A 60,948-nucleotide genomic window follows, 5' to 3' on the forward strand; every position below is an offset into this window, starting at 1 on the left:
AAGATAAAGCAAAGCAGTGCGGGAAAAACAACAACACAAAGTTACACATAGACAGTCAATAACACAGTAGAAAAATCTGTATACAGCGTGTGCAAATTTAGAAGAGTAGGGAGGTAAGGCAATAAATAGGCCATAGAGGAGAAATTATTACAATTTAGCATTAACACTGGAGTGATAGATGTGCAGATGATGATGTGCAAGTAGAGATACTGGGGTGCAAAAGAGCAAGAGGATAAATAATATGGGGATGAGGTAGTTGGGTGTTCTATTTACAGATTGGCTGTGTACAGCTACAGTGATCTGGCATTCATGCCAGAGTTCTATCTTGGTTTCATTAGATCAGATAATATTGTTTTTCATGGTCTGAGAGTCTTTAAGTGCCTTTTGACAAACTCCAAGCGGGCTGTCGTGTCTTTTACTGAGGAATGGCTTCTGTATGGCCACTACCATAAAGGCCTATTGGTGGAGTGCTGCAGTGATGGCTGCCCTTCTGGAATGTTCTCCCATCTCCACAGAGGAACTCTGGAACTCTGTCAGAGTGACCATCAGGTTCTTGGTCATCTCCCTGACCAAGGCCCTTCTCACCCGATTGCTCAGTTTGGCCGGGCGGCCAGCTCTAGGAAGAATGATGGAGGCCACTGTGTTCTTGTGGACCTTCAATGCTGCAGAAATGTTTTGGTACCCTTCCCCAGATCAGAGTCTCGTCACAATCCTGTCTCGGCGCTCTACGGACAATTCCTTCGACCTCCATGGCTTGGTTTTTGCTCTGACATGCACTGTCAACTGTGGGACCTTATGTAGACAGGTGTGTGCCTTTTCCAAATCTTGTCCAATCAATTGAATTTACCACAGGTGGAATCCAATCAAGTTGTAGAAACATCTCAAGGATGATCAATGGAAACAGGATGCACCTGAGCTCAATTTCAAGTCTCATAGCAAATGGTCTGAATACAATTTTTTTATACATTTGCATAAATTTCTAAAAACCTATTTTCAGTTTCTCATTATGGGGTATTCTGTGTAGATTGCTGTGGATTTTAAATTATTTAATAAAGGCTGTAATGTAACAAATTTGGAAAAGTCAAGGGGTCTGAATCCTTTCCGAAGACACTGTATATACTCAGTCCAGCTCTTTAAGTTGTAATAGTGGAATGCACAAGGTGCAATTTCAAAATTGGGTAGTGCATCATCAGTTCCTCTTGTCATGTTAGTCATTACATACCTTAGAGAGCTATTTATAACTTGTCAGAAATGTCCAGATCAATGAGCCCATGTCAACGTTTTTTAAATTGATATCTTACAAAAATATAAACATCATGCAACAATTTTACTGAGTTACAGTTCATATAAGGAAATCAGTCAATTGAAATAAATTCATTAGGCACTAATCTATGGATTTCACATGACTGGGCAGGGGAGCAGCCATGGGTTGGCCTGGGAGGGCATAGGCCCACCCACTGGGAGCCAGACCCAGCCAAACATAATTATTACAGACAAAAATACTCCTCAGTTTCAACAGCTGTCTGGGTGGCTGGTCTCAGACAATCCCGCAGGTGAAGAAGCCGGATGTCGAGGTCTTGGGCTGGCATGGTTACACTTGCGGTTGAGAAGCTAGTTGGATGTACTGCCAAACTATTGAAAAGTATGTTGGAGGTGGCTTATGGTAGAGAAATGAACATTCAATTATCTGGCAACAGCTCTGGTGGACATTCCTGCAGTCAGCATGCCAATTACACGCTCCCTCAAAATCTGAGACATCTGTGGCATTGTGTGACAAAACTGCACATTTTAGAGGCCTTTTATTGTCCCCAGCTCAAGGTTCACCTGTGTAATGATCATGCTGTTTAATCAGCTTCTTGATATGCAACACCTGTCAGGTGGATGGATTATCTTGGCAAAAGAGAAATGCTCACTAACAGGGATGTAAACAAATTTGTATACAACATTTGAGAGAAGTAAGCTTTTTGTGTGAATGGAACATTTCTGGGATCTTTTATTTCAGCTCAAGAAACATGAGATCAACTCTACATGTATTTACATTTTTGTTCAGTATAGGTTATTTAGCTCATAGATCTTGACAAGTTTGTCAGTCAAATAACACATGAATAGACATTAGACATGGCCAAATGTATAGAATTGCAAGAAAATTAGCTTTAAAACAGCAACATTTCCTTTGCACCCCATGACAAAATGTGTAGAATTGCAGGAAATAAGCTTTTAACGCAGCAACATTCTCTCCACCAACAAGAGCGGCGTGAACAGTTAGTGTCATGAACAGTGCTAGTGCCAATAGAAATAGACGTGTTAGATCCTGGGTTAAACTCGGAACATTGTTATACTCAGAAGGATAGTATCCAACAGTGATGGACTGGTTTTTACATCAGAAGTTAATGGTCTGTAGGAGCCAGATGGCTTTGGAATGTGTAGGGGAGACAGTGGAGATCTTAGAAACTAACAATGTCACTGAGGGAGAGAGGGCAGTGTATAACATCTACATTATGTCAGGATAGGTTATTGTTAGCCATCAGGGATCCTCTGGGTGGAGAAGAGACACTGTCTGATATCATTCACCATGACAGCCTTGAGTTGAGGAGACTCTGCCTAGGAGAAAGGGTTAAATATCAGTGCTTGTGTGAAATGTTGTTTGTCTGAATGCAGCTCTATCGACCCTTTGGGAAGAATTAAACTTGGTAAAGCTTTCCTAGTGTCCGTGGAGTCATTAACTCAAAGAATTAGAACCTAACATGTGGTACGAGTTCCCCAATGCTGGAAGGGGGGGGGGGGGGGGGGCCCTGAGTGAAAAGATTTGGGATCCCTTGGTCTCGATTTTTATTTGACATTGAGAACAATGTTTTGGTGATCAATTGTTTATTAATAAGGACATTGAAAATATAAACTGTTGGAAACCTAACCATGTTTTGAATAAGAATGTCTGCCTTACATATCAGGATTTCCCAAACTCTGTACCCACGTTTTGTTTTTTTTCCATCGTGTAAAGGACGTCACGCTGCTTGCTAAGCGAGTACCACATCCTCCTGATTCGGCCCATACCGGTCTAGAACTCGGGACCTCTCAAACACACCCGCCTTCCTCAAGCGTCTTATCCGATTGCACCACCTCAACAGTTAACTAATGAGGCGATGCAAGCGGGACACTTAAGGCTGAGAGGGAAAAGTTTGGGAAACCCTGCCTTAGATTAGACTGTCTAGGAATTGTCTGTCATAATGATCATGCCAACCTACCAAACATTTGAAAAGCACTTGAACACAATCATGGCAGACTTACAACTTCCCACGAGCACATGAATGCCCCATATTCAAGTCTGACCAATTCTTCAACCAATAAGATTTTAGCTAGCTTGATTGCTAGCTAACTTTACTAATAATAAAATTAGCTTGTTTGCTTAACATTGACTATATGATAAAACTAGCGACATTATCCGCATTAATAAGTTTGTAATTGTCATGTTTTGGAGGAAATGTATAAGGTCAGTGGTGAACTGTAACAACCCCCTCCACAAGAAAAATTACGACTTTGACGGTTGTTCAAGTGAAACTTCCTATGCCAGACCAGATTTTTACGTACAAATAAAACGGAATAAACACATTTTAAAGCAACGACTTCAAACCCGCAGAACATTTTTTTTAAAGCATGGTGTGTGACATGAACACAGTACACCTACATTTAAACTTGGTTTTAGGCTTCTAACTTTCCTAATAAATAGAATGGAAAAACAAATGACAACCAGAATTAGTTTTAATTAAATTAATCAACTCAATTGAAATTCAAAATTTTTCTTTAACATTTTACTACATTCTCTCAAACAAAAAGCAAATTCACAGCAAACAGAGAGAACTATTCCCTCATCACCATCAGACACCCTATTCCCTATATAGTGCTATATTTCTAGTCCAAAGTAGTGCACTATATAGGGAATAGGATGTCATTTAAGACTCGTACTCTGCCCTCTATCTGTCTTTGTGTATTGTCTTCAGGTGTTTCTTCAGATGGCCAGTCTGTTTGAAGTGCTTGCCACACTCAGTGCAGGTGTAAGGTTTCTCCCCAGTGTGGACAAATTTGTGCCTCTTCAGATTATTGTAATCCAGAAAGCCCTTCCCGCAGTACGAGCACCAGTGTCTCTTCTCCCCGTTGTGCCACCTCAGGTGAACATTCAGCTCCACACGCCTCTTGAAGCGCTTCACACAGAGGGAGCAGGCAAACGGTTTCTCTCCAGTGTGAACGCGGAGATGTGTCTCCATGTCACGCCGGATGACGAAGCGTTTGTCACAGATCGGGCAGATGAACGGGCGCACGCCGCTGTGGACCATCTGCTCGTGCTTGGTCAGGCCGAAGCGGTAGACAAAGGTCTTGTCGCACTTCAGACACTGGTGGCCACGCTGTTCACCGTGGACGCGGGCGTGGCGGTTGAGGCCCTTGAGGTTGGGGAAGTCCTTGCCGCAGGTGGAGCAGGCGAACGGGCGCTTCCCCGTGTGGAGGGAGGCGTGACTCTCTAAAGCAGCGGCGCTGCTCAGGACACGACCGCAGTCTGCACACTGGTTCTTGGTAAAACGTTTCCGTGGAGACTTGGGAGACTGTTGGAGCTGGAACGGTCCTGGCGGCGACCACATCGCTTGTGACTTGCGATACCGCTGCGCCTGCTGGAATGTCAGCGTGCATGGGGGGGACTTTTTGAATCCGGAGTGAGGGCTGACGGTGACAATGAAGGGGATAGGTTGAGGGGTGGAGGGAGAACGTTTCAAATTCAATACCGCCGCGGCCGCCGAACGAGGTCTGCCGCGACGAGGAGAGGCAGAAATTACCTTGAACTGGTGAGGCTGTGGGTGAGGAGGGGTGGCAGGAGAAGGGTTCACATTCGCCCCCGTAGCCTGGTGTGGGCTGGGGGCACCGTGAGGGCTGGTGCAACGCGGGCTGGTGCGGCGTGGGCTGAGGCTTGAGGTAGACGCAGCATGAGGGCTGGGGCTGTACGACCGGCGGCGCTGTGGGGTGGAAGGCAGAAACGGTGTCTGTGTGACCAGACCTATAAGCTCTGACCTCTGACCTCGCTGTGAGGTCTTAGTGACCTTTGACCTACTCCTCTTAGCCTGGGCTAGGGCCAAACCTCTCTGAGCCTGCACCCAGGTCATGCTTCTCTTCTTGGATTTGGACACACCTCCAACAATAGGTGATTGTCTGGTCAGAGAGGTCACATCAGTGTTAGCTCCTCCCTCTTCCTCACTGATGATGTGGTTACTACTTCCTTGTCCACTAGACTTGTCGTCAGCCATCTCACCGTTAGCGGTGTCATCTACTACATCCTGGTCAACGTGTGATTCCCTGTACATTTCTCCTCTGTTCTGCATCACCTTTGAGTAGTCATGGTCTATAGGGGCGGTTCTCTCTCCTCTGGGTTTCTTAGCAACCACTGGAGATGGAGTACTGTCCTGGGGGCGGGGCCTTAAGCGGAGGCGGAGACCAGAGAGGAGTGATTCGCGTCGACTCGACTTTCTACCACCTCCTACCTGGACAACAATCTCCTCCTTTTTCTCACCGACGGGGGTCGTCTCCGTAGCAACAGACCTGGTCATCACAGCTTCCGTAGATGTGGCAGGGAGGGGGGAAAGCCTCTCCCCCTCATCTTCCTCCTCCTCTTTTTCCTCCACCCTCGGTGGGGAGCGTACTAGGGGTGCTACTGACAACTGAGCTAAAAACTGTGTGTTAAACATCTGACAGGGGCCAGAGGGTGTGGTTACAGCAGGGGCTGACAGCTGTACAGGGGCTTCATCAGACGTCCTCTCTGGGACAACAGGGGACTTCAGTGATGGCAGAGTGGGGGAGGGTTGCACATGCTCAGTGACCAAGGACACCTGCTTCTCAGGGGGGCCGGCAAGTTCTTCCGACAAAGTCAGCAACTGAGCGGACTGGACCGGTGTTGGCGGAGTTGCCGTGGCAACACCCGTCTTCTCCAAAACTGTAGGCGGTTGCAGTTGTGTTGGTGGTGCGGCCGGTGGTCCATCAGGTACAGCTGTAGGCCTAGGTGGTTGTATTGAGGGCACTGATATTAGACGAGCTACAGGTAGAACGTCTGTGTGAGACTGTGATGGTGATGATCGAGGAGGACGAGGGGGTACGGGGCTGGGCTGTGTATCCTGAAGAGGGGTTCTGGGTAACCCGGAGAGGACAGGTGGCGGGCGCTCTGACAATGCTGCTGTCGATTTCACCGCTACGGTCGACTGGACCGCTGTGGTCGTTTGGACAGTTTCTTTTGACAGACTAGTTACCGTGGACTGGGCCATTACAGCAGACAGGACAGTTGATGTAGACTGGATAGTGGCTGCTGATTGAGGAGATGCTGTCTGGTGTAATGTTGATGGAGGCTCTGCTGCTGGTATTACCAGTGACTGCTGTTCTGCTCCAGGGTCCTGGCCTGCACTGCCACTGGTAACCTCTCTGGTCCTGGGCTGGGATGGGCTGAGAGCCTGGGGGACCTCCTGGGTGTCTGGATCTCCCTGGAGGGGGGGCTCTGCTGAGGTAGACTGGGTGGTGGGAGGCCTTTCCTGGGTGTAACGGTTGACCATGGCCCTGACGGCTCCAGGTGGGCCCAGGGCTACAGAGGGAGGGAGATTGACAGGATGGAGAAAGGTAGAGGGGAAAGTTGAAAGGGAGAGACAGAAAGAACAAAAGACAGAATAACAGTGGAGAGATTATTATAGATATTATTAGAGCCTGGTTCTCATCCCAATACTCTTTAATACATTGTAATAAGATGTGTGATTCAGAAGCAGGTCTCCCTAGTTCCTACCTCTGCCTGGTAACTCTCTGAGAGGTTGTCTGCGGACCAGAGTCGGGGGATCTCCCCCCTCCTGCTTCAGCAGTATGTACCCAGGGGAGTAGTCATCAGAATAGTCTGCCTCCTGGGGGGGGTGAATGGGGAAAGACAACCACAATCAGATCAACAAAAACTCTGACGAAGGCTGTGAGGTCAATATGTACGCTTAAATACACAAGTGATTCTAGGGAGAGCAGTGTTCAGGTTTTTCTTTTCACTGGGGTCGACAACAAAAGGTTGAGTATAGAGGTAGATTAATTGGCAAGACAGCACCCACAGATCTGGGACTAAGGCTATAAGCCTCGTCTTACCCAGTCCACCTCCTGTTTGATCAGTACGAAGGCCATCTGTGGGTTGTCCTCCTTGTCATAGGCCCCACGGTGCAGCTCCGTCCACTGGTCCTCCTCGCGCAGGTGCTGTTCCGCAGACCGAGGCAAAGCTTGCACTGTCAGAACTGGAAATACCAGATTAGGAGAGACAGTGGTTAGGAGATAAGGAAATCTAGAAATGGAGAGGTGAAGATTACATACCAGGTGATGACACGACAACATCCTGTGTTGCAAAGTGACTAGCATTATTAAGGTTATCAGTCATTTATGAACGCATAATATAGGCTACACCTCTCAAACATGTTCTGTTTAATATTGTAGTCTATACAAATTAAACATAGGTACATGAAGCAGTTTTGTTAAATATTCTCAACTTTGAGCCTTCATATGCTCAGCTAAATAGCTAGCTATCAGGATGTGTTATCACTTTAACGTAGCTTAGCTAGCTTGTCCAAAGGTGTATTCATTCCACCGATTCTGTTGCAAAACGTTTATTGAAAGGGAGCAAACGAAACGGGAAGGACCTACCTGAATTTGTACAATATTTACTCATTTAAACTCAAAACAAACTGTTTGGAGGGAACAAATAACCCGTTTTCTACTCACCACATTGGACACCAATGTCACGTTTGCCGATATGTGAGGTTGTTCTTTGACTCGGTCCAGGCTCTGCGGTTTGTCTTTCACTTTCACCCGTCGATTTCTTCGCATTTTCAGGTGTTCGAATCCTCGATTTGAGGTCCTCGTTCTCTTCGTTTATTCTGCATATTTCGGATCGCAGCTCCTCAATAGTTGTTTCGAAAAGTTGCGTTGTCTCCATGACTGCCGTCTTCAGCACCTTCTCCATAACAGAGGCGAACTGGGTTTGAAAACCTTCTTTCGCCATGTTAGCGGCGGCCATCTTCAACCCACACACACGCATATAAAAAGCTTCTTCTATGGTATATTGGCGATCGCACAATTTAATCTGCATCCCGCCACCTACTGTGCGGGATGGAAACAGGATTCCCCAAATGCGTAACAAACTACCAAACATAACAAATGATAATAAAGATGTAAAATCCTTAAGTCCCAAAAACGTTTCTGCAGCAGCCACAATAATGTCCAGTTTCTTAGACTTCTTTGAGACTTGAGCAGCACAGTTAAGAACTGTGGCAATGAACGCCACAAAATCAAAAAAAATTCCACACACAGCATCTTTTGACTGGCAGCACACATTTACTACAGGCTGTGGTGCTTCCACTATCATATCTCCACTAGCATCAACTGTTCTCAATTATTTTAATTGCCTCCTCATAGGAGATTGATAACTTTTGCCACCTCAACCTCACCCTGCATGCAGGGCACTCGGGATCATGATCCCCACCACAATTGCAACACCATCCTTCTACACACCGTTGAAACATGGTGGTCAAATCCTTTACAATTCTTACACTGCAGTGGTTTGGGGATGAAAGCTTTTACAGCACATCTTACATAACCAAGCTTCACATGCATAGGTAGGTGTTCTTTATCAAAAAACACCAGTACCGACAGACTTTCTTCTTTTTCTCCATTCACCCAGCGGGTCAGACGCCGGGCACCAACCACACCAGGAATTCTCTTCAGGTATTCAACCTGAACATGTGTCTTCACCCGAAGTTTAAAGCACAACATGTATGTTTGCCCGGATTAATTTGAGGCCCACTGCAATCTTCCTCTGTTCTTCATAAATACAGTTAATCATTATAAGACCACTCTTGGTCACTCATAGGCCTACTTCACAATTTGTTACACCTCAAACAGGTCTCCCACATATACATCCTTACTTAACAAACGCATCCCAACAAGAAGCGATTCAATATCATTCATACACGTGTCCTCCACTCCAAGTTTAGACCATTTCCTTTTTGTTCCAGTTTGACACTAGTGTTATCCATTCAGAACATTCATCTTCACCAACTTTGATCGACGTGCTGCTTGATTCGAACTCAGCATCCACTTCCGCCATCTTACTTTTTAATTTGTTTTTATTGCAACAATAATAACAATATTACACATCAATACAGGGACATTCGTGTGAATACAATTTTAAAAATGAAATTATAAAACACCAGTCGACCCCCCCCCCCCCCCCCCCCCCCAAAAAATATATAATTTGGAATTTGTGGCTGTGATAACTAGTGAAAACCGAAGCCATGTTCTGATCAATCCTGTCCATTATATTCGAAACAATAATATAGTTACCACAGACACAAAGTCAGAAGGCCAAACTACTCAAACCCGACCAAACAGATGCACAGCCTTTGGCAGGAAAAGAAACCTCAGTTGGGAGTGTAAAAGTCTCCCATTCAATGGTGTAAAAGTCTCCCATTCAATGGTGTTCCGTTTCAAGATGTGGGCACAAAGACGTCTGAATGGCACCAGGGGAAAGACGGACAAACAAAAGCCAAAGAGAAAAATGCTGCTGAAATGGCAGTAAGTTGAAAGACAGATCATTGTAATTTATACCATACACTTTTACATGAATTTCATGTTCATACTGTACTAACTGTCAAAATAAAGAAAGTAACACACTCCATGCGTAATCTCCCAGCAATTTAATGGGTATTTACCAACGTTTCGGCATCACTGTGATGCCTCACCCTGAGGAAGGCAGAGTGATGCCGAAACGTTGGTAAATACCCATTAAATTGCTGGGAGATTACACATGGAGTGTGTGACTTTCTTTATTTTGATAGCTTATAGTTTATTTGCCGTTAGTCAGCACCTCCACACAAACTATTATTCTGGGTGAGTGCCAGCTCATATTATATATATTTTTTAAATACTGTACTAACTAACAACGGAATGTTACTCAATGAAATTGAAGAAAGTGGGACTTTAAACGGACGGCCTAACTATGTGGTCACTAAGGATCCAACGGCGCTTATTGTCAGAGCACGTCATGATGAGTACCATTGTAGGTGTACTGTGTTTATCAAACTGTATTCCTATCAGTAACATGTATGTAAAGTGTATGAATAATGTATATTAAACAAAATATCTGTAAAAAAAAAATAAACAAATACTCATATAAAATAGTTCATTTTGTCCTCCAAAGAGGGAGGTGGATGGGACAATACAATAAGGTTAGGATGGTGTGTAACCCCCTTAAACTGTTAAGAGCTTTGGGTGTCTAGAAAAATGCTATGTAAGCCAAATAAATTATTATTATTAATAAATGTTTTGCCATCTTCTGTAGCTTGAAGACCATGCCTTTCTCAAAAGATGTAAACTGGTACAAAATACCAAAACAGGTAGACTGCAAGGCTGTGTAACGTTAATAAATAAATGACTATAGTAAGTGCCTATGTCACAAATAAAGAAACATGGTTTAAGTGTTAATTTTAAATCAGACATTAAATCTGCCAATTTCAAACATTTACCTTCATCTGAGCATTTCTGTGAAACCGCGTACGTTTTACTTGTGGATTACGTGTGGGAGTTCATTTGTTTGCCTACATTCCATTTGAAAAACAATGCCGATATTGGAGTAAACCTATTTTGGGTTAAGACACGACTCCAACACCATCACTAAGTTTGCCGACGACACAACAGTGGTAGGCCTGATCACTGACAACAGCCTATAGGGAAGAGGCCCGAGACCTGGCAGTGTGGTGCCAGGGCAACAAGCTCTCCCTCAACATGATCAAGACAAAAGAGATGATTGTGGACTACAGAGTAAGGAGGACCGAGCACGCCCCCATTCTCATCGACGGGGCACGACAACGCCTATTCCCCCTCAGGAGACTGAAAAGATTTGGCATGGGTCCTCAGATCCTCAAAAAGTTCTACAGCTGCAGCATCGAGGCCATCCTGACTGGTTGCATCACCGCCTGATATGGCAACTGCTCGGCCTCCGACAGCAAGGCATTACAGAGGGTAGTGCATACGGCCCAGTACATCACTCGGGCCAAGCTTTTTGTCATTCAGGACCTCTATACCAAGCCGTGTCAGAGGAAGGTGCCTGACGCCCCCCCCGAGGGGTCCCCGTGTTGAGGGTCAGTGTGGTAGATGTTGCCTACCTGGGCACCTGAGGGTGTCTAGTCAGGAAATCCAGGATGCAGTTGCAGAGGGAGGTGTTCAGTCCCAGGGTCCTTAGTTTAGTGATGACCTTGGAGGGCACTATGGTGTTGAACACTGAACTGTAGTCAATGAACAGCATTCTAACATAGGTGTTCCTCTTGTCCAGGTGGGAGAGGGTAGTGTGAAGTGCAATAGAGATTGTGTCATCTGTGGATCTATTGGGGCGATATGCAAATTGGAGTAGGTCCAGGGTGTCTGGGATGATGGTGTTGATGTGAGCCATGACCAGCCTTTCAAAGCATTTCATGGCTACAGATGTGAGTGCTACGGGGCGATGGTCATTTATACAGGTTACCTTGGCGTTCTGAAAAAGCATTGTATTTGGTCAAACATTTTTTTCCAACAGTTTGCTAAGAGCTGGCAGAAACCTTATAGGTCTGCTGTTAGAACCACTGAAGGCCGCTTTAATCAAATCAAATCATCAAATCAAATTTCTTTATATAGCCCTTCGTACATCAGCTGATATCTCAAAGTGCTGTACAGAAACCCAGCCTAAAACCCTGAACAGCAAGCAATGCAGGTGTAGAAGCACGGTGGCTAGGAAAAACTCCCTAGAAAGGCCAAAACCTAGGAAGAAACCTAGAGAGGAACCAGGCTATGAGGGGTGGCCAGTCCTCTTCTGGCTGTGCCGGGTGGAGATTATAACAGAACATGGCCAAGATGTTCAAATGTTCATAAATGACCAGCATGGTCCAATAATAATAATCACAGTAGTTGTTGAGGGTGCAGCAAGTCAGCACCTCAGGAGTAAATGTCAGTTGGCTTTTCATAGCCGATCATTAAGAGTATCTCTACCGCTCCTGCGGTCTCTAGAGAGTTGAAAACAGCAGGTCTGGGACAGGTAGCACGTCCGGTGAACAGGTCAGGGTTCCATAGCCGCAGGCAGAACAGTTGAAACTGGAGCAGCAGCACGGCCAGGTGGACTGGGGACAGCAAGGACTCATCATGCCAGGTTGTCCTGAGGCATGGTCCTAGGGCTCAGGTCCCCCGAGAGAGAGAAAGAAAGAGAGAAAGAGAGAATTAGAGAGAGCATACTTAAATTCACACAGGACACCCGAATAAGACAGGAGAAGTACTCCAGATATAACAAACTGACCCTAGCCCCCCAGACACAAACTACTGCAGCATAAATATTGGAGGCTGAGATAGGAGGGGTCAGGAGACACTGTGGCCCCATCCGATGATACCCACGGACAGGGCCAAACAGGAAGGATATAACCCCACCCACTTTGCCAAAGCACAGCCCCCACACCACTAGAGGGATAACTCCAACCACCAACTTACCATCCTGAGACAAGGCCGAGTATAGCCCACAAAGATCTCCGCCACGGCACAACCCAAGGGGGGGCGCCAACCCAGACAGGAAGATCACGTCAGTGACTCAACCCACTCAAGTGACGCACCTCTCCTAGGGACGAAAGAGAAAAAAAGAGAAAGAGCACCAGTAAGCCAGTGACTCAGCCCCTGTAATAGGGTTAGAGGCAGAGAATCCCAGTGGAGAGAGGGTAACCGGCCAGGCAGAGACAGCAAGGGTGGTTCGTTGCTCCAGAGCCTTTCCGTTCACCTTCACACTCCTGGGCCAGACTACACTCAATCATATGACCCACTGAAGAGATAAGTCTTCAGTAAAGACTTAAAGGTTGAGACCGAGTCTGCGTCTCTCACATGGGTAGGCAGACCATTCCATAAAAATTGAGATCTATAGGAGAAAGCCCTGCCTCCAGCTGTTTGCTTAGAAATTCTAGGGACAATAAGGAGGCCTGCGTCTTGTGACCATAGCGTACGTGTAGGTATGTACGGCAGGACCAACTCGGAAAGATAGGTAGGAGCAAGCCCATGTAACGCTTTGTAGGTTAACAGTAAAACCTTGAAATCAGCCCTTGCCTTAACAGGAAGCCAGTGTAGGGAGGCTAGCACTGGAGTAATATGATCAAATTCTTTGGTTCTAGTCAGGATTCTAGCAGCCGTATTTAGCACTAACTGAAGTTTATTTAGTGCTTTATCCGGGTAGCCGGAAAGTAGAGCATTGCAGTAGTCTAACCTAGAAGTAACAAAAGCATGGATTAATTGTTCTGCATCATTTTTTGACAGAAAGTTTCTGATTTTTGCAATGTTACGTAGATGTAAAAAAGCTGTCCTTGAAACAGTCTTGATATGTTTGTCAAAAGAGAGATCAGGGTCCAGAGTAACGCCGAGGTCCTTCACAGTTTTATTTGAGACGACTTTACAACCATCAAGATTAATTGTCAGATTCAACAGAAGATCTCTTTGTTTCTTGGGACCTAGAACAAGCATCTCTGTTTTGTCCGAGTTTAAAAGTAGAACGTTTTCAGCCATCCACTTCCTTATGTCTGAAACACAGGCTTCTAGCGAGGGCAATTTTTGGGCTTCACCATGTTTCATTGAAATGTACAGCTGTGTGTCATCCGCATAGCAGTGAAAGTTAACATTATGTTTTCGAATGACATCCCCAAGAGGTAAAATATATAGTGAAAACAATAGTGGTCCTAAAACGGAACCTTGAGGAACACCGAAATGTACAGTTGATTTGTCAGAGGACAAACCATTCACAGAGACAAACTGATATCTTTCCGACAGATAAGATCTAAACCAGGCCAGAACTTTTCCGTGTAGACCAATTTGGGTTTCCAATCTCTCCAAAAGAATGTGGTGATCGATGGTATCAAAGGCAGCACTAAGGTCTAGTAGCACGAGGACAGATGCAGAGCCTCGGTCTGACGCCATTAAAAGGTCATTTACCACCTTCACAAGTGCAGTCTAGGTGCTATGATGGGGTCTAAAACCAGACTGAAGCATTTCGTATACATTATTTGTCTTCAGGAAGGCAGTGAGTTGCACATGAAGCAGCTCTTACATGAAGCAGCTTTACCACTCTTGGGTAGCAGAATTACTTTGGCTTCCCTCCAGGCCGGAGGAAAAATACTTTCCTCAAGGCTCAGATTAAAAATATGACAGATATGAGTGGCTTATAGAGTCAGCTACCATCCTCAGTAGCTTTCCATCTAAATTGTCAATGCCAGGAGGTTTGTCATCATTGATCGATAACAATAATTTTTCCACCTCTCCCACACTAACTTTACAAAATTCTAACTAGCACTGCTTTCTTTCATTATTCGTTTTTTTAATGCATGAATACAATTGCTCACTGTTTGTTGTAGGCATTTCCTGCCTAAGTTTGCCCACTTTGCCAATGAAATAATCATTAAAATAATTGGCAACATCAAATGGTTTTGTGATGAATAAGCCATCTGATTCGATGAAAGATGGAGTTGAATTTGTCTTTCTGCCCATAATTTAATTTACAGTACTCCAAAGTTTTTTTTCCATAATTATTTTTATCATTGATCTTGGCTTCATAATAAAGTTTATTTTTCTTTAGTAACATAATTTCTCAATATGCAGTAAGCAAGCCTGTCAGATGTGCAGCCAGACTTATTAGCCACTCCTTTTGCCCCATCTCTCTCAACCATACAGTTTTTAAATTCCTCATCAATCCATGGAGCCTTAACAGTTCTAACAGTCTTAACAGTTGCATGTTTATCAATAATTGGAAGAAGCAATTTCATAAATTCATCAAGTGCAGCATCTGGATGCTCCTCATTAATCACATCAGACCAACAAATATTTTTAACATCCACATAAGAGTCACAGCAAAATATTTTGTATTATCTGTTATACACTATTTTAGGCCCAGCTGGTGGAACTTTGGCTTTCCTGGATATAGCCACTCTACAGTGGATTGCAGCAATTACAGCTGCAAGTCTCTTGGGGTATGTCTCTATAAGCTTGGCACATCTAGCCACTGGGATATTTGCCCATTCTTCAAGGCAAAACTGCTTCGGCTCCTTCAAGTTGGGTGGGTTCCACTCGTGCACAGCAATCTTTAAGTCATACTACAGATTCTCAATTGGATTGAGGTCTGGGATTTGACTAGGCCATTCCAAGACATTTAAATGTTTCCCCTTAAACGACTCGAGTGTTGCTTTAGCAATATGCATAGGGTAATTGTCCTGCTCGAAGGTGAACCTCTGTCCCAGTCTCAAATATCTGGAAGACAAACAGGTTTCCCTCGAGATATTCCTTGTATTTAGCGCCATCCATCATTCCTTCAAATTTGACCAGTTTCCCAGTCCCTGCCGATAAAAAACATCACCACAGCATGATGCTGCCACCACCATGCTTCCCTGTGGGGATGATGTTCTCGGGGTGATGAGAGGTGTTGGGTTTGTGCCAGACATAGCGTTTTCCTTGATGGTCAAATAGCTACATTTTAGTCTCATCTGACCAGGGTACCTTCTTTCATATGTTTGGGGAGTCTCCCACATGCCTTTTGGCGATCACCAAACGTGTTTGCTTATTTTTTTCTTTAAGCAATGGCTTTCTTCTGGCCACTCTTCCGTAAAGCCCAGCTCTGTGGAGTGTACAACTTAAAGTGGTCCAATGGACAGATACTCCAATCTCCGCTGTGGAGCTTTGCAGTTCCTTCAGGGTTATCTTTGGTCTTTTTGTTGAGGTTTCAGTAGGTTTCAGACTTTGCCTCCTCCTGTGTCCCTCAGTCTTCTTCTCTTGGCCATGCAGCACTGAATAATATGGCGCCTCTTCGCCAACAAAGCCAAGCTTCTCCTCTTGGCCTTTTTCCCCCAATTTTCCCACAGGGTGAAGCCAACCCTCTCCGCCCACTTGGCGCGGAACGCCTTGACAAACTCATCAAGAATTTCCACACCTTTGACACCGTTCCAGGTCAGCCAAACGATACTGAGATGTTCGTAGCTGACATAGCGGATGCATTGGATGGCTACCCAAACGCTACGGGTTCTGACAGGGTTTACCTGTTGAAGTTAACGTCGAATAGACACGTGGCGAGGTTAATTTGTCTACAGCAACACGTGCTAAATGACTACGCTAAACTTGCCACAGCTTTGAAATTAGAATTCAGTGCTTCTGCGACTCGCAAACACGTAGCTCACTGGCTAACACTATAAATCAAGCTCGGAAAGAACACCCACAAGCTTACGATCATAGGCTTTGTTCAGCTTACTTTGGCCTACTCACTGAAACAGGAATGGAACTGTTACCATTCAAACAAATGTTTCTGTTGAACATCTATCCCACCTTCATTGCCTACTTGAGCCCTACAGCCCACGTTGGCTTGCCTATCTTACAACTCAGAGAGCTTGAAGCACAGCTTTTGAGGCATCAAAAGCTCGCCACGCTGAGAGCCCTGACAACTCGGTTTTGAAGTTTGACCAGGAGCACTCACTCCAGTTAGGGGGTGCATTATCAGGTATTGGAGCGTTGAGAGATGACGCACAACAACGGTTTCTACCACGAATCCAATAACCACCGCTGTCGAAATAACTGTAAAGTACGTCGCCATTGAAACGACTACCGCTACAATCGACCTGTTCGCTACGTTCCTGCACCCAACCAAAACAAAGTGTCAGAGCACAAGAGTAACAAAGGGTTAAAGGACGATCAAAAAGTAGACCAATGTTCTTTAGAAGCGCCACTATGTGAAGAACTAAAGCGAGAATTATTTTCGAAAAGGGTAAAAGATAAGTCACAAGGACTAGACGGGGAATTGCCGGACACCAGGTCCGCAGGAATTGACACCCTTAGCAAGTTAAAAATCAAATTTCTCCCACTCGAGACCCTATCCAGGGCCAGCTCGATCAAGAAACAAGCCCACAGGCTGTGTCTATAGACTCTGATACAAAGGTTGCGAAGAAAAAGGTCAAAAGCGTCGCTAAAACAAAGCCCACTCAAAATCAGAAGTCAATCTGTTTTCACCTTGAACAGAAATGGCACATCACGTCGTTGCGAATGACCACTCCACTTTGTGGGGAATGTGTCCACTAAACGTGACTCTAAACGACCATACCAGGAAATAGTCCTGGAGGACTGCTTAACCTGTCATGTGCTAATTGATTCGGGCACGACAATATCGCTCACCTCTCAAACATTGTTCAATGATCTCAAAATGGCTTTGAAGCAAACTAATGTGCAACGCTGTACGAGGCCGCCAGAGCAGAAAACAAATCTAGTTGTAAACTTCCCCATGAGAACAGAGAGGAGTGGACAGGCCCCTAGATAGGATAACCTTAGAACACATCTAAGATATTAGGAATCTCCAGAACAGTCTTCTGATGGTTAACACACATGCCACTAATAAATAGAACCATCCATTCCTTCAGGAGGAAAGTTATTAGAAGTCATGAACCATGATCACACCGCGTACGACTGATTGAGTGCTTAGTGAGTACTTCCGTCGTGATGTTAGCTCCTCCATAGATAACATAGCTATGAAAGGGACTCCTTCATATCTATCACCACTACAATGGTGTAAGACACATTGACGTGTAGTAAAACTACTACAGGTCCACCTAAACAGGTCTTGAGGTCGACATCAATTCTTACCGACCTCCATGCATTGACCTGGAAATGATCTGATGACTTCAGACTCATTCTGAACAGGTTGTAGCCTACCCGGATACTTGGTTTCTTTCACTTGGTATGTACGCTCGTGTAAGCACAAACAATGGAACATTTAATGAGGATTTATGCTCGGATCACTTAAGGGTCTGAACAAAATACCAGCCTTAGTAAAGTTGAAAATGTACTCTTAGGCCGTTTGACTCTACAGCTACAGTACTCACCTGTTTCTCCACAGAGGTCCATAGGTCATCCAAGGTAGACTGCCCGAAGCTGGTGCCTTCCAGCTGTAGACGTATCATGTAGTTATCAACTTAAGATAGTGCCCTAAGCAACACACCGCAAATTAGGAACACCCTAGATATGACAATAGACAATACCATGATAGGGTCATTTCCCCAAGACCTTAGACGTATATAGAATACAGTTCAATTAGATGATTTTGGTGTGATAACTATATTTTGTATATCTTTTGGTTTTGCTTTAATTTCTTTTAGTTTTATTTCCATTGACACTTAGGAAGTGATAGAGTCATAAACAAGTTCCCCATACAACCATCGCTTAGTGCCACAACACCGCTCATTTGGGAAGAAATGTAATTATGTATTTCATGAGTGTGTGTGCGTTGTTAACATCTGCCTAAGTTACTGCCTAGATCCACCAGCCTGGACGACGGGTCCGGAACGGCGATCCCAATCCGGACAGCCGCTGCCCATCCTTGTAGTGGCCTGCTCCATTTGCAGAAATCCTACCCGGGTCGACCACCAGAGGGGGACTGCAACGGCGATCACCAACTGGACATCCACCGCCCATCCTTGTGGTGGACTGCTCCGCTCTCAGCGAGCCTACCAAGTTCAACCACCAGAAGGGGACTGCAACGATGATCCAGAACCAGGACATCACGTGGTCATTATTTTTATGTTGGTTTGCAACTTGCAGGATAATCACAAGATTGAACCCACCAGAGGGGGACTGTCACGACGTGGCCCTTTTGGGTGTATATCGTGGCTCCCCCTCTCACTCTCTCTCCCACATCAGGTTTTACAACGGTCATAAATTCCTGGTAGAAACTCTCAGTATGAAGGGAGATCCTACGGAGAACAAATACAATATCCTTGCCAAAACTCCTAATCCCCAAAATGGGAGAATTAAACAATATTTATATTTTTGAGAATGTGGGAATGGTCCATGGACACTTAAGGGACAGTCATGTCGAGTGTGTTTCATTTGGTGATCTCATGAAGGACAGGAAACACACATTACTGTGTCTTTGGTTGCGTACACTTCTCAATTATGGGGTTTACATCTAACTGTTGTGAAATGTATATGATTACATATTAATCTATTTGTGAAAAGATGAAATGTGATGTTAGCCTTCTAAATGAGAGTATGGGTTTTCATATAAAGTTTAACTAGTCAGTGGCCAAGCCCCCGTGAGCACAGCCATGACATAGCGTCATGGAACGCCCCCTTTTCTACAGAGTATAAAACCACTTCCAACAAAATGTACATTAGATCAGAAAACATGAAGCGGTAGTTACATGTTGAAATGGTTAACTTCTCTAGGGTAGGGGGCAGCATTGGGAATTTTGGATGAAAAGCGTGCCCAAATCAAACTGCCTGCTACTCAGCCATAAAGGTAGAATATGCATATAATTAGTAGATTTGGATAGAAAATACTCTGAAGTTTCTAAAACTAAAACTTGAATGATGTCTGTGAGTATAACAGAACTCATATGGCAGGCAAAAACCTGAGAAAAAATCCAACCAGGAAGTGGGAAATCTGAGGTTTGTAGTTTTTCAACTCTTTGCCTATCAAATACACAGTGTCTATGGGGTCATGTTGCACTTCCTAAGGTTTCCACTAGATGTCAACAGTCTTTAGAACCTTGTTTGATGCTTCTACTGTGAAATGGGGGCAAATGAGAGGGGATTGAATCAGAGGTCTGCCAGAGAGCCATGAGCTGACCATGCGCGTTCACGTGATAGTTAGCTTGTGTTCCATTGCATTTCTGAAGACAAAAGGAATTCTCCGGTTGGAACATTATTGAAGATTTATGTTAAAAACATCCTAAAGATTGGATTCTATACATCGTTTGACATGTTTCTACGGACCGTAACGGAACTTTTTGACTTTGTCTGCACCTAGTGATCGCACCTTTATGAATTTTGATTACTGGGCTAAACGCGCGAACAAAAAGGAGGTATTTGGACATAAATGATGGACATTATCAAACAAAACAAACATTTATTGTGGAACTTGGATTGCTGGGAGTGCATTCTGATGAAGATCAAAGGTAAGTGAATATTTAAATGCTATTTCTGACTTCTGTTGACTACACAACATGGCGGATATCTGTTTGGGTTGTTTGGGCTCGGAGCGCTGTACTCAGATTATTGTACGGTGTGCTTTTTCCGTAAAGTTTTTTTGAAATCTGACACAGCGGTTGCATTAAGGAGAAGTGGATCTAAAATTCCATGCATTACAGTTGTATCTTTTAGCAATGTTTATTATGAGTATTTTTGTAAATTCATGTGGCTCTCTGCAAAATCACCGGATGTTTTGGAACTACTGAACATAACGCGCCAATGTAAAATTAGATTTTTGAATATAAATATGCACTTTATCGAACAAAACATACATTTATTGTGTAACATGAAGTTCTATGAGTGTCATCTGATGAAGATCATCAAAGGTTAGTGATTCATTTTCTCTCTATTTCTGCTTTTTGTGACTCCTCTCTTTGGCTGGAAAAATGGCTGTGTTTTTCTGTGACTTGGCTCTGACCTAACATAATTGTTTGGTGTGCTTTCGACGTAAAGCCTTTTTGAAATCGGACACTGTGGCTGGATTTTCAACAAGTGTATCTTTAAAATGGTGTAAAATACTTGTATGTTTGAGGAATTTTAATTATGGGATTTCTGTTGTTTTGAATTTGGCTCCCTGCAGTTTCACTGGCTGTTGACGAGGTGGGACGCTACCGTCCCACATACCCTAGTGAGGTTAAGAACTACAGCTCTCCCAAAGGACAAGGCCAGAGAACGTGGAGATCATTCCCACATTGAAATGGCAATGAAATCTACAAACTAAAGAACAAAACATACACTCGGAAATATGTAAATTGCTATTTCTTTTAGAATGAGCGGGTGTTCGTGTTCAAAGTATTAGCAATTTCTATGAGTGTAGTTATCCTCTATGAGTTTCCCGCTCTTGAGCGGTCCCCACCCCTTTCCTTTGTCTACCAAGCCGTCATATCAGTTTTGTCCGCTAGGGACTTTTTCTTTGTATCATCTAGTAACCAATGTATGAACTATTTGTGTGTGTTTATGTAATTCTGTGATTGATTAACCTTTAACGAGTCACCAACCCGGATCCGGGATCACCCCCCACTCCCCCCCCACTGAGTAGCATAGCTAGCATAGCGTCACAAGTAAATTGTAGCATCTAAATATCATTAAATCACAAGTCCAAGACACCAGATGAAAGATACAGATCTTGTGAATAAAGCCACCATTTCAGATTTTTAAAATGTTTTACAGGGAAGACACAATATGTAAATCTATTAGCTAACCACGTTAGCATAAGACACAATTTTTTTACTCCAACAGTTTTTTCCTGCGTCAGTAGCTATCACTAATTCGACTAAATAAAAATATATATAGCCACTAACCAAGAAACAACTTCATAAGATGACAGTCTGATAACATATTTATGGTATAGCATAGTTTTTTTTGGAAAAATGTGCATTTTTCAGGTATAAATCACAGTTCTACATTGCAGCTGCAATCTGAAATAGTGCTGACGCAGCCAGAACAATTACAGAGACCAACGTCATATAACTAATTACTTATCTTAAAACATTTCAGAAAAATACACAGCGTACAGATATTGAAAGCCCAACATCTGGTGAATCCAAACAATATTTCAGATTTATTAAATGTTTTATAGCGAAAACAAAATGTAGCGCTAAATTAGCATAGCCACGCCAGCCAGAACCAGCTGGGCGCCCGCGACCAGTTCACATGCACGACAGATATATGAAATAACATCGTAAATTGGGTCTTACTATTGCTGATCTTTCATCAGAATGTTGATCAATGTGTCCTTAGTCCTGATGAGTCGTTCAATCCATTCATAATGGCAACTTTCCCTCTTCATTTAGCATATGTACTGGTCGACTGGCCAAAGTAAAAAAAAGTCACAGAACGGAACACGGCAAAACTCCCGAAAAAATTCAAATAATCTGATTAAACTATATTGAAAAAACATACATTAAGATGATATGGTCACATGTATCAAACAAACTTCGAGACGGAGATAGTTTTCATCCGTAACGGCAGCAAAACAGTAGACAATCGCACCTCCAAATAGCGCGAGTCAGAGAACCGGAAGTTGTCGGTCACGCCAAAGAAATAGGTCTTATTTCACGTCAGTACAAGGTAAACAAAACATTTCTCCTCTGACGTCCTCTTGACACCCAGAGGAAGACGAATGAAGTGTGTTTCGGGTCATAGGTGGCGTGACCATATATAGGCAGAGCGTTGAAGCGAGCATACACATCTTGCATTCTTCTTCTTGGTCAGGGAAAGTGCTGTCAAATGACTTATGTTTAACTCAGAGACAAAATTGAAACGGTTTTAGAAACTATAGATTGTTTTCTATCCAATGGTATTAATTATATGCATATGTAAGAGCAATAATTGAATAAGAGGCAGTTTAATCTGTAGAGGAAATTATGCTAATGCGAAAACAGCACCCCCTATAGCGGCAAGAAGTTTTAAGTTAGTTAGTAAATAAATAATTGAGCCAAATGTATATATCGCTTATACATGATTCTATGCTAGTGTTCGTACAGATATCCAAGGGTTTGCGACGTTCAGTAATGAGACTGATGAGGTCAAAATTCATTAATAAGCAACTGTTTTGATAAGATATGAAAATATCTGAAGAGTTATATTCTGGAAATTGAAACTCTAAACATGTTCCCGTGGTACCCCGACTTCCTAGTTAATTAAAGTTACATGTTTAGTTTAATCGCAAAATGAAATTACACAGAATTGATAATATACAGTCTTCACATTTAATGATAGTCAACGACACGACATACTCATTCAAGGGTTTTTCTTTATTTTTACTATTTTCTACACTGTAGAATAATGATGAAAACATCAAAACTATGAAATAACACATATGGAATCATGTAGCAACCAAAAAAGTGTTAACATACCTTTTGATTTGTTTATCTTTGAGATTCAACGTAGCCACCCTTTACAACGATGACAGCTATGCACACTATTAGCATTCTCTCAACCAGCTTCATGGGGTAGTCACCTGGAATGCATTTCAATTAACAGGTGTGCCTAATTAAAAGTTAATTTGAGGAATTTCTTTCCTTCTTAATGCATTTGAACCAATCAGCTGTGTTGTGACAAGGTGGGGGGTATACAGAAGATAGCCCTATTTGGTAAAAGACCAAGTCCATATTATGGCAAGAACAGCTCAAATAAGCAAAGCTAAACGACCGTCCATCATTACTTTAAGACATGAAGGTCAGTCAATTCGGCACATTTCAAGAACTTTGAAAGTTTCTTCAAGTGCAGTCGCAAAAACCATCAAGCCCTATGATGAAACTGGCTCTCATGAGGACCGCCACAGGAAAGAAAAACTCAGAGTTACATCTGCTTCAAAGGATAGGTTCATTAGAGTTACCTGCCTCAGAAATTGCAGCCCAAATAAAATGCTTCACAGAGTTCAAGCAACAGACACATCTCAACATCAACTGTTCAGAGGAGACTGTGTGAATGAGGTCTTCATGGTCGAATTGCTGCAAAGAAACCATCACTAAAGGACAACAATAAGAATAAGAGACTTGCTTGGGCCAAGAAACATGAGCAATGGACATTAGAACGGTGGAAATCTGTCCGTTTTCGTGAGACGCAGAGTAGGTGAACGGATGATCTCCGCATGAGTGGTTCCCACGTAAAGCATGGAGGAGGAGGTGTGATGGTGCTTTGCTGGTAACACTGTATGTGATTTATTTTGAATTCAAGGCACACTTAACCAGCATGGCTACCACAGCATTCTGCAGCGATACACCATCCCATCTGGTTTGCGCTTAGTGGGACTATCATTTGTTTTTCAACAGGATAATGATCCAACACACCTCCAGGCTGTGTAAGGGCTTTTTGACCAAGAAGGAGAGTGATGGAGTACTGCATCAGATGACCTGGCCTCCACAATCACCTGACGTCAACGCAATTGAGACGGTTTGGGATGAGTTGGACTGCAGAGTGAAGGAAAACCAGCCAACAATTGCTCAGCATATGTGGGATCTCCTTCAAGACTGCTGGAAAAGCATTCCAGGTGAAGCTGGTTTGTTAGTAAATGATTCCATATGTGTTATTTCATAGTTTTGATGTCTTCACTATAATTCTACAATGTAGAAAATAGTAAAAATAAAACCCTTGAATGAGTAGGTGTGTCCAAACGTTTGACTGGTACTGTATATATTTTTTTAACAAATTCATTTCAGGAGATCCGGCCTGTGTTTGCGCTGGTGCGACTTCAGATGGTCCAGTTGTTTGAAGCGGAGTCCACATACAGCGCAGCAGTACGGTCTCTCCCCAGTGTGGATACGCTGGTGCACCTTCAAATTGTCTGCCCGTGTGAAGCGCTTGTCACACATGGTGCAGCGGTGAGGTTTCTCCTGTGTGTGAATGCGCTGATGCAGTTTGAGGTTCCAGAGCCGATTGAACTTGTTCCCACAGATGGAGCAGCAGTAGGGCTTGTCTGTCGTCTGGCTGCACTTGTGCCTCTTCAGGTCAGAGAAGGAAGTGAAGCCCTTGCTGCATTGGCTACAGAGGTGGAGTCCCTCGGCCTGGTGGGCCCGCTGGTGGACCTTGAGGTTGCAGGCCTGGGTGAAGATCTTACCGCACTGGGTGCGCGAGTATGGAGGTCCAGACCCTGACCCTGTGCTCAACCCTCTACCCATTTCGTGTTTCTGCTTGTGGGCCTTGAGGGAAACGGAGTCTGGGAAGGTCTTAGTGCATTGATTGCAGGCGTGACACCTCCCCCCTCCTCCTCCTTTTACCTGCTCTTGTGAATGATTGCTGAGGTTTAAAGAGTGTCCAAAGTTGCCAGCAGCACCATACAGGCTCTCTGTGTTGTTGTGGGCTGAGCTTCCAGAGTGGATGGAGGTTAGCCCCCTGTGGCCGGCTCTGCTACCCAACTCCGGCACACCGTGTTCGGGGTACAAGACACTGGAGTCCTGCAGGTACCCCTCCTCGTTTATCAACAGGCAGTTCCGTTCTCCCACCTCTGGGTGGGGGGGTGGCGTTGGCGATCCCACCTGCTCCCTCTGGCTCTGATGGGGGTCAGGCATCTGGGAGCGATGGTGGTCTCCCCCCTCAGACCCCCCCAAGTTCACTTGGTAGTGACCCGCAGCTCCGTAGCTCAGTGCCCCCAGACGAGACGGAGAACCAGGAAACCTATCCAGCCCTTCTATGTCTACAAGATGGCCGCCACCACCACTACCTTCGCAACCAGACTTCTCAAAGCCGCCCACCAGTTCCTTCATGCTGTAACGAGGGCGGTAGAGAGGGTCGGTGGGGTCCCCTGCGTCTCCCTCGGTGCCCGGAGGTTTAGGCCCTTGGTCTAGACCAGACCCCCAGTCAGCCTGGCACTGCTGCAGCTCCTGCTCACTGAAACTCTTACTGGGCCCCGAGACGTCCGAACCATCGGCCCCTGAAAAACACAGGAGACATGAGGCATTGGCAATAGTAGAAACGGTAGTAGAGTAACTAATGCTCAATTTGAACTTAAAGTTGCAAGTTGACTTGTTATAATACCAATGACAACATATTAGAAGCTACTCTCCTTATCATTCTCATCATCATAAAAGGTAGGCTATTGTCTGTTATTTTTGTTGTAAACTCCTCAACTCACCGTCCAGGCAGAACTCCCATCTCTCCCGTAACTCAGTGTTGTGGAGAGGCTCCTCTTTCAGCAGACTGTCCAGCTTCTGACCTCCGACCTCTGTGGACTGGAAGAGGAAATTAATGAGTCGATTCTGACTAAATTATGGATGAACTGACAGTGAATGAACAGAGCTGACATGATGGTCCCCTATTCTTCCTGACAATCAGTTCTAATCTGTTCTGTACAATATAGTTCTAAACGAACATTCCGTAACACTGGTGTTTAGTCAGTCCCCTACCTACCTCAGAGGTTCTCCTAGGGCTGGTGGCCTCAGCCTCCTCCAGATCATGGAAGGCTGTTTCCCCGGCCACACCCCCACAGCTGCTCCACTCCTCCCCTGGTACCTTCTCCTGCTTCAGGCCACGCCCCCTCTCCACACCTGGCCACAGGTAAACAAAGAGAACATTTCATTGCAAGTAAAAGGAAAGGGCCTAGATTGAAACAACAGACTGAGCAGATCAGAGTGCGATGACGGGTAAGTGTAAAAATGTCTCCTGAATAGAAACCAAGTAAAAGTACCTATAAATGTATTTGTTCTTTTGAGAACCATGAGTCAGTCAGCAGTAGTGAGCGTTCTGAAGTTGAGCCAGACCAGGGTGAAGTAGCGTTCTGAAGTTGAGCCAGACCAGGGTGAAGTAGCGCTCTGAAGTTGAGCCAGACCAGGGTGATGTAGCGCTCTGAAGTTGAGCCAGACCAGGTTGAAGTAGCGCTCTGAAGTTGAGCCAGACCAGGGTGAAGTAGGCGGTGATGTAGCGCTCTGAAGTTGAGCCAGACCAGGGTGATGTAGCGCTCTGAAGTTGAGCCAGACCAGGGTGAAGTAGGCGCTCTGAAGTTGAGCCAGACCAGGGTGAAGTAGCGTTCTGAAGTTGAGCCAGACCAGGGTGATGTAGCGCTCTGAAGTTGAGCCAGACCAGGGTGATGTAGCGCTCTGAAGTTGAGTCAGACCAGGGTGATGTAGCGCTCTGAAGTTGAGCCAGACCAGGGTGAAGTAGCGTTCTGAAGTTGAGCCAGACCAGGGTGATGTAGCGCTCTGAAGTTGAGTCAGACCAGGGTGATGTAGCGCTCTGAAGTTGAGCCAGACCAGGGTGAAGTAGCGCTCTGAAGTTGAGCCAGACCAGGGTGAAGTACCTGCGACTACAGGTGTGGTAGACATTCAGAGATGATTTTGGACCGGTAGGAAAAAGTGGATTCCTGCTTTTTGGCCAACCCGTACGTTGTGTCAGGTTGGGTGAAGGACAAACTGGGAGCGGTTACATCTGTGAAAGTTTTGAGAAGTGGAATTGTATAGAGTTTTTGTGCATCCTCCGCCCAAAGGCAGGGGGCGCTGCGCATCACACGTTTCAACTTGTGTTGTGCTTTGCTCTCTGGAGCAGGACACCCCTCAAAGGAGTGACCAGTAGGGTGGCGTTGAGTGCAGAGGTGGATCAGATGAAAAGGAATACTCTTAGTGTTTGTGACGCCCGCCTTTTGGTGAGTTGTAGACCCGGTGGCTATGGCGAGACTGAGAATACCCTGTCTGTCTTGTTGAGCTTGGAAACAGAGTTTCTACCTGATAAAGGTCAGGTTAGGTTACATTTGATATTCTGTGAGGGCCCATGTTCCGAACATGCTATGGTGCTGTAGGTGTCAAGGATTTGGACATTGCAGCAGTGTGTAGAAGGGAGATCCCACAATGTGAGAAGTGTGCAGGAGGGTATAGTCAGACAGAGTGTAATGAAGGGATAGAGAAACTCTGCGTGTCAACTCTGGGGACGCCCATGCAGCTTGGGATCCCAAGTGCCCTGTGAGAGAGACGGGTTGAGAAAGTTCGAAAGGGACAAAATGTTTCCTATGCTGAAGCAGTGAAAAGAGTAGAGGATAGCCCAAGAATCTCATCTGCGTGTTCGTCGTCCTCACCAGGGTCTTGACCTGACTGCAGTTTGGCATCGTAACCGACTTCAGTGGGCAAATGCTCACATTCGATGGCCACTGGCACACTGGAGAACCATACTCTTTCAACTGTACTGGGCAGATGGCAGACAGCGTGCATGTCGTTGTATGAGTGAGCGTTTTGCTGATGTCAACGTTGTGAACAGAGTGCCCCATGGTGGCGGTGGGGTTATGGTATTGGCAGGCATAAGCTACAGACAACGAACACAATTGCATTTTATCGATGGCAATTTGAATGCAGAGATACCGTGATGAGATTCTGAGGTCCATTGTTGTGCCATTCATCCGCCGCCGTCACCTCATGTTTCAGCATGATAATGCTCGGTCCCATGTCGTAAGGATCTGTACACAATTACTGGAAGCTGAAAATGTCCCAGTTCTTTCATGACCTGCATACTCAGATATGCCACCCATTGAGCATGTGTGGGATGCTCTGGATCGGCGTATGTACGACATTGTGTTCCATTTCCCACCAATATTCTGAAAATTTGCGCAGCCATTTTCTGAGGAGTGGGACAACATTCCACAGGCCACAATCAACAGCCTGATTAACTCTATGTGAAGGAGGTATCGCACTGCATGAGGCAAATGGTGGTCACACCAGATAATGACTGGTTTTCTGAACCATGCCCCTACCTTTTTGTATGGTATCTGTAACCAACAAATGCATATCTGTATTCCCAGTCATGTGAAATCCATAGATTAGTGCCTAATGAATTGATTTCAATTGACTGATTTCCTTATGTTTACTGTAACTCAGCAATATTTGAAATTGTTGCAGGTTGCATTTATATTTTTGTTGAGTAGATATATTGTCTTTAAAAGTCTCTCACTCCTCACCTGTCTGTGAGGTTCCAGAGCTTGTCTCCACGTCAGCTCTCCCACAGTCCGCACACTTCCCCCTCTGGCCTCCCTCTCTATCCCTCTCCTTGCGACTGTCCTCCGACCACTGCAGCCGCTTCTTCAGCGACTCGACCTGCTCCCGGCTCCGGAACACCTCTTCCAGGAAGCTATCCTCCACCAGCCTGGTGATCTCGTATATGGCTGACTTTAGGACCGTCTCCATGACCCCGGAGAGCTGAGACTGGAAGGTTACGATGGCTTCAGACATCATGGCAAACTGTCTACGTGTAGCTAGCTACAGTTATGAGATCGTAAAGTTTACCTACTTTTGTTCAGGTTGGTCAGTGTTACGATCCAGTCTATCAAAATGATATGAAGCTAGCTAATTAGCTAACCTTAGCAGAAAAGATACTGGTAACTAAACCTCTTGCCTCTACCAATAACTGTCCTATTGCAATTGTTTTATCATTTTGAGATATAAGCTGTAGCACTTACTGTATATGAGGCTATTCTAATAAATATAAATACCAGATGTATTGAGAGAAAGTAAGGCTATGGTAGTTGGCATGCTACTTAGCTAGACAGGCAACACAAAAAGCACCCACAAAAACAGTCGAACTTCCGGAAACAAACCAACGGGTTGGGTAGTGGGACAATCTACATCGGAACGCTCTTTACTGGAGTAAAAAGACAACCTTTCTTTAAGCAATAGCTTTGTATGTTACACGTTTACTGTTATTGACGTTCAAAATATAATTCAACTTTTATTATACATTAGGATACAGACACTTACAGTATTTATTGTGTACATTATTATATATATATATATATAGAGAGAGAGAGTTATTACATCACACGAACATTGTACAAAACCAAACAATATACAAATATGACATCATTTTGACAAATACTGTGGACAGTTCTTTGATAAATTGCTATTTATACCTTTCAGGGATGATAAATAATATTCTAAATAAATTAGAACAATATTGAAACGTTTTTTTACCCATGAACTTCTTTTAATAGATGAAACATTTTCCCAATAAAATGAAAAAAATCGAATTCATGTATTGACAGTCACTTCGCATGTATGTAAAATAAAAAAGATAAAATGTGGTAATGCTTACAGGTTTACCCATTTTATCGCTAATGTATATTTTCATATCTGCCCCAAATTTTTTGCTATGCAAACAATAACAAAATAAATGCCCTATAGTCTAATTTTCCAATTCACAAAAACTACACTTATTTTCTACATTAATTGCATATTTAGAAATAAGACTATTACAATGATAACATCTGTGAATAATCTTGTAAGAAACGTCTCTTACTTTATTAGTTAAACTTTATAACTTTGTGAAATACGACGTCAATTCATGCCGTCAGTGATCTTCAGGTCAGAGCTCTATAAAGAGGCCCGAGTTGGAATTCCGAGTTGAATGACCGTTCAAATCGATTTTCAAAGTCGGAGCTCATTTTTTATTTCTTCTTCGATGAGGTTTAACGGAGGTTGGCATTCCAATATGTTGCATTACCGCCACTGGAGTACAACTCCTTTATATTTTGCTTGAAAATAACAATAAATGTACAGAAAAATCTACATTGAAGCGGTTTATCCCGCCCACCACTCAGTACGTTACACTATGCATTGTGCGCAGAGTTCCATTGCCTTTTTGTACACAACATCCATTGAATTATTAAAATGTTTGTCGCTGAGGCAGATTTGTTCCCCATCACTCACAGACGAACATATTGGCCGTGTACGAGAGGATCAAAACTGCAAAGTATCATGGATACATTTCCTGACTAATCTACAAAACATAATTAGCCGTTATTTAAGACGCAAGGTGATTTGTAGATCAGTCAGCCAGCAGTTACTTTGTGGCTCTCGAAAACGGCTATCGTAGCTGCTCCCCCTGAGTGCTAATGCGCATGTGATGTTGGTCAGTATAAACCGGATACAAACGGCCAACCCGGATATGGACCGTCCATGAGTCGGCGTATGCGAACGTGGGTAGGTTGCGTAAAACAACGGTCGGCCATCTTGCACTCAGTCTCCATTTAATATCATACCTCAGTGGTCCACAGAGGAAAGAGAAACCATGATGTCATGGACATAGGCCGACAATTCTGATCAATCCTGTACATTACATTGGAAATAATAATCGAAAGTGTGGGGTGAAGCTGGTTGCCGCCAACATGTCGAAAGAATGTTTTCAAACCCAGTTCGCCTTTGTTATGGAGAGTGTATTGAAGACTGCAGTCACCGAGACAACGAAACTTTTTGAAACAACTATTGCGGAACTGCGAGCCGAAATATCCAGAATAAAAGAAGAGAACGAGGACCTCAAATCGAGGCTTCGATCCCTCGAAAATGTGAAGATATCGACGGGTGAAAGTGAACGCCAAACCGCAGAGCCTGGACCGAGTCAAAGAACATCACGTATCGGCAAACGTGACATTGGCGTTCAATGCGGTGAGTAGAGAACGGGTGTATTCATTCCGCCACACAATTTTATAATGGTTTTACAACAAACGATTTTCAATTTGACAAATTCAGGTAGTTCCCGCCCCGTTTGTTTCCGAAACATTTTGCAACAGAATCGGCGGAATGAATACGCTCCTGGACTAGTTAGCAAAGCTACTTTCAAATGAAAAAACATCCTAATAGCCTAGATATTTGGCTGAGCATGAAGGCTCAACGCTGAGAATATTTTCCCAAACTGATTAATGTATACGTTTTAATTTGTATACACCTTTTTTGGAACGTAACCAGTAAACTCAACATCAGGCTAATAGGGTGAGAACTCAACATGTCAGGTGTATGTTACAAGCGGATATGAAGCCTAGTCAGTGTATGGAGAAGTTGGAGGCGAAACTAGCCAGACACTTCAGAGGATGTGGGCTGCTTGGCCTGGATAGTGGCGAGAAGCAACGGGCGGTACAGGAGGGAGGCGACTCCAAGTCGATAATCACGTAATAATAAGGAATTCCCCTCGACCACAAATGGGTGGAACCCAACATTCGTCCCTACTGATCACTGCTGTGTTGTTCGATGTACATGTAGCCAGGTCAAAAATCCCGACCTACAATTCACAAGGGGTGGCAGGTAGCTTAGCGGTTAAGAGCGTTGGGCCAGGAACCGAAATGTCGCTGTACAGTTCACACAGGGCGGCTAAGAGCGTTGGACCAGGAACCGAAATGTCGCTGATTCGAATCCCCGACCCTGCAAAGTGTTACAAATCTACCGTTTTTATTTTCTTCTCCCCTTGACCAAGGAAGGCTGCACCTCTGATTCAGAGGGGTTGGGTTAAATGCGGAAGACACATTTCAGTTTAATTCATTCAGTTGCGCAACAGACTCCCTTTTGCTTCCCTTTCATTTTCCCAATGCTCTCACATAGGGAAATGGAGTTTGCGAGAAAGGCCTGTAGCTTCAGGCTAGTCGTTGTAGGGGGACGCGGTGTCCATGTAGGCTACACATAGCTGTGTGTGTGGAAAACATTGAATCACAGGTCAGACGTTTAACTTGTTCAGTACTGTCCGTTTGTAACTCCACTCCCTGCTTGCAGCTGTATAGTCCGTTTTGGTGTTGTTGATCTTGGCTAGCATTATAAAAACCAGAGCCTGTCATTTCCAATGGGAGGAAATGAATCAGAGTGGGCAGAACAAGCACTGGGGGGTGCAGAGCCTTGCACCAGCTAGTGAGATCCTATAGAGTCCCACAGTGGAGGTGTCAATGATAGACTGGCCATCTGGAGCACTAGGAGTTTTGCTGTCAAACGGGCCCAGTGGGCCCGTTTGACAGTTGGGGCCGATGCAACAATATAAATAACCCCAGCCCCTGTTTAAATAAAATTAACAAAGTGCTGTGTGTCTGATTGGCCCAGGCGAGTGGGCTGCCGGCCCACTGCCACTGTGATTGGGTATTACATCTGTTAGCCTCTCTCTCCCAGCCAATTACTTTTTGTCCAGTCCATTTTCTAACTTTACCTGGGCCCCGCCCCTTTCCCATCTCTGTTAAGTGGTGACATTTGGATAAATAGTGCAGTGGAGCAAGATGGACCAACAGAGAGAATGTAAAGGTGGTGCTGAAAAGCGGAGAGAGAAGTGGTTGAAGTCCCTTTAGGATGATGAAGCCAAATATTTAAAAATAACAAATGATTCATTTGGCGCGGTTACCAGTCAATCATCTCAGCCTAGTGAGCCTGAAGGCACTGGCAGCAGAGAGGAGAGAGAGCAGCCCATTGAGCCCAGCGATACCAGTTCAACTGTTAGTCAAGGGTTTGCAGCTGAAGCGGTAAGACAGAAGACAATAGGGATAAGATGAGCAATGTTTGGGTTTGGCTATTTAGCTATATCGGGTGCCTTTTGTTGAAACAAGCGCTCCTCAACGTCACTTTTTGTGAACCAACCAATCACAGCCTGGATGGGGCGGGACATTAAAAAAAGGTTGCTGTTGAACTCATTGTTATGCATGAATGGTTATGATTATTGTCAAGTTAGTACTTAGCATTAACAAATTAGAGACCAACCACCAATGTAGACCCTTTTTCTTGCACAAGGATTTAATGACAGAATAAAACATACAAAAATTATAAATGTTGGTTGTGTATTTCTTAAACTGCTGTATTGTCCAATTGGAATTAATATTATACTAGTGATATATAGTATACTATTATATGAAATTATGAATATACTAACATTTATATAATTAATATGAATATTATACAAACATTCTACTATTATATGAACATTATACATCTTATTTAATGATATACTAATTGATACTAATTACTCATCCAGGTTGAGGATAGTGCATCTGCAGTGGACAGATCTAGATTGAGCCAGGATGCCACTGCCACCCCAATTTGTTACCCTCAACAACTTTAAACATCTGCTATCTGAGCAGCTAACCGATCGCTGCAGCTGTACATAGTCCATCGGTATATAGCCCACCCAATTTACCTACCTCATCCCCATACTGTTTTTATTTATTTACTTTTCTGCTCTTTTGCACACCAGTATCTCTACTTGCACATGATCATCTGATGATTTATCACCCCAGTGTTAATCTGCTAAATTGTAATTATTTGCTCCTATGGCCTATTTATTGCCTACCTCCTCATGCCTTTTGCACACATTGTATATAGATTCTCTTTTTTTTCTTTTTTCCCCCTACTGTGTTATTGACTTGTTTATTGTTTACTCCATGTGTAACTCTGTGTTGTTGTCTGTTCACACTGCTATGCTTTATCTTGGCCAGGTCGCAGTTGCAAATGAGAACTTGTTCTCAACTAGCCTACCTGGTTAAATAAAGGTGAAATAAAATAAAGAAGGGGACCTAAATATGTTTTGTAGTTTCCACCCCCAACAAAAGTGTGAAAAGTCTGTGGTGCAGAAGATTTTCTTATGTAAAGATGGGACCAACAGGAAGTGGCTGTCATACAGTGAAGAGAACCATGCTTTATTCTGCTTCATTTGTATGGCATTTGCAAAGCCCACAGAGTACAGCCCTTTCATGAATGGAATGGCAGACTGGAAGCAGATCCATCAGAGAGTGGAAGAGCATTATGCATAGAGGTTATGCTGAGGCCTACTTTCTAAGGTCCTCCAAAGGTAAAATTGAGAGCCTGTTCCTCGGCAGTCTGATGTCTGCTCATAGAGAGCAAGTGAACAGAAGAAGGCAAGTGCTAGAGCGCATTATAGATGTTATTAAAGTCATAGGGAAAGAGGGGTCTGAGCTACAGAGGCCTGCAGTCTGAAGCAGCTTATACGTTAGATGACAGCAGCATTGACCATGCCAACTTTTTAGAGATGATCATTCTGCTGGGAAAGTACGACATGTGTATGAAAGAGCATCTCACTGCCTGCATAGAGGAAAGCAAAAAACTGCATGAGTCTGGGTCAAGAGGGGGCAGAGGCTCTCTAATCACTCTATTATCAAAGACTTCCATCGATAACGTCGTTACCACCATCCAACACACAATGCAGGCCACCGTAGCAAGTGAAACCCAGGAAGCTGGCATGTTTTCAGTCCAGATTGACACTACGCAGGACATTACAACACAAGACCAATGCTCTGTCATAGTCAGATATGTAACGAACGTCATCCATGAGGCTTGTGGCTGTGCTGAAATGCGAGGCATCCACTGGACTATACTTTGTCCAGGCACTGAGTGAAGTACTGGAAAACATGAAGCTTGACATCAGCAAGAGCATTGGCAATTCCACTGATGGAGCCTCCAGTATGCAAGGCCAGAATAAAAGCTTCTCTGCCCTGCTCTCCGCAAAGTCTACCAATCAAGTGCATGTGTGGTGCTATGCACACATTTTGAACCTTGTTTTGGCAGACACAACAGAAAGTGTCTTGGCAAGTGGGTCAGGTTTCTCATTAACAACATAGCTGTGTTCTTCTGTGAATCCTACCAAAGGATGAACATTTGGGAAAAGGAGAGCAAGGACCCGAGACACAGACGTCTTGCTCCAATTGGAGAGACACGCTGGTGGGATAAAGACAGTGGCTTTAAGAAAGTCTCTGGAGCTTTTGGAAATCCAGATGAGGGTCTGTATGTTGATGTCCTTCTCACCGTGCAAGATCAGAAAAACATCACCGCTACTGCACGGGTCAAGGCACGAGGATACATTGAGGGGTTTCTGAAGTATGAAACAATACTTACAGCTCAGATATTCCTCAGAATATTTCAGGTCACCTCACCAGTCACAAAATATCATCAAACAAGTGGAATGGACATTCTGTCTGCGCATCGTATGGTTGTGTCTACAGAGGAGCAGCTGAAAGGAACGGCAAGAGATTTTGAAAAAGTCAAGGCAGCTGCAGACACATTTGTTCAGTGGGCCAACAGAAAGTTGCAGGAACGGGTTGAGGAAACAGAGCTGGAGTTAGAGACCACTCTGCCAACGAAAAGGGCTGGAAAGAAAACCATGCCTGGAGAGATGGCACAATGAGATATTTACTGGGGCAGAGAGTGCATACAGGATTGGTGTCCACAATCAAATACTGGATACAGTTATAGATGGCATCCATCGGCTATTTCTGAGTAATGACACTGTGTATGCCGACATGACTCTTCTGGACCCTAAACACTTTAGTCAGATAACATCCAGTGCCAGTGGCCTTCCACAGACAGCCCTTCAAGAACTAAGCAAATGTTTGATCAAATTTAAATCTGGCCAATTTACAGAGTGAGCTCATGAGTCTGGCAGAACAGTGGACTAGGTTAAAGCAATCGGGATTTGAAGAACACACAACCAGGACTATGGAGGATCATGGACCTGAAGGAAATAAAGACGAGGTGGAGATGGTGAACAAGAGCTGTTCATCTTGCAAGGACCGTCCAGTGTGTTGCTACCGTATTCTTAGTCAGTACAACCTATTGACTGACGCATACCACATCCTGGGCCTTGCTTACAAGTTCTTACTTACCCTGTCAGTAACCCAGGTAGCTTGCGAGTGGAGCTTCTCTACTCTGAAATTCATCAATCGAATGCTCAGGAGCACTCTCTCAACAGCACCCGGAGGTTTTTATGCTCATGGCTACTGAGTGAGATGTTTTAATGGCCCTGGACAGTGACCTGGTTATAGATGGCATTGCTGAGAGAAGTGAGCTGCTGCAGAAATTGCTCATTTAAGGAGGTAGGAAATATGTTTATTTAAATATTATTCTAGGACTTGCCTACTCACCAGTCTTTTCACCAACAAATGTCTTTGTGTATTATTTATTTTACTGGTCAGATGGTTCCAGAGATTCTTGCCACCTTGCTGCCAGTGTCATTGTGCCAATATGTGCTCCTTCCAGCCAGCCGCCTCCTAAGAGCCACATGTTCCCCTTTTTCTATTTTACATCTATTTTACTAAAGATATTGTTCAGTAATCTTGTTTACATAAAGTTTTTTGTTTCAGTGGTGGTGTATTGCTGGTGGGGTTTTGGTGGGCTGGTCTGAGTCAAAGTCCAGGGCCATTTTTTTCATTCCCAGTCCATCCCTGGGAGGTGTCATCATACCCATAAAACCTAGCGGACAAATAGAGAAATATTTTAAGTTTTTATTAAATCTGAAAACAAGGCCTGTGTTTTGTCAGTCTTCGCTTGCTATTATGACAATCGAATTCAACAATACAAATAATGTTTTGAAATTGACTTTCGTTTTCAACAGCATTTCAAACAAAACATGTAACTATTAACTATAGCCATTGAATTCTACTATGTCAATATACCATGCATTAGAGGTAAATATACACGCTCTATAACGCCCTTCAAGCCAATCATAAAAGAGTATTCAATAATGCCATGGAGAAATAAGAATTTGTCAGGCAGACAGTGGAACACCTTTTTTTGGTAGAAAAAATACACTTAAGCTTCATTTCTATATATCTGCTTCTAACTTCTGAAATGTGATAGGCCCATGTTTTCATGAGCTGAAATAAAAGATCACAGAAATGTTCCAATATGCACAAAAAGCGTATTCTTTAATTTTGTGCACAAACTGGTTTACATCGCTGTTAGTGAACATTTCTCATTTGCCAAGATAATCCATCCACCTGACAGGTGTGGCATATCAAGAAACTGATTAAACAGCATGATCATTACACAGGTGCACCTTGTGCTGGGGACAATAAAGGCCACTCTAAAATGTGCAGTTTTGTCACAATGCCACAGATGTCTCAAGTTTTGAGGGAGCATGCAGACTGCAGGAATGTTCACCAGAGCTGTTGCCAGAGAATTGAATGTTAATTTCGCTACCATAAGCCGCCTCCAACATTGTTTTAGAAAATTTGGCAGTACGTCCAACCGAAGACCACGTGTAACCATGCCAGCCCAGGATCTCCACATCTGTGTTCTTCACCTGTGAGATTGTCTGAGACCAGCTACCTGGATAGCTGATGAAACGGAGGAGTATTTCTGTCTGTAATAAAGCCCTTTGTGGGGGAAAACTAACTCTTATTTGCTGGGCCTGGCTCCCCAGTGGGTGAGCCTACACCCTACCTGGCCCACCCATGGCTGCAACCCTGTCAAGTCGTGTGAAATCCATAGATAAGGGCCTAATGAATTTATTTCAACTGACTGATTTCCTTATAAACTGTAACTCACCTAAATCGTGGAAATTGTTGCATGTTGCGTTTATATTTTTGTTCAGTGTGTGTGTATAGATATTCATATACAAAATCACTTTAAATTAAATTAGTCCTTGACCATGTGACCTAGTCACCTCAAACCAACTTTGGATTGTTCAGAGGGTAGGGACAAACAAAAAAATAAATATATATTTTACCTTCATTTCGTTGTCACTTTTTTGGACTTCTAGTTTCAATGGCTCCTTGAAAACACCCACAGATGAATTTGTCTCAAGTCAAAACATCCTTTAAGTTTCTCATTCTCATCAATATATATTTATAAACTACTGGACAGATGTGCATGCCACTTTCACGTAGCAGCGACAGCGATAGTAGCAGTAGTATTGATAGTAGTAGCAGTAGACACATTAGACTTATGATTATGGGCTTGGATTTCTAGCTAACAGTTGTAGGATTTTTTTCAACGGTCTATAGACTACAATATTACACAGAAGAAAATGTGGTTTTGAGAGGTGTGGTCGATTAGGTACGGTGTGTTGCAACACATACTGTTCTGTCAGGCTTATGTCCTAACCACTCTCTCTCCCCCGATCTGTTATTTCCAGTTCTGACAGCTCATGCTTTGCCTCGGGCTGGGCAGCAGCACCTGCGGGAGGAGGACCAGGGGATGGAGCTGCACCGGGGGGCCTACGATGAGGAGGGCAACCCACAGACGGCCTTAGTGCTGATCAAACAGGAGGTGGACTGGGTAAGACAGTCCCCACCTGGCCTGAGTCCCCGATCTGTTTGGGCCAGTGCTATCAAGGATCGTTGGGACGCCCCTTTCCTAAACCCCTACTTAAGGGGTTTAGGTAGGGATTTAGATTTCAACTTCAACGGGGTAGGGAAGTCCTAAAGATCCCGGATAGCACGGACCGATTTGTTTTCTGTCTTGCCAATTCATCCACCTCTCTACTCAACCTATTTTTGTTGACCCCAGAGAAAAGGAAACACCTGTACACTGCACTTGCTGGAATCTTCTTCTTTTTATTTAGACTTACGTACATCGGCCTAACAGCCTTTGTCAGAGTTTTTGTTGACACTAATATAGCCTGTTGTTGTTGCCATTGTTCCCCCCCCCCCCCCTTCCCCAGGAGGCAGACTATTCTGATGACTACTCCCCCGGGTACATACTGCTGAAGAAGGAGGGGGGAGATCCCCCGACTCTGGTCCGCAGACAACCTCTCAGAGAGTTACCAGGCAGAGGTAGGAACTAGGGAGACCTGCTTCTGAATCACACATCTTATTACAATGTATTAAAGAGTATTGGGATGAGAACCAGGCTCTAATAATATCTATATTAATCTCTCCACTGTTATTCTCTGTCTTTTGTTCTTTCTGTCTCTCCCTTTCAACTTTCCCCTCTACCTTTCTCCATCCTGTCAATCTCCCTCCTTCTGTAGCCCTGGTCCCACCTGGAGCCGTCAGGGCCCTGGTCAACCGTTACACCCAGGAAAGGCCTCCCACCACCCAGTCTACCTCAGCAGAGCCCCCCCTCCAGGGAGATCCAGACACCCAGGAGGTCCCCCAGGCTCTCAGCCCATCCCAGCCCAGGACCAGAGAGGTTACCAGTGGCAGTGCAGGCCAGGACCCTGGAGGAAAACAGCAATCACTGGTAATACCAGCAGCAGAGCCTCCATCAACATTAAACCAGACAGCATCTCCTCAATCAGCAGCCACTATCCAGTCTACATCAACTGTCCTGTCTGCTGTAATGGCCCAGTCCACGGTAACTAGTCTGTCAAAAGAAACTGTCCAAACGACCACAGCGGTTCAGTCGACCGTACCGGTGAAATCGACAGCAGCATCGTCAGAGCGCTCGCCACCTGTCCTCTCCGGGTTACCCAGAACCCCTCTTCAGGATACACAGCCCAGCCCCGTACCCCCTCGTCCTCCTCGATCATCACCATCACAGTCTCACACAGACGTTCTACCTGTAGCTCGTCCAATATCAGTGCCCTCAATACAACCAGCTAGGCCTACAGCTGTACCTGATGGACCACCGGCCGCACCACCAACACAACTGCAACCGCCTACAGTTTTGGAGAAGACGGGTGTTGCCACGGAAACATCGCTAACACCACCGGTCCAGTCCGCTCCGTCTCCGACTGTGTTGACAGAACCTGCCGGCCCCCCTGAGAAGCAGGCGTCGTTGGTCACTGAGCATGTGCAACGCTCCTCCACTGTGCCACGACCGAAGTCCCCTGTTGTCCCAGAGAGGACGTCTGATGAAGCCCCTGTACAGCTGTCAGCCCCTGCTGTAACCACACCCACACCCTCTGGCTGCTGTCAGATGTCTAAGACACAGTTTTTAGCTCAGTTGTCAGTAGTACCCCGAGTATGTGCTCCACCGAGGCTGGAGAAAGACGAGGAGGAAAAAGAGGGTCAGGAAGATGAGGGCGAGAGGCTTTCCCCCCTCCCTGCCACATCTACGGAAGCTGTGATGACAAGGACTGTCGCTACGGAGACGACCCCCGCCAGCGAGAATAAGGAGGAGATTGTTGTCCAGGTAGGCGGCAAGCAAAAATCAAGTCGACGTGAAGCGCTCCTCTCCGGTCTCCGCCTCCGCTTAAGGCCCCGCCCCCAGGACAGCACACCATCTCCAGTGGTTGCTAAGAAACCCAGAGGAGAGAGAACCGCCCCTATAGACCATGACTACTCAAAGGTGATGCAGAACGGAGAAGAAAAGTCCAGGGAATCACACGTTGACCAGGATGTAGTAGAGGACACCGCTAACGGTGAGATGGCTGACGACAAGTCTAGTGGACAAGGAAGTAGTAACCAAGTCATGATTGAGGAAGAGGGAGGAGCTAACACTGATGTGACCTCTCCGACCAGACAGTCACCTATTGTTGGAGGTGTGTCCAAATCCAAGAAGAGAAGCATGACCTGGGTGCAGGCTCAGAGACTATTGGCACTAGCCCAGGCTAAGAGGAGTAGGTCAAAGGTCACCAAGGCCTCACAGAGAGGTCTGAGGTCAGAGCTAAGAGGCTTGGTCACACAGACACAGTTTCTGCCTTCTAACCCACAGCGCCGCCGGTCATACAGACCCAGCCCTCAAGCTGCCTCCAGTCCACGCCGCACCAGCCCTCGCCAGGTTACAGGGGACAACACAAGCCCTCCTCCTGCCACCCCTCCTCACCCACAGCCTCACCCCTTCAAGGTCACTTCCACCACCCCTCGTCGCGGAAGACCTCGTTCTGCGGCCGTGGAGGCTTTACATTTGAAACGGTCTCCCTCCACCCCTCAACCTATCCCCTTCATTGTCACTGTCAGCCCTCGCTCCAACTTCAAAAAGTCCCCCCAGTGCCCACTGACTTTCCAGCAGGCGCGCCGATACCGCCAATCACAACCGATGTGGTCGCCACCGGGACCGTTCCAGCTCCAACAGTCTCCCAAGGCTCCACGGAAACGCCTCGCCAAGAACCAGTGTGCAGACTGCGGTCGTGTCCTGAGCAGCGCCGCTGCTTTAGAGAGTCACGCCTCCCTCCACTCAGGGAAGCGCCCGTTCGCCTGCTCTGTCTGCGGCAAGGACTTCCCCGACCTCAAGGGCCTCAACCGCCACGCCCGCGTCCATGGCGACCAGCGGGGCCACCAGTGTCCGCAGTGCAGCAAGACTTTCGTCTACCGCTTCGGCCTGACTAAGCATGAGCAGGTGGTCCACTGTGGCGTGCGTCCGTTCGTCTGCCCGATCTGTGACAAACGCTTAATTACACAGCGTGACCTGGAGGCTCATATCCGCGTTCACACCGGAGAGAAACCGTTTGCCTGCTCCCTCTGTGTGAAGCGGTTCAAGAGGCGTGTGGAGCTGAATGTTCACTTGATGTGGCATAACGGGGAGAAGAGACACTGGTGCTCGTACTGCGGGAAGGGATTTCTGGATTACAATAATCTGAAGAACCACAAACTGGTCCACACTGGGGAGAAACCTTACACTTGTTCCGAGTGTGGCAAGCGCTTCAAACAGACTGGTCATCTGAAGAAACACCTGAAGACTGTACACAAAGACCGATAGAGGGCAGGGGACAAATACTCAGTGACATCCTATTCCCTATATAGTGCACCTCTTTTGACCAGAAACAGTGGCAGGCCCTTGTAAAGTAGTGCACTAGATAGGGTGTCATAGGAGCTATTGAGGGGGAATAGTTCTTTCTCCATTTGCTGTGAATTCAAAACCCAGCCATGTTAGTTTTAATGAAGCAGGGATCCCCATCTATTCTGACAGTGATTGGGAAAGACTTGTTCTCTTATGTATTGATTAATTATAAGTATCAAAGCTTTTGTTTTATAAACAGTTGGGCCCGCTTTTGTTGTTTAGAAGAATCTTGCTACGAGAGAATGAAGTAGCAAAGTGTAAAAAATTTTTTTTTTACAAAATTGTTTTATTTTAGTTGAGACGGAGTTGGTTATTTGTATTTAAAACATGAATTCTGGTTATTTGCTATTCATTAGAAAAGTTTGAAGCCTAAAAAACAAGTTTAAATGTAGGTGTAGTGTGTTCAGGTCATGGTGTTTATGTTCTGCGGTTTTGAACTACAATGAACAGAAATATAAACGCAACATGGAAAATGTTGGTTTCATGAGCTGAAATAAAACAACCCACAAAAAGCCTATTTCTCTCAAATTGTGCACTAATTTGTTTCCATCCATGTTAGTGAGCATTTCTCCTTTGCCAAGATAATCCATCCAACTGACAGGTGTGGCATATCAAGAAGCATGATTATTACACAAATGCACCTTGTGGCCACTCTAAAATGTTTTGTCAAACAGTGTCCCATGGTGGGATTACGGTATGGGCAGGTATAAGCTACGGACACAAGTGCATTTTCAATGCACAGAAAGACCATGACGAGATCCCGACGCCCATTTTTTAAATCTGTGACGAACACATGCATATGTCTTCCCAGCTGTGAAATCCATAGATTAGGGCCCAATGAATTAACTCAATAAAACTGTTACTTTATCATTTTGTTCAGTATCGTTGCATTAATGTGTTTTTATATAAAAATCTGGGCTGGACTTATAACCCTCCAGGTCGTAATTACAAGTGGGAAACTGACAAAATATTGTTCCCTTTGTTGTGACATTTTTACTACTATCCTTTAACCCTTTCAACCAGAATCTATCAGTTAGGATAAGTCTGACCATATTGTCAATGGTAAGCAAGCTTTTTATTGGTCTGACATCAAAAGCAATTGAACACAATCACGGCAGACTTACACCATCCCATAAGCACATGAATGCACTATATTCAAATGTTTGTTAGGTTGACATGGTCATTATGACAGACAATTCATAGTCTATAATTTAAGGCATACATTCTTATTTAACACGGTTTGATTATCAATGTCCTTATTAAAAAACAATTGATTACCCCAAAAATTGTTCTCAATGTCAAATTAAAACTGAACAAAAAAACGTTTTCTAGACCACCACTCGGCTCAGGAGATCCGGCCTGTGTTTGTGCTGGTGTGACTTCAGATGGTTCAGTTGTTTGAAGCGGAGTCCACACACAGAGCAGCAGTACGGTCTCTCCCCAGTGTGGGTGCGCTTGTGCACTTTCAAAATGTCTGCCCGTGTGAAGCTCTTGTCACACATGGTGCAGCGGTGGGGTTTCTCCTGTGTGTGAATGCGCCGGTGCAGCTTGAGATTCCAGAGCCGACTGAACTTGTTCCCGCAGAGGGAGCAGCAGTAGGGCTTGTCTGTCGTCTGGCTGCATGTGTGCCTCTTCAGGTCGGAGGAGGTGGTGAAGCCCTTGCCACACTGGCTGCAGAGGTGGCGTCCCTCGGCTTGGTGGACCTTGAGGTTGCAGGCCTGGGTGAAGGTCTTACCGCACTGGGTGCGGGAGTACAGAGTCCCAGACCCTGAATTCGACCATCTCCCAGTTTTGTGTTTCTGCTTGTGGGCCTTGAGGGAACCAGAGTCTGGGAAGGTCATTGTACATTGATTGCAGGCATGACGCCTCCCCCCTCCTGTTACCTGCTCTTGTGAATGATCTCTGAGGTTTAAAGAGCGTCCAAAGTCGTCAGCAGCACCATACAGGCTCTCTGTGTTGTTGTGGGCTGAGCTTCCAGAGTGAATGGAGGTTAGCACCCGGTGGCCGGCTCTACTACCCAAGTCCGGAACACCGTGTTCAGGGTACCCCTCCTCGTTGATCAACAGGCAGTTCAGGTCTCCCACCTCCGGGTGGGGGGGTGGTGTTGGCGACCCCACCTGCTCCCTCCGGCTCCGATGGGGAACAGGCATGTGGGAGCGATGGTGATGGTCTCCCCCCTCAGACCCCCCCAGGTTCACCGGGTAGTGACCCGCAGCTCCGTAGCTCAACCCTCCCAGACGAGACGGAGAACCAGGAAGCCTATCCAGCCCTTCCATGTCTACAAGATGGCCGCCACCACCACTACCACCGTAACCAGACTTCTCAAAGCCGACCTCCAGTTCCTCCATGCTGTAGCGGGAGCGGTAGAGAGGTTGGCTGGGGTCCCCTGAGTCTCCCTCGGGACCCGATGGTTCAGGATCCTGGTCTAGACCAGACCCCCAGTCATCCTGGCACTGCTGCAGCTCCTGCTCACTGAAACTCCCCGAGACGTCTGAACCGTTGGCCCCTGAAGAACACAGGAGACATTAGGTATTAGAAGCATTAGCATTAGAGGCATTGGCAATAGTAGAAACTGTGGTAGAATAACTAATGCTAAATTTGAACTTAGTTTCAAGTTGATTTATTATAATACCAATGACAACATATTAGAAGCTACTCCTTTTCATTCTCATCATAAAGATGGCCTGTTGTGTTTGTTGTAAACTCCTGAACTCACCGTCCAGGCAGACGCCCCATCTCTCCTGTAGTTCAGTGTTGTGGAGAGCTTCCTCTTTCAGCAGACTGTCCAGCTTCTGACCTCCGACGTCTGCGGGCTGCAAAAGGAAATTAATAAGTTGATTCTAACTAAACGATGGATAAACTGGCAGTGAATGAATAAAGCTGGCATGATGGTCCCCTATTCCTCCTGAAAGACAAGTTCTAATCTGTTCTGCACAGTACATTTTTAGCTGAAGGTTCTGTAACACAGGTGTTTAGTCCCCTACCTACCTCAGAGGTTCTCCTAGGGCTGGTGGCATCGGCCTCCTCCAGGTCATTTAAGGCTGTTTCCCCAGCCACGCCCCCACAGCTGCTCCACTCCTCCCCTAGTGCCTTCTCCTGCTTCAGGCCACGCCCCCTTTCCGCACCTGGCAACAGGTAAACAAAGAGTAACATTTATCTCAACTAAAAGGAAAGCTGAATTGTGAATAATGGAGTCTACTCGCATCAGTGCAGAGGAAGGAAATAAAGCATCTTACCACTAACTCAACTGTCTGGTCAGTGATCACCAAAGTATGGAAGGTACACATTACAGCAGCCAAACTTCAGAGTGATTCCTCCATATATACAGTGCATTCGGAAAGTAATCAGACCCCTTGACTTTTTCCACAATTTGTTATACTACAGCCTTATTTTAAAATGGATTGAATAGTTTTTTCCCCCTCATCAATCTATACACAGTATCACACAATGACAAAGAAAAACAAGGTTTTTAGAAAAGTTTGCAAATGTATTAAAAATAAGCTGATATTCCATTTACATAAGTATTCCGGCCCTTTACTCGGTACTTTGTTGAAGCAGCGATTACAGCCTTAAGTCTTCTTGGGTATGACGCTACAAGCTTGGTACACCTGTATTTGGGGAGTTTCCCCCATTCTTCTCTGCAGATCCTCTCAAGCTCTGTCAGGTGTGATGGGGAGAGTCGCAGCACAGCTATTTTCAGGTCTCTCCAGAGATGTTCGTTCGGGTTCAAGTCCGGGCTCTGGCTGGGCCACTCAACGACATTCAGAGACTTGTCCCGAAGCAACTCCTGCATTGTCTTGGCTGTGTGCTTAGGGTTGTTGTTCTGTTGGAAGGTGAACCTTCGCCCCCAGTCTGAGGTCCTGAGCATGTTTTCATCAAGGATCTCTCTACTTGTCGCAGAGACGGTTGTCCTTCTGGAAGGTTCTCCCATCTCCAGAGAGGAACTGTCAGAGTGACCATCGGGTTCTTGGTCACTTCCCTGACCAAGACCCTTCTCCCACGATTGCTCAGTTTGGCCAGGCGGCCAGCTCTCGGAAGAGTCTTGGTGGTTCCAAACTTCTTCCATTTAAGATGGAGAACACTGTGTTCTTGGGGACCTTCAATGCAGCAGAAATGTTTTGGTACCCTTCCCCAGATCTGTGCCTCGACACTATCCTGTCTCGGAGCTCTATGAACAATTCTTTCAACCTCATGGCTAGTTTTTGCTATGACATGCACTGTCAACTGTGAGACCTTATATAGACAGCTGTGTGTCTTTCCAAATCATGTCCAATCAATTGAATTTACCACAGGTGAACTCCAATCAAGTTGTAGAAACATCTCAAGGATGATCAATGGAAACAGGATGCACCTGAGCTCAAATTCGAACCTCACAGCAAAGGGTCAGAATACTTATGTAAATACGTTTTTTTTTTTGTAAATAAGGTATTCCTGTTTGTGTTTAATAAATTTGCAAACATTTCTATAAACTTGTTTTTGTCATTATGGGATATTGTGTGTAGATTGTTGAGGAAAAAATGTATTTAATCAATTTCAGAATAAGGCTGTAACAGCAAAATGTGGAAAAAGTCAAGGGGTCTGAATGCTTCCCGAATGCACTGTACAGTTGTGGCAAAAAGTTTTGAGAATGACACATATTAATTTCCACAAAGTTTGCTGCTTCAGTGTCTTTAGATATTTTTGTCAGATGTTACTATGGAATACTGAAGTATAATTACAAGCATTTCATAAGTGTCAACGGCTTTTATTGAGAATTACATGAAGTTGATGCAAAGAGTCAATATTTGCAGTGTTGACCCTTCTTTTTCAAGACCTCTGCAATCCGCCCTGGCATGCTGTCAATTAACTTCTGGGCCACATCCTGACTGATGGCAGCCCATTCTTGCATAATCAATGCTTGGAGTTTGTCAGAATTTGTGGGTTTTTGTTTGTCCACCCGCCTCTTGAGGATTGACCACAAGTTCTCAATGGGATTAAGGTCTGGGGAGTTTCCTGGCCATGGACCCAAAATATCTATGTTTTGTTCCCAGAGCCACTTAGTTATCACTTTTGCTTTATGGCAAGGTGCTCCATCATGCTGGAAAAGGCATTGTTCGTCACCAAACTGTTCCTGGATGGATGGGAGAAGTAGCTCTCCGACGATGTGTTGGTACCATTCTTTAATCATGGCTGTGTTCTTAGGTAAAATTGTGAGTGAGCCCACTCCCTAGGCTGAGAAGCAACCCCACACATGAATGGTCTCAGGATGCTTTACTGTTGGCATGACACAGGACTGATGGTAGCGCTCACCTTGTCTTCCCCGGACAAGCTTTTTTTCGGATGCCCCAAACAATCGGAAAGGAGATTCATCAGAGAAAATGACTTTACCCCAGTCCTCAGCAGTCCAATCCCTGTACCTTTTGCAGAATATCAGTCTGTCCATTATGTTTTTCATGGAGAGAAGTGGCTTCTTTGCTGCCCTTCTTGACACCAGGCCATCCTCCAAAAGTCTTCGCCTCACTGTGCGTGCAGATGCACTCACACCTGCCTGCTGCCATTCCTGAGCAAGCTCTGTACTGGTGGTTCCCCGATCCCGCAGCTGAATCAACTTTAGGAGACGGTCCTGTTGCTTGCTGGACTTTCTTGGGCGCCCTGAAGCCTTCTTCACAACAATTGAACTGCTCTCCTTGAAGTTCTTGATGATCCGATAAATGATTGATTTAGGTGCAATCTTACTGGCAGCAATAGGCCTGTGAAGCCCTTTTGTGCAAAGCAATGATAACGGTACGTGTTTCCTTGCAGGTAACCATGGTTGACAGAGGAAGAGCAATGATTCCAAGCACCACCCTCCTTTTGAAGCGTCCAGTCTGTTCTTTGAAGTCAATCAGCATGATAGAGTGATCTCCAGCCTTGTCCTCGTCAACACTCACACCTGTGTTAACGAGAGAATCACTGACATGATGTCAGCTGGTTCTTTTGTGGCAGGGCTGAAATGCAGTGGAAATGTTTTTGGGGGATTCAGTTCATTTGCATGGCAAAGAGGGACTTTGCAATTCATCTGATCACTCTTCATAGCATTCTGGAGTATATGCAAATTGCCATCATACAAACGGAGGCAGCAGACTTTGTGAAAATTAATATTTGTGTCTTTCTCAAAACTTTTGGCCACGACTGTATAGTTAGATAGCTTGGTAGGAAGGAGTACCAGTCAAAAGTTTGGACACATACTCATTCAAGAGTTTTTCTTTATTTGTACTATTTTCTTCATTGTAGAATAATAGTGAAGACATCAAAAATATCAAATAACACATATGGAATCATGTAGTAACCAAAAAAGTAGCCACCCTTTGCCTTTGACAGATTTACACACTCTTGGCATTCTCTCAGCTTCTGAGGTAGTCACCTGGAATGCATTTCAATTAACAGGTGTGCTTTGTTAAAAGTTAATTTGTGGAATTTCTTTCCTTCTTAATGCGTTTGAGCCAATCAGTTGCGTTGTGACAAGGTAGTGGGGTATACAGAAGATAGCCCTATTTACTTTAAGACATGAAGGTCAGTGAATCTGGAGAATTTCAAGAACTTTGAAAGTTTCTTCAAGTGCAGTCGCAAAAACCATCAAGTGCTATGATGAAACTGGCTCTCATGAGGAGCGACACAGGAAAGGAAGACCCAGATTTACCTCTGCTGCAGAGGATAAGATCATTAGCGTTACCAGCCTCAGAAATTGCTGCCCAAATAAATACTTCACAGAGTTCAAGTAACAGACATCTCAACATCAACTGTTCAGAGGAGACTGCGTGAATTAGGCCTTCATGGTCGAATTGTTGCAAAGAAACCACTACTAAAGGACACCAATAAAAAGACTTGCTTGGGCCAAGAAACAGGAGCAACTCACATTAGACCGGTGGAAATCTGTCCTTTGGTCTGATGAGTCCAAGTTTGAGAGTTTTGGTTCCAACTGCCGTGTCTATGTGAGACGCAGAGTAGGTGAACGGATGATCTCTGCATGTGTGGTTCCCACCATGAAGCATGGAGGAGGAGGTGTGATGGTGCTTTGCTGGTGACAGTCTGTGATTTATTTAGAATTCAAGGCACACTTAACCAGCATGGCTACCACAGTATTCTGCAGCGATATGCCATCCCATCTGGTTTGCGCTTTGTGGGACTATCATTTGTTTTTCAACAGGACAAACACCCAACACACCTCCAGGCTGTGTAAGTGTAACAATTTTGCTTCCGTCCCTCTCCTCGCCCCTACCTGGGCTCGAACCAGGCACCCTCTGCACACATCAACAACAGTCACCCACGAAGCACCGTTACCCATTGCTCCACAAAAGCCGCAGCCCTTGCAGAGCAAAGGGAACAACTACTTCAAGGTCTCAGAGCGAGTGATGTCACTGATTGAAACGCTATTAGCGCACACCCCGCTAACTAGCTAGTCATTTCACACCGGTTACATAAGGGCTATTTGACCTAGAAGGAGAGTGATTGAGTGCTGCATCAGATGACCTGGCCTCCACAATCAAATCAAAGTTTATTTGTCACGTGCGCCGAATACAACAGGTGTAGACCTTACAGTGAAATGCTTACTTACAGGCTCTAACCAATAGTGCAAAAAAGGTGTTAGGTGAACAATAGGTAAGTAAAGAAATAAAACAGTAAAAAGACTGGCTATATACAGTAGCGAGGCTATAAAAGTAGCGAGGCTACATACAGACACCGGTTAGTCAGGCTGATCACCCGACCACAACCCAATTGAAATGGTTTTGAATTAGTTGGACCACAGAGTGAAGGAAAAGCAGCCAACAAGTGCTCAGCATGTGGGAACTCCTTCAAGACTGTTGGAAAAGCATTCCAGGTGAAGCTGGTTGAGATAATGCCAAGAGTGTGCAAAGCTGCCATCAAGGCAAAGGGTGGCTACTTTGAAGAACCTAAAATCTAAAATATGTAGAATTATTTAACACTTTTTTGCTTACTACATGATTCCATATGTGTTATAGTAAAAATAACGAAAAACCCTTGAATGAGTAGGTGTGTCCAAACTTTTTTGACTGGTACTGTGTGTGTGTGTATGTATGTGTGTGTATATATATATATATATATATATATATATAGAGAGAGAGAGAGAGAGAGAGAGATGTCTCTCTCTATACCTGTCTGTGAGGCTCCAGAGCTTTTATCCTTGGCTTCGTCGTTAGCTCTCCCACAGTCCGCACACTTCCCGATACGGCCTCCCTCTCTGTCCCTCTCCCTGCGTCTGTTCTCTGACCACTGCAGCCTCTTCTTCAGCGACTCAACCTGCTCCCGGCTCCGGGACACTTCCTTCAGGAAGCTATCGTCCACCAGCCTGGTGATCTCGTACATAGCAGCCTTGAATACCGTCTCCATGACTCCGGAGAGCTGAGACTGGAAGGTTACGATGGCTTCGGACATCATGGCAAACTGTCTGTGTAACTAAATACAGTTAAGAATTCGTAACGTTTAGCTACTTTTGTACAGGCGAATCAGCCCTGCAATCGAGTCTAACAAAATGATAGGAAGCTAACGTTAGCAGCAAATATACTGGAAACAACCCCTTCTATCTGTGTTAGCAGGCTAGCAAATCTAGCTACTCTTGGAAGTTGTTGTCTGACTCAGTGACTGTCCTAGTAATACATGTTTTTCATCATTTCGAGAGATAAGATGCAGCAGTTACTGTATATGAGGCTATTCTAATAAATATAAATAACAGAGATAATGAGAGATGGCAGTTAGCGTGCTAGCTAGTTAGAGCCACAACAAAAAGCATACACAAAAAAATTGAATTTCCGGAAACAAACCTACGGATCGAGTGGTAGGACAATCTACATTGGAACGATGAGAGAAAATACGACCTTTCTTTGAACAAAACATCTGTACGTTTACTGTAAATAAGATTCGAAATATAATTTGGCTATTATTATACAATTCGAATACTGATCAGTACCGTAGTAGGCTATTTATTGTGTAAATGATTTACAGGAAATCTACACCGAAGCGATATATCCTGCCCCCCACTCAGCCCTATGCGGGCCTTGGTCAAAAGTAGTGGAGTGGACTAGGAATAGGGTGTCCAAAGCTAGGTTTCTATCCAATTGGCGACATAACTGTTAGGTTAAATCAATTATCCTGTTAGAGGTTTTGTGCAGAATCCACTGCGCTGTTTCAGATGCAACGTTTAGGGTCATGTTGCAGCAGTGCCCTTACGAAAAAAGATTGCAGTCAGAGTGCAGTATAACTGCAGTATGCAGAAAATACTGCGTCCAAAATAACAGTTTTTTAAATGTCAGAATTGCCTTGTAATTTAAGCTTTCAGCTGAATCCATTAATTAAATACACGTATATTTATAATTCCATTCTCAGTCCTTTCTTTATTGTCTATTACTGTAACTCAACCATAGTCTTGTGTATATTTTTATTATCTTTATGGAGTCAGATAAACATTTTAATACGCTAATTGCTTAGTCTCATGTGATGTATATATAATATACGGTATATCAAATATTACTGCCCACTATACTGCTCCCACTATACTGCTCCCTCTCTCTTAGCTGTGAATTCAAAACCCAGCCGTGTTAGTTTGAATTAAACAGGGATCCCCATCTAGTCTCACAGGGATTGGGAAAGACTTGTACTTTTATGTTTTTATGTGTTGAGTGATTACACGTATCAAAGCCTTTGTTGATTCACATTTACAGTCGCTTTTGTTGTTTGGAAGAGTCATGCCATGACAGAAAGATGGAGTAAAAGTGTAGAAAATAAAAAGTTGATTTTGAATTAGCAGTTGATTAATTGTTTAAAAAAAACAGAAATTCTGGGTACTTGTCATTTGTTATTCATTAGGTAAGTTAGATGCCTCAAATCAAGTTTAAATGTAGGTGTACTGACTTCACGTCTCACGTCATGGTTTTTATGTTCTGCAGGTTTGAACTAGTTACTTGAAAGACTGGGAAGTTTCACTTGAATGACCCTCTAAGTCATAATTAAGAGTGGGGGGAAAAAATGTTGTTACCCGAGTTGCACGTTTCACCACTGACCCTTCACCTTTTCAACCAAAAGATGAGAACAAATAAATCTTTGACATCTACAAAATGTATCAATTTGGATAATGTATACTGAACAAAAATATAAACGCAACATGCAACAATTTCAAAGATGTTACAGAGTTACATTTCATATGAGGAAATCAGTCAATTGAAATACATTAATTTGGCCCTAATCTATGGATTTCACATTATTTGGAATACAGCTATGCATCTGTTGGTCAGATACCTTAAAAAAAAGGTGCCTCACAATGGGCCTCAGGATCTCGTCACGGTATTTTTTTGCATTCAAATTGCCATCGATAAAATGCAATAATTGTGTTCGTTGCCCATACCATAACCCCACCGCCTCTATTGGGCACTCTGTTCACAACGTTGACATCAGCAAACTGCTAGCCCACACAACGCCATACACATGGTCTTCGGTTGTGAGGTCGGTTGGATATACAGCTAAATTCTCTAAAACGATGTTAGATGTGGCTTATGGTAGAAGAATGAACATTCAATTCTCAGGCAACAGCTCTGGTGGACATTCCTGCAGTCAGCATGCCAATTGCACGTTCCCTCAAAACTTGAAACATCTGTGGCATTGTGTTGTGAGACAAAACAGCACATTTTAGAGGCCTTTTATTGTCCCCAGCTCAAGGTCACCTGTGTAATGATCATGCTGTTAAATCAGCTTCTTCATATGCCACACCTGTCAGGTGGATGGATTATCTTGGCAAAAGGAGAAGCGCTTACTAACAAGGATGTAAACAAATGTTAAAGTAAGCTTTTTGTGCATATGGAACATTTCTGGGATCTTTTATTTCAGCTCATGAAACATGAGACCAACACTTTACATGTTGCATTCATTTTTTGTTCAGTGTACTGTAGGTAGTTTGACCATATTGTCAATGTTAAGCAAGCTAGCTTATAACATGCTTTACCCAAGAACGCATAATGTGAAAGTGAAATGAAACATTGCCCCTAAAATAAATGAAAATAATGTGTTGCTGTATGTACTTAGTCTTGTCCATGTTAACACACTGTGTTGGGAATATAATTGCCTATTATGCAGTCGGGCTTTAAGGTTGCAGATATGGGTGTGGTGGGGAGGCGTGTCCACCCCACAGGTGCCATCTTGAATTGACTGCAAGCCCATTGTGAGAGAGAGGTAGCATTGTTTGCTGTGTGCTAAGAGGGATTTGTAGGCCTCTTTCCTATCACAGTCCACTGTTTTGATGAAAATTAGAGGCCTGGATGACACCAGTGTCGTGATAAGGAAACAAAACACTAAAGTGGAGTTCTTTAGCAAAACAGTCCTAAACAAACATCACTATGTTGTCATCCAGAGTCCCATATATTTATTTTCCAAGCTATAGCACACAGTATTTTACATACAGAAGGTTTTTAAAGGACTAAAAGGTTAAGTCTGCTCCATATTTTCATCTTTGTCATCTAAAAAATATCTCGATACTGGTGTTGTCCTGGCGCTAGTGAAAATATCTAGACATTGAATAGCGCAGGGGAATGTGGCCCATTGTGTCTTTTCTGTTGGATTATTGCTTTTAAATTTAGATCTCGTTGGATTACATTTTGGCTGGGGAGGGGGGGCTTCCTTTGGGTTACAAACATTTATTTGGACTTGGACTTCCATTTAAGGACTCACACTCAACCAAAGGTTCTGGTAGGACTACGGTTTCGAACTGAGACTGTTGGCTCTGACAGGACTATATTATCTTATTGTTGATTGATTCTTTTGTTGTTTATGCTGAACCGTCCCATCAACGTCACAAACTAACTTTATTATTAGCAATCCAGCTATCTGAAATCTTATTGGTTGAAGAATTGGTCAGACATTAAATGCACTTGAACACAATCATGGCAGACTTGCGACTTCCCACGAGCACATGAGTGCCTCATATTCAAATGTTTGTTAGGTTGGCATGATCATTTTGACAATTCATAGACAGTCCATGTATGGCGTGAATTCTTAACCAACACACAGATTTCCAACCGTTCATATTTTCATCAAAAATTAAGGAGGACCAAGGCACTCTGAAAATAATGAATTAAAATGCCTTTATTTGTACGGCATGTAAAATGAAAACAAAGACTACAAACTCCGACACGTTTCGGCTGCATGGCCTTAGTCAGGGAGCACAAAGATTTGATAATGCATGTCCTCACTTGAACAGCATTTTCCAATCAAACCTGATTTGAAGAGGGTTACAGAATTCATTGGACAACACCTAGTAAAAACTATACATATTGAAAAGTGAAATACTGTATATGTTATAAAAATGAAAATCAAGGCTAGAAGGATCAGAACTCATAGAAAAGTAGTTCCGACCTTTGACTGGGCAAAGTGGTAAGAATAGGAGAGCCACCTAGTTTATGGTACACTAGATCACACCAAACATTATCATATTTTCAATGTCCTTATTAATAAACAACTGATCACAAGAAATGTTCTCAATGTCAAATAAAATAATAAAACTAGCTGTCCGAAGATTAATGTAGCAATTGCAAGAGTGTCTGCTATATAACAAAAAAAATGTATCAATAAAAAAATCAGTCCAGGAGATTTGGCCTGTGTTTGCGCTGGTGTGACTTCAGATGTGCCAGTCGTTTGAAGCTGAGTCCACACACAGAACAGCAGTACGGTCTCTCCCCAGTGTGGGTGCGCAGGTGCACTTTCAAAATGTCTGCCCGCGTGAAGCACTTGTCACACATATTGCAGCAGTGGGGTTTCTCCTGCGTGTGAATGCGCTGATGCACCTTCAGGTTCCAGAGTCGACTGAACTTGTTCCCACAGATGGAGCAGCAGTAGGGCTTGTCTGTTGTCTGGCTGCACTTGTGCCTCTTCAGGTCGGAGAAGGAGGTGAAGCCCTTGCCGCAGTGGCTGCAGAGGTGGAGTCCCTTGGCCTGGTGGACCCGCTGGTGGACCTTGAGGTTGCAGGCCTGGGTGAAGGTCTTACCGCACTGGATGCAGGAGTACGGAGGCCCAGACCCTGACCCTGACCCTGTACTCGACCCTCTCCCCGTTTTGTGTTTCTGCTTGTGGGCCTTGAGGGAACCAGAGTCTGGGAAGGTCATGGTACATTGATTGCAGGCATGACGCCTCCCCCCTCCTCCTGTTACCTGCTCTTGTGAACGATCTCTGAGGTTTAAAGAGCGTCCAAAGTCGTCAGCAGCACCATACAGGCTCTCTGTGTTGTTGTGGGCTGAGCTTCCAGAGTGGATGGAGGTTAGCCCTCTGTGGCCGGCTCTGCTACCTGACTCTGGGACACCGTGTTCTGGGTACAAGACACTGGAGTCCTGCAGGTACCCCTCCTCGTTGATCAACAGGCAGTTCCGGTCTCCCACCTCAGGGTGGGGGGATGGCGTTGGCGACCCCACCTGCTCCCTCCGGCTCTGATGGGGGTCAGGCATGTGGGAGCGATGGTGGTCTCCCCCCTCAGACCCCCCCAGGTTCACTTGGTAGTGACCCGCAGCTCCGTAGCTCAGTGCCCCCAGACGAGACGGAGAACCAGGAAACCTATCCAGCCCTTCTATGTCTACAAGATGGCCGCCACCACCACTACCACCGTAACCAGACTTCTCAAAGCCGCCCACCAGTTCCTTCATGCTGTAGCGGGAGCGGTAGAGAGGTTGGCTGGGGTCCCCTGAGTCTCCCTCGGGACCCGATGGTTCAGGATCCTGGTCTAGACCAGACGCCCAGTCAGCCTGGCACTGCTGCAGCTCCTGCTCACTGAAACTCCCCGAGACGTCTGAACCATCGGCCCCTGAAAACACAGGGGACATGAGGCATTAGTAGCATTAATATTTAAGACATTAGGGGACAGTAGAAACAGTAGTAGAGTAACTGTAATGTTAAATGTGTACTTACAGTTTCAAGTTGACTTTACATGTGTAATAATGAATACATTTGAAATGACACAGCATACTATAAAAGTTACTCTTGTTATCATTCTCATCATCATAACAAGTAGGCTATTGTCTGTGTTATATTTGTGGTAAACTCCTCAACTCACCGTCCAGGCAGACGCCCCATCTCTCCTGTAGCTCAGTGTTGTGGAGAGCCTCCTCTTTCAGCAGACTGTCCAACTTCTGACCTCCGACCTCTGTGGACTGGAAGAGCAAATGATTCTGACTAAATGATGGATAAACTGACAGTGATTGAATAGAGCTGACATGATGGTTCTATATTCAGAATTCTCCTCTGGGACCCCCAGACATCTCACAACTTTGTCATAGCCCTGAACTAGCATACTTGATTTAAGTAGTGAAGGGCTTGATGATTCGTTGACAAGTTGAATGAAGTGTTTAAATTCTGGAACAGTTCAAATATGAGGAGAGGTTTGAAAATGGCTGCCCAATTCTTTGTGACAGACTATCTGTTATGTACAATATATTTCCACCTGAACATTCTGTAACACCACACCCCCCCACAGGTGTTTAGTCAGTCCCCTACCTACCTCAGAGATTCTCCTAGGGCTGGTGGCCTCTGCCTCCGCCAGATCATTTAAGGCTGTTTCCCCGGCCACGCCCCCACAGCTGCTCCACTCCTCCCCTGGTACCTTCTCCTGCTTCAGGCCACGCCCCCTCTCCACACCTGGTCACAGGTAAACAAAGTGAATATTTAATTTGGAGTAAAAGGAAAGTAACATTGTGGATAATGGAGTCTCCTCACATCAGATGAAGGAAAGGAAACATCTTATTAAGATGCCACCACCAGCCATGACTTTGACTCCTTTCTTAAACCAATACTGTCTGATCACTAAAGTATGAAATGTACACATTACAGCAGCCCCACTTCAGAGTGATTCTATATTTATCACAGGAGGTTGGGGGCACCTTAATTGGGAAGGACGGGCTCATAGTAATGGCTGGAGCAGAATCAATGGAATGGTATCAAATACTTCAAACATGGTTTCCATGAGTTTGATGTCATTCCATTTACTCTGTTCCAGCCATTATTATGAGCCTTCCATCCCTCAGCAGCCTCCACTGATTGTATGTACAGTACCAGTCAAAAGTTTGGACACACCTACTCATTCAAGGGTTTTTCTTTATTTGTACAATTTTCTACATTGTAGAATAATAGTGAAGACATCAACACTATGAAACACATATGGAATCATGTAACCAAAAAAAAGTGTTAAAGAAAACAAAATATATTTGAGATTTGAGATTCTTCAAAGTAGCCACCCTTCGCCTTGATGACAGCTTTGAACAGCCTTGGCATTCTGTCAACCATCTTCACCTGGAATGCTTTTCCAACAGTCTTGAAGGAGTTCCCACATATGCTGAGCACTTGTTGGCTGCTTTTCCTTCACTCTGTGGTCCAACTCATCCAAAACCATCTCAATTGGGTTGAGGTCGGGTGATTGTGGAGTCCAGGTCATCTGATGCAGCACTCCATCACTCTCCTTCTTGGTCAAATAGCCCTTACACAGGCTGGAGGTGTTGGGTCATTGTCCTGTTGAAAAACAAATAATAGTCCCACTAAGTGCAAACCAGATGGCATATCGCTGATGAGAATGCTATGGTAGCCACACTGGTTAAGTGTGCCTTGAATTCTAAATACATCACAGACTGTGTCACCAGCAAAGCACCCTCACACATCACACCACCTCCTCCATGCATGGAACCACATATGCGGAGATCATCTGTTCACCTACTCTGCGTCTCACAAAGCCATGGCGGTTAGAACCAAAAATCTAAAATTTGGACTCATCAGACCAAAGGACAGACTTCCATCGGTCTAATGTCCATTACTTGTGTTTCTTGGCCCAAGCAAGTCTTCTTATTATCGGTGTCCTTTAGTAGTGGTTCCTTTGTGGCAATTTGACCATGAATTCGCCGACGAGTGGGTAAACCACCACTACCCCCTGTCAGGAAGTCCAGGATCCAGTTGCAGAAGGAGGTGTTTAGTCCCAGGGTCCTTAGATTAGTGATGTGCTTTGTGGGCACTATGGCGTTGAACGCTGAGCTTTAGTCAATGAACAGCATTCTCACATAGGATGTTCCTTTTGTCCAGGTGGGAAAGGGCAGTGTGGCGTGTGATTGTATCATCTGTGGATCTGCTGGGGTGGTATGCAAATTGGAGTGGGTCTTGGGTTTCCGGCATGATGGTGTTGATGGGAGCCATGACCAGCCTTTCAAAGCACTTCATGGCTCATGGCTACAGACGTGAACTTTTTTGCTAGATAATGTGGTATACAGCTTATCATGAGGTATTCTACCTATGTCGAGAAATACCTCGAGACTTCTTTAATATTAGACATCGCGCACCAGCAGTTGACAAATAGACACACACCCCCGCCCCTTGTCTTCCCAGACGTAGCTGCTCTGTCCTGCCGATACACGGAGAAGCCAGTCAGCTCTAAATGATCTGTGTCGTCGTTCAGCCATGTCTCAGTGAAACATAAAATATCACAGTTTTTATTGTCCCGTCGGTAGGATAGTCTTAGTCGTAGATCGTCCAGTTTGAATTCAAATGATTGCATGTTGGCCAATAATACTGAGGGTAGCGGTGGTTTACCTACTCGTCTGCGAATTCATGGTCAAATTGCTGCAAAAAAACAGTACTAAAAGGACACCAATAAGAAGAAGAGACTTGCTTGGGCAAAGAAACACAAGCAATGGACATTAGACTGGTGGAAATCTGCCCTTTGGTCTGATGAGTCCAAATTTGAGAGTTTTGGTTCCAACCGCAGTGTCTTTGTGAGACGCGGAGTAGGTGAATGGATGATCTCCGCATGTGTGCTTCCCACCGTGAAGCATGGAGGAGGTGGTATGATGGTGCTTTGCTGGTGACACTGTCTGTGATTAATTTAGAAAGGGCTATTTGACCAAGAAGGAGAGTGATGGAGTGCTGCATCAGATGACCTGGCCTACACAATCACCCGACCTCAACCCAAATGAAATGATTTGGGATGAGTTGAACCGTAGAGTGAAGGTAAAGCAGCCAACAAGTGCTCACCACACGTGGGAACTCCTTCAAGACTGTTGGAAAAGCGTTCCAGGTGAAGCTGGTTGAGAGAATGCCAAGCGTGTGCAAAGCTGTCATCAAGGCAAAGGGTGGCTACTTTGAAGAATATCAAACATAAAATATTTTTTGATTTGTTTAACACTTTTTTGGTTACTACATCATTCCATATGTGTTATTTCATAGTTTTGGTGTCTTCACTGTCATTCTAAAATGTTGAAAATAGTAAAATAAATAAATAAAAACCTTTAAATGAGTAGGAGTGTCCAAACTTTTGACTGGTACTATGTATGTGTGTGTGTGTGTATATATATATATATATATATATATATATTATAGTGTACAAAACATTAGGAACACCTTGCTAATATTGATTTGCAACCCCATTTTGCCCTCATTTGTCTGGGGCATGGACTCTACAAAGTGTTGAAAGTGTTCCACAGGGATGCTGGCCCATGTTGAATCCAATGCAGCCCACAGTTGTGTGAAGTTGGCTGGATATCCTTTGGGTGGTGGACCATTCTTGATACACACGGGAAACGGTTGAGCATGAAAAACCCAGCAGCATTGCAGTTCTGGACACACTCAAACCAGTGCGCCTGGCACCTACTACCATATCCATCAAAGGCACTTCAATATTTTGTCTTGCCCATTCACCCTCTGAATGGCACACATACATTTTAAGCCATGTCTCAAGGCTTAAAAATCCACATTTAACCTGTGTCACCCCCTTCATCGACACTTATTAAAGTGGATTTAATAAGTGACATTAATTAGGGGAAATAGCTTTCACCTGGCTAGTCTGTCATGGAAAGAGCATGTGTTCCTAATAGATATGTGTTTTGATGTCTCTCTCTTCACCTGTCTGTGAGGTTCCAGAACTTCTCTCCTCGGCTTCTTCGTCAGCTCTCCCACAGTCCGCACACTTCCCCCTCCGGCCTACCTCTCTGTCCCTATCCCTGCGTCTGTTCTCCGACCACTGCAGCCGCTTCTTCAGTGACTCGACCTGCTCCCGGCTGCAGGACATCTCCTTCAGGAAGCTATCCTCCACCAGCCTGGTGATTTCGTACATGGCAGCCTTGAATACCGTCTCCATGACTCCGGAGAGCTGAGACTGGAAGGTTACGATGGCTTCGGACATCATGGCAAACTGTCTATGTGTAGCTAGCTACAGTTAAGAGTTCGTAACATTTAGGTACTTTTGTTCAGGTGGGTCAGTGTTACGATCCAGCTCAGCAAAAGGCTAGGAAGCTAGCTAGCTAACATTTGCAGGCTAGCTACTGTTGGATGTTGTCTCTCTCAATGACGGTCCTAATAACAATTGTAATACTTTCTAGATATAAGATGTAGCATTTACTGTATGAGGATATTCGAACAAAGAAATACCATAGGCATTGAAAGAACGCAAGCTTATGCCAGTTAGGTAATTAACGTTTGATAGTTACAGAGCCAACACTAAAATCACAGACAGAACAATGAGACAGATATTTCACCGGATGTATAAAATGTTAAGCATCCGCTTAGACTTTCCACTCACTACCAAATATGGTAGTGAGAGGAAGCCTACTGGCCGGAGGTGGGAGAATATGGAACGACATTTTTTTTTTTTTTTTTTTGGTGGATCAGCTTAATATTGCGGAAAGAATGTTGCTTCCATCAATGTAATTGTCTGCATCATTTCCAATCCCCCATATTCTTTTGGTAAATATATATATCCATACACGCATCCATACATATACACATATATACATACACATACCTATATAGACATACATACTTTTTTAAAGAATATACCTTTATTGTTATTCCCCGCAAACCCTACCACCGATCCCCCAATTGGAGTAAACTAATAAACACTTCTGCTTTTACACAGTCTACTTTACAATAGTTCTCTCTTGTTTGTTGTTTTCTATTTGTAACTGTGCTATTTCACAAAAGTTCCGAACCTATATACATTTTACAGATCCCGTATGTTTTACATTGTTTATCTTGTTATTAGTCCCACCCTTCAGCTCCATTCAACCCCTCCCATCTATCTCTCAACATGATCCATTTCGGATTTCTATTTGCCATATATTTTTCAACTGTGCTGTGATGCTTCACAAAATAATTTAACCTTCCAATTCTCATAGCTTCTCCAGATTGTAAATTTAAAAAAAATGTTTTTGCTAAAATAATTATTATATTATTGATTGATTGACTATGGCTTTTCAAATCACCCAGTATTGCTATCTGT

The 60,948-nt window shown here is 44.4% G+C and overlaps 5 protein-coding genes across 8 annotated transcripts; 1 reads left to right on the forward strand and 4 right to left on the reverse strand.

Moving 5' to 3' along the window:
• Positions 1 to 3,742: 3,742 nt before the first annotated feature.
• LOC120034899 (zinc finger protein 777-like) lies at positions 3,743 to 8,061 on the reverse strand. The gene is made up of 4 exons (XM_038981557.1): positions 7,762 to 8,061; positions 7,138 to 7,280; positions 6,800 to 6,911; positions 3,743 to 6,604 (listed from the first exon to the last, which is right to left on the reverse strand). Exons 1-4 carry the CDS (start codon positions 8,054 to 8,056, stop codon positions 3,969 to 3,971), a joined length of 3,186 nt encoding a protein of 1,061 aa, XP_038837485.1. The 5' UTR covers positions 8,057 to 8,061; the 3' UTR covers positions 3,743 to 3,968.
• Positions 8,062 to 24,141: 16,080 nt separating this feature from the next.
• LOC120035133 (zinc finger protein 227-like) lies at positions 24,142 to 29,091 on the reverse strand. Of its 4 annotated transcripts, none has more exons than XM_038981929.1 (5): positions 28,961 to 29,091; positions 28,463 to 28,706; positions 25,936 to 26,072; positions 25,661 to 25,757; positions 24,142 to 25,459 (listed from the first exon to the last, which is right to left on the reverse strand). In XM_038981929.1, the coding sequence occupies exons 2-5, from the start codon at positions 28,686 to 28,688 to the stop codon at positions 24,240 to 24,242; spliced, it is 1,680 nt and encodes a 559-aa protein (XP_038837857.1). In that variant the 5' UTR covers positions 28,689 to 28,706; positions 28,961 to 29,091; the 3' UTR covers positions 24,142 to 24,239. The 4 variants fall into 4 exon arrangements, with proteins under 4 accessions (XP_038837857.1, XP_038837856.1, XP_038837855.1 ...); XM_038981928.1 differs by having other exon boundaries at positions 28,792 to 29,091; XM_038981927.1 differs by having other exon boundaries at positions 28,463 to 29,091.
• A 1,388-nt stretch (positions 29,092 to 30,479) lies between these two features.
• Positions 30,480 to 42,210, forward strand: LOC120035120 (zinc finger protein 777-like). Its single transcript, XM_038981914.1, has 4 exons — positions 30,480 to 30,941; positions 38,164 to 38,306; positions 38,692 to 38,803; positions 39,001 to 42,210. Exons 1-4 carry the CDS (start codon positions 30,665 to 30,667, stop codon positions 41,610 to 41,612), a joined length of 3,144 nt encoding a protein of 1,047 aa, XP_038837842.1. The 5' UTR covers positions 30,480 to 30,664; the 3' UTR covers positions 41,613 to 42,210.
• Positions 42,211 to 42,264: 54 nt separating this feature from the next.
• Positions 42,265 to 50,476, reverse strand: LOC120035121 (zinc finger protein 696-like). Its single transcript, XM_038981915.1, has 4 exons — positions 49,826 to 50,476; positions 44,682 to 44,818; positions 44,410 to 44,506; positions 42,265 to 44,199 (listed from the first exon to the last, which is right to left on the reverse strand). The coding sequence occupies exons 1-4, from the start codon at positions 50,106 to 50,108 to the stop codon at positions 43,022 to 43,024; spliced, it is 1,695 nt and encodes a 564-aa protein (XP_038837843.1). The 5' UTR covers positions 50,109 to 50,476; the 3' UTR covers positions 42,265 to 43,021.
• Positions 50,477 to 53,786: 3,310 nt separating this feature from the next.
• LOC120035138 (zinc finger protein 628-like) lies at positions 53,787 to 60,195 on the reverse strand. Its single transcript, XM_038981935.1, has 4 exons — positions 59,574 to 60,195; positions 56,197 to 56,333; positions 55,753 to 55,849; positions 53,787 to 55,503 (listed from the first exon to the last, which is right to left on the reverse strand). The coding sequence occupies exons 1-4, from the start codon at positions 59,854 to 59,856 to the stop codon at positions 54,290 to 54,292; spliced, it is 1,731 nt and encodes a 576-aa protein (XP_038837863.1). The 5' UTR covers positions 59,857 to 60,195; the 3' UTR covers positions 53,787 to 54,289.
• Positions 60,196 to 60,948: the final 753 nt, after the last annotated feature.

The sequence above is a fragment of the Salvelinus namaycush genome, chromosome 42 (assembly GCF_016432855.1).
Source record: "Salvelinus namaycush isolate Seneca chromosome 42, SaNama_1.0, whole genome shotgun sequence".
Lineage (NCBI taxonomy): Eukaryota > Metazoa > Chordata > Actinopteri > Salmoniformes > Salmonidae > Salvelinus > Salvelinus namaycush.

Coding starts and splice junctions, on each gene's coding strand:
- LOC120034899 (XM_038981557.1), bottom strand. CDS start 8,056: ATGGCCGCCGCTAACATGGCGAAAGAAGGTTTTCAAACCCAGTTCGCC. Junction 7,281..7,761: donor TGACATTGGTGTCCAATGTG/GTGAGTAGAAAA, acceptor TGGTATTTCCAG/TTCTGACAGTGCAAGCTTTG. Junction 6,912..7,137: donor TCAAACAGGAGGTGGACTGG/GTAAGACGAGGC, acceptor CACCCCCCCCAG/GAGGCAGACTATTCTGATGA.
- LOC120035133 (XM_038981927.1), bottom strand. CDS start 28,736: ATGATGTCTGAAGCCATCGTAACCTTCCAGTCTCAGCTCTCCGGGGTC. Junction 25,758..25,935: donor GCCCTAGGAGAACCTCTGAG/GTAGGTAGGGGA, acceptor TTCCTCTTCCAG/TCCACAGAGGTCGGAGGTCA. Junction 25,460..25,660: donor ATGGGAGTTCTGCCTGGACG/GTGAGTTGAGGA, acceptor TGTGTTTTTCAG/GGGCCGATGGTTCGGACGTC.
- LOC120035120 (XM_038981914.1), top strand. CDS start 30,665: ATGTCGAAAGAATGTTTTCAAACCCAGTTCGCCTTTGTTATGGAGAGT. Junction 30,942..38,163: donor TGACATTGGCGTTCAATGCG/GTGAGTAGAGAA, acceptor TGTTATTTCCAG/TTCTGACAGCTCATGCTTTG. Junction 38,804..39,000: donor CAGAGAGTTACCAGGCAGAG/GTAGGAACTAGG, acceptor CTCCTTCTGTAG/CCCTGGTCCCACCTGGAGCC.
- LOC120035121 (XM_038981915.1), bottom strand. CDS start 50,108: ATGATGTCCGAAGCCATCGTAACCTTCCAGTCTCAGCTCTCCGGAGTC. Junction 44,819..49,825: donor CTCTGGAGCCTCACAGACAG/GTATAGAGAGAG, acceptor ACCTGTTGCCAG/GTGCGGAAAGGGGGCGTGGC. Junction 44,507..44,681: donor GCCCTAGGAGAACCTCTGAG/GTAGGTAGGGGA, acceptor TTCCTTTTGCAG/CCCGCAGACGTCGGAGGTCA.
- LOC120035138 (XM_038981935.1), bottom strand. CDS start 59,856: ATGATGTCCGAAGCCATCGTAACCTTCCAGTCTCAGCTCTCCGGAGTC. Junction 56,334..59,573: donor TTCTGGAACCTCACAGACAG/GTGAAGAGAGAG, acceptor ACCTGTGACCAG/GTGTGGAGAGGGGGCGTGGC. Junction 55,504..55,752: donor ATGGGGCGTCTGCCTGGACG/GTGAGTTGAGGA, acceptor CTGTGTTTTCAG/GGGCCGATGGTTCAGACGTC.